At 36.2% G+C, this 66,128-nt stretch overlaps 2 protein-coding genes across 2 annotated transcripts; one reads left to right on the top strand and one right to left on the bottom strand.

Moving 5' to 3' along the window:
* Nucleotides 1-32,147: 32,147 nt before the first annotated feature.
* Nucleotides 32,148-56,203, top strand: LOC128551322 (uncharacterized). Its single transcript, XM_053532151.1, has 7 exons — nt 32,148-32,279; nt 32,725-32,888; nt 33,787-33,878; nt 45,712-45,786; nt 51,336-51,723; nt 52,318-52,506; nt 55,951-56,203. The coding sequence occupies exons 3-7, from the start codon at nt 33,807-33,809 to the stop codon at nt 56,169-56,171; spliced, it is 945 nt and encodes a 314-aa protein (XP_053388126.1). The 5' UTR covers nt 32,148-32,279; nt 32,725-32,888; nt 33,787-33,806; the 3' UTR covers nt 56,172-56,203.
* On the bottom strand, nt 56,124-65,073 carry LOC128551323 (uncharacterized). The gene is made up of 4 exons (XM_053532152.1): nt 64,815-65,073; nt 62,209-62,457; nt 58,627-58,810; nt 56,124-58,290 (listed from the first exon to the last, which is right to left on the bottom strand). Exons 1-4 carry the CDS (start codon nt 64,822-64,824, stop codon nt 58,137-58,139), a joined length of 597 nt encoding a protein of 198 aa, XP_053388127.1. The 5' UTR covers nt 64,825-65,073; the 3' UTR covers nt 56,124-58,136.
* Nucleotides 65,074-66,128: the final 1,055 nt, after the last annotated feature.

Genomic DNA, 66,128 nt, shown 5'->3' with positions numbered 1-66,128 from the left:
CTTGGTTTATATAGAGGGTTGTCTTGGTTTATATATAGAGGGATGTCTTGGTTTATATATAGAGGGCTGTCTTGGTTTATATAGAGGGTTGTCTTGGTTTATATATAGAGGGATGTCTTGGTTTATATAGAGGGTTGTCTTGGTTTATATAGAGGGCTGTCTTGGTTTATATATAGAGGGATGTTTTGGTTTATATATAGAGGGCTGTCTTGGTTTATATAGAGGGTTGTCTTGGTTTATATATAGAGGGTTGTCTTGGTTTATATAGAGGGCTGTCTTGGTTTATATAGAGGGCTGCCTTGGTTTATATAGAGGGCTGTCTTGGTTTATGTATAGAGGGATGTCTTGGTTTATATAGAGGGTTGTCTTGGTTTATATATAGAGGGATGTCTTGGTTTATATATAGAGGGCTGTCTTGGTTTATATAGAGGGTTGTCTTGGTTTATATATAGAGGGATGTCTTGGTTTATATAGAGGGTTGTCTTTGTTTATATAGAGGGCTGTCTTGGTTTATATATAGAGGGATGTCTTGGTTTATATATAGAGGGCTGTCTTGGTTTATATAGAGGGTTGTCTTGGTTTATATATAGAGGGTTGTCTTGGTTTATATAGAGGGCTGTCTTGGTTTATATAGAGGGCTGCCTTGGTTTATATAGAGGGCTGTCTTGGTTTATGTATAGAGGGCTGTCTTGGTTTATATATAGAGGGTTGTCTTGGTTTATATATAGAGGGCTGTCTTGGTTTATATATAGAGGGCTGTCTTGGTTTATATATAGAGGGCTGTCTTGGTTTATATATAGAGGGCTGTCTTGGTTTATATAGAGGGCTGTCTTGGTTTATATATAGAGGACTGTCTTGGTTTATATAGAGAGGGCTGTCTTGGTATATATGTAGAGGGCTGTCTTGGTATATATATACAGGGCTGTCTTGGTTTATATATAGAGGGCTGTCTTGGTATATATATAGAGGGCTGTCTTGGTTTATAGAGAGGGCTGTCTTGGTTTATAAAGAGGGCTGTCTTGGTTTATATATAGAGGGCTGTCTTGGTTTATATATAGAGGGCTGTCTTGGTTTATATATAGAGGGCTGTTTTGGTTTATATATAGAGGGCTGTCTTGGTTTATATAGAGGGCTGTCTTGGTTTATATAGAGGGCTGTCTTGGTTTATATAGAGGGCTGTCTTGGTTTATATAGAGAGGGCTGTCTTGGTATATATATAGAGGGCTGTCTTGGTTTATATATAGAGGGTTGTCTTGGTATATATATAGAGGGCTGTCTTGGTTTATATATAGAGGGTTGTCTTTGTTTATATATAGAGGGTTGTCTTGGTTTATATATAGAGGACTGTCTTGGTTTATATAGAGAGGGCTGTCTTGGTATATATATAGAGGGCTGTCTTGGTTTATATATAGAGGGCTGTCTTGGTATATATATAGAGGGCTGTCTTGGTTTATATAGAGGGCTGTCTTGGTTTATATAGAGAGGGCTGTCTTGGTATATATATAGAGGGCTGTCTTGGTTTATATATAGAGGGCTGTCTTGGTATATATATAGAGGGCTGTCTTGGTTTATATATAGAGGGTTGTCTTGGTTTATATATAGAGGGTTGTCTTGGTTTATATATAGAGGACTGTCTTGGTTTATATAGAGAGGGCTGTCTTGGTATATATATATAGAGGGCTGTCTTGGTATATATATAGAGGGCTGTCTTGGTTTATATATAGAGGGCTGTCTTTGTATATATATAGAGGGCTGTCTTGGTTTATAGAGAGGGCTGTCTTGGTTTATAAAGAGGGCTGTCTTGGTTTATATATAGAGGGCTGTCTTGGTTTATATATAGAGGGCTGTCTTGGTTTATATATAGAGGGCTGTCTTGGTTTATATAGAGGGCTGTCTTGGTTTATATAGAGGGCTGTCTTGGTTTATATATAGAGGGCTGTCTTGGTTTATATAGAGGGTTGTCTTGGTTTATATATATAGAGGGCTGTCTTGGTTTATAAAGAGGGCTGTCTTGGTATATATATAGAGGGCTGTCTTGGTTTATATATAGAGGGCTGTCTTGGTTTATAAAGAGGGTTGTCTTGGTTTATATATAGAGGGCTGTCTTGGTTTATAAAGAGGGCTGTCTTGGTATATATATAGAGGGCTGTCTTGGTTTATAGAGAGGGCTGTCTTGGTTTATATATAGAGGGCTGTCTTGGTTTATATATAGAGGGCTGTCTTGGTTTATATATAGAGGGCTGTCTTGGTTTATAAAGAGGGCTGTCTTGGTTTATATAGAGGGTTGTCTTGGTTTATATATAGAGGGCTGTCTTGGTTTATATAGAGGACTGTCTTGGTTTATATATAGAGGGCTGTCTTGGTTTATAGAGAGGGCTGTCTTGGTTTATATATAGAGGGCTGTCTTGGTTTATATATAGAGGGTTGTCTTGGTTTATATATAGAGGGCTGTCTTGGTTTATATATAGAGGGCTGTCTTGGTTTATAATGAGGGCTGTCTTGGTTTATATAGAGGGTTGTCTTGGTTTATATATAGAGGGCTGTCTTGGTTTATATAGAGGACTGTCTTGGTTTATATATACAGGGCTGTCTTGGTTTATAGAGAGGGCTGTCTTGGTTTATATATAGAGGGCTGTCTTGGTTTATATATAGAGGGCTGTCTTGGTTTATATATAGAGGGCTGTCTTGGTTTATATATAGAGGGCTGTCTTGGTTTATATATAGAGGGCTGTCTTGGTTTATATAGAGGGCTGTCTTGGTTTATATATAGAGGGCTGTCTTGGTTTATATATAGAGGGCTGTCTTGGTTTATATAGAGGGCTGTCTTGGTTTATATATAGAGGGCTGTCTTGGTTTATATATAGAGGGCTGTCTTGGTTTTTATATAGAGGGCTCTCTTGGTTTATATATAGAGGGCTGTCTTGGTTTATATATAGAGGGCTGTCTTGGTTTATAATGAGGGCTGTCTTGGTTTATATAGAGGGCTGTCTTGGTTTATATATAGAGGGCTTTCTTGGTTTATATAGAGGGCTGTCTTGGTTTATATATAGAGGGCTGTCTTGGTTTATAAAGAGGGCTGTCTTGGTTTATATATAGAGGGCTGTTTTGGTTTATATAGAGGGCTGTCTTGGTTTATATAGAGAGGGCTGTCTGGTTTATATATAGGGGCTGTCTTGGTATATATATAGAGGGCTGTCTTGGTTTATTATAGAGGGCTGTCTTGGTTTATATAGAGGGCTGTCTTGGTTTATATATGAGAGGGCTGTCTTGGTATATATATAGAGGGCTGTCTTGGTTTATATATAGAGCGCTGTCTTGGTATATATATAGAGGGCTGTCTTGGTTTATATAGAGGGCTGTCTTGGTTTATATAGAGAGGGCTGTCTTGGTATATATATAGAGGGCTGTCTTGGTTTATATATAGAGGGCTGTCTTGGTATATATATAGAGGGCTGTCTTGGTTTATAGAGAGGGCTGTCTTGGTTTATAAAGAGGGCTGTCTTGGTTTATATATAGAGGGCTGTCTTGGTTTATATATAGAGGGCTGTCTTGGTTTATATAGAGGGATGTCTTGGTTTATATATAGAGGACTGTCTTGGTTTATAGAGAGGGCTGTCTTGGTTTATAAAGAGGGCTGTCTTGGTTTATATATAGAGGGCTGTCTTGGTTTATATATAGAGGGCTGTCTTGGTTTATATATAGAGGGCTGTCTTGGTTTATATATAGAGGGCTGTCTTGGTTTATATATAGAGGGCTGTCTTGGTTTATAAAGAGGGCTGTCTTGGTTTATATATAGAGGGCTGTCTTGGTTTATATATAGACTTGTGGTGATTTATGGATAGAATTTTAAGCTCTTGTGGCGAGGATGAGTGTTTGGAATGCCCATGTCCAGTAAATAAACAACCTCTTCTCTTTTGATCATGGTCGCACTCGCAATCTTGGAATTGGTTTCTGATTAAAGTAATTTTATCACCTGGTGACATTAACTTCAAGAAGACTCCAGTCTGCGGAAAATTCGAAAGTTACTCATAACCTGTAAAAGGTTTGATTTCATTGCATTGATGTCAAATCCAGACAAGAATATCATACAAGGCAAAGACATAATGTCAACAATTACGCAAAATGTTTCTCAGTTCCAACAAGAAGCGGTTGCGGTTGTTTAGTGGTTAAGGTATCGGCCGCTCAACCCGGAGGTCATGGGTTCGAGCCTCACTGGGTTCACGACCAGGCCTTCTCATAGGACACTAGTACCAGCTTTTCGAGGAAGCGGACCCAAGAGTGATTCAAATGCTTAAATAAAGTGGTACAGGTCTATAGTTCGGTTTTGAGGTCAGCGATGTTTTTGTACTTGTCTAATCTATAAAAGCAATTCTGATTTCCCTAATCAGTAGACGAGTCTCAAACGTCAAAATCAAAAGGTATACATGTGCATTTTGTGTACAAAACCAAACAAAATATTTAGACTTCATTTTCAAAATTCGTTATAAGGCAGCCGTTAACCATCACAAAATATTTACCAATATTATAGCGAGCATTTACAAGTCTTTAAATTTCGTTGCGGAAGACGTCTTTTAATTTCGTACACAACATGGCGAACATTTCTGGACTTGTGGCAACTGGGATACAATTTGTATAAGATTGACATGCTTTATGTAATATTCATTAGATTAAACATCAATTAATTAAAGCAAACTATTTATATGCTTTGGTGGCCATTTTCTAATGTATACACCCTTTGGAAGTAATGCAAGTTACTGTATTGGCCGGGTGGGACTTGTAGGTCAAACGACCTCGAGACTGAAAAAACGTTTGATGACACAAATATCAAAGGTCACATGACAGTTATATACTGATTTTTTTTCACTCTTATTAGTTTTTATTACTATTATTTGTTTTTGATTAGGAATGCGGAGGGTTAATAGGTCTCACTGTACATGGGAAATCTTGACTAAATAATTATACACACATACATTTAGCGAATAGCAGGTCAGATTGTGACTGAAATGTATATAACTAGCAGACGGACCTTCAACCTTATATAAAGTCTGTGTCACTAACATAAGATAACTGGTAAAAGTGCATGACAAAAGTAGATCTGATAAGATTGCACTTATGATGGGCAGTAAATACTGTACGTATCTTATTTATATAATTATTCTTTTTATTAATTAAAGAATAGTAAATGACACTGGTAGTATGTAAGTTCAAGGAATGGACAGTTCATTTTATTTATGCAGATTCTTAGAATAGGCAGTCCGTATCATTTATGTAGGTTCAAGGAATGGACAGGCTGTATAATATATGTAGGTTCACGGAATGGACAGTCCGTATCATTTATGTGGGTTCACGGAATGGACAGTTTGTATCATGTATGTCGGTTCACGGAATGGATAGTCCATATCATGTATGTAGGTTCACGGAATTGACAATCTGTATTAGGTATGTAGGTTCACGGAATGGACAATCCATATCATGTATGTAGGTTCACGGAATGGACAGCCCGTATCATTTATGTAGATTCACGGAATGGACAGTCCATAGCATGTATGTAGGGATAATACACGTTTTTTTTGTGTATTAACATCTGCAGAAGCCCGCAGGATTGTCTGTGACCGAGACCGAAGGTCGAGGTCACAAACATATCTGAAGGGCTTCTGTAGACGTTAATACACAAAGCAAACGTGTTTTGTCGCTATTCTTGCATAAAAACATTACACGACGACTAAATGCATTGTTTTCATATGTGATGACTTTACGATTCCGGTACATTCTTTAATTACCATTCTGTTGTTCTTGGAAACGGTAAACATGTTTCAAATATCCATAACCAGGGCCCAGAAATCAACAACACTTCCAAAAGTATGTAATGAAGGTTTTTAAGCAAAATTTTCACTGTCATTATTATACAAACATAAAATTACCCATATTTTTACATATCACTTAAAAATATGGTAAACAGAAACAATTTCAAAAGTAATAACTTTACATTCGAATTATTTTGAGTACGAACACATTTGGAGTACGGATGAGTACGAACATAGTGGTTAAAGATCAATAATTCAAATCCTTCTTTGTTTCATATAAAAAACGACAACTTCATGTCGTCTTTACGTATCTTTAGAGAACATCACGTTTTCCTACACCATTTTTTCATGAAAGTGCTATCACAAATTAAAGCAAAAATGAAAAGAAAATAGGGGGTTGAATAGTTCCTAGTGAAATGCCAGTCAGTTGTGGTCTGCTACCCTAAAAATGGCGCATTTGCTCTCCTCCGCGCAATAAACACCTACTGCCGGTTCCGATCTGCAAAACTTGCCATATGGGTTGTATGAACATGAAAACCGTCTCATTTCATGCAGAATGTATTCTAGTAGCGAAAAAGTGTGATTTAAGCAATCGTTCTACACGAATTAGCGCAGAAAATGGGAAAATTAGGATCTATTTATTATGGACTTCTTTCGATATACCACGGAAGCACATTTTCGACCGAATTACTGACCTTATTCCTAGTGACAAGTTTTCAAAAATTTTATCCGAATTCTTCGCGAAATTAGATATAAACATTCCGACTGATACTTACTAAAATCATTAAAATGATTCCTAAAAACAACAATTGCGCAAGTTACACACAGTTCTAATATATTCACGGTTATCAACAAAAATGAATCGACTCCGACTTCTAAAAGGGGTGTAAACAAGGGGTGGAACGAGTACGTACATATTTGGGGGTAGTGCGTTTGGTTTTGGTAACTGATACAGCAAAACATACTATGGATTAGATTGCATCTTTTATGCTACAAGACGAGAATATTATGGAAGAATCAAGACGCAGATACCAGATGTCAATCTGCGCAGAAATACATATCATCCCTTACAAAGCATTTCAAAAATAAAAATCACGTATTAACAGCACGTGAACTGCCTTGTTTGCACACGATTTTTCTCCCGTTAATACATGAGCGGATCCAGTGAAAGAAGTAGTTTTTATGCAAGAATGTAGGTTCACGGAATGGACAATCCGTATCATATGTGTAGGTTCACGGAATGGACAGTCCGTAACATTTATGTAGGTTCACGGAATTGACAGTCCGTAACATTTATGTAGGTTCACGAAATGGACAGTCTGTATTATGTATGTAGGTTCACGGAATGGACAGTCCGTATCATGTATGTAGGTTCACGGAATGGAAGGTTGTATCATGAATGTAGGTTCACGTAATGGACAGTCTGTATTATGTATGTAGGTTCACGGAATCGACAGTCCGTATCATGTTTGTAGGCTCACGGAATGGACAGTCTGTATTATTATGTAGGTTCACGGAATGGACAATCCGTATCATGTATGTAGGTTAACAGTGTTTACAAATAGATACTTATGTGACTATAATTATGTTTTTTGGCTATTAATGTGGCTAAAATCTCTTAGGTGCCTAGCCACATAAGAGAGCCATATACAAACTGGATAAAATATATAAGGGGGTAACCATTGCACAGTAAGAATTTAGCCTCTTAAGATACGGAGTTAATGTTTCAATCTGGATTGACATCCAAAGTGTTCTTAAAGATCATATCTGGCTGTCTGTCCAAATATTCTGAAGCTAGCTAGCCTAAGAATATTTGGACTGACAGCCACATAATGACAATGACCATAGGAAAACAGCATTTTATTGAGTGCAAACCTGCATTTAATATCTACTAACTTTACATTAGCTACATAATTTGTTCTAATAGCAATAACCCAAAACTTAATTGGGATACTTAAGCTTAAATTGAACAGCCATATAAAATATTTCTATTGATGGACTTTTGAGCCATTTAAGAGATACAGACAGTGGGAGCCACTGATACATGGAATGGACGGTTTAGCCACCTTAAAGTTGTAACCACATAATATCTTTAGGCACATAATGTCTTAGATGCTTTAGCCACCTAAGAATCTATTTGTTAGTCTGTCCGAATGGACAGTCCGTAGCATTTATGTAGATTCACGGAATGGACAGTCCATATCATGTATGTAGGTTAACGGAATGAACAGCCCGCGTCATGTATGAAATTCATGTAACTGACAGTTCGTATGCTGAAGTAGGGTTACGGAATGGACAGTCCGTATTATCAGTCTAAGTTCTTGGAATAGACAGCCCATATGTCTGACGGCAAAGTCAGAAAACTATATGAACATACCAAATTATACCGAGCAAATATCAAAGTAGTGGCAAATAGAAAACTTATTTTTATGCTAACAAGCTAGCTTGCGTTAGTCCGTCCGGTGGTCTAGCTTAACTCTCAGAATCCCGGTCCAGGCACCGGAAATATCTGAGATGCTCTTGAGTGTCTCCCACATACCTAAGAGGCCAGTCCTGGTTCTTCCCAGAAAGCACGGCATCGTGTGTATATCGGTGCTGTACACCAGACACGTTAAAGAACCAGACTGCCTGCGCACTTCGTGTGATCCGATCTGGCAAAATCCACTCCAGCCAAGTGTAGCGTCCCAGATCAAGCTACTATTATAATAACAATACTTTACTAAACTCTGTTATTACAGTGGAAACTGGAACGTCAATATTTCTTCATAATGACGCTCAGATTTCATATCGGTTGTGAGACGTCATTTATGACAACATTTCATTTTGTCACCACGTTAGGAAAGAATATAAACCGCGAAAGTTTTCAGTAGAACAAGTGTGTGTAATGCGTAAGCAGTAAAAATATTGTTAGTTTTGCATCGAAAAATATGCCCTAGTTCTTCCGCGAAACTCTACTGTGTTCCCAGAGTTGCGCAATATTTTCACTCCAGGAATCGTGCATATTCCTATGCAAAATCTACTATGCTATATATACAGCATTCATTATCGTCAACAGAATTTCAGCTTAATGAGAAATTGTTTCAAAAAGGAATGTCTGAGAAAAAAAATGGTGACATGTACAATTGTTGTCTACGTACTAGCCTCAGAAGATATTGATCAAAGGCCGAAAAAACTGTGGAACTGAAGTTGACGTACGGCGTCATACGTCATACATTATTACAGATTTTTCTGCGACAACGTTTTTACATTGTTCATTATTTTCGTTTGAATTAAGAATGTGTAAGTTAATAATAAGAACGCTGTCCTAGTTTCTCTGCATTTTATTTTATCTATCTTTCTAATTAAAGCTTAGTGACCATAACTTAGCTTAGTGAGGCTAAAAATGCGGTCATGTGCAAATATTCGTTTCTTAAAATAGCGGAGATGTTTTCATATAGTATGTTATTATTACACACTAATGGATCTTTGTTTTAGTTGTATCCGATATAGTTTGAAAACTTACACTGGTTTAATTTATGAACGGACTCAATACCAATAGACATTTGCGAATTAATCCGATACCGAATCCGAGATTGTAATCCGATGTTCAAGCTGTATTTTAAGGGATAATCTCAAAACATTTATGTGCATCGGAAATATTCGCTAAGTATTGGTCTATTTAATTCAATGTTTTGTATTCTAAAACTACATCAGACCTAACAAAAAAAATGTTTGTTTCCGGTAACATGCTAAAAATAGGATAGGTATGTCGGTAATTTTTATGCTTTTGATTTTTTTGTTATTGAGTTGGACCTTTCGGAAATTATTTTGTGTCAAAAATGAATACATGTACAAATAAGGGTGTTATGCCTTTAGAGCATCAGTAAGTTGATTTGTAACATCACTGACCATGTTTAAAGCGTAAAAAGTGCAGTTTTGCAACTTTTTGTTAAAAAGTTGAAAAAAAATCTCCAAGGCCATAAAACATTTAGGATCGGGTCAAAAAATTCGGGTAGGTTGGGATACCGGAAACACAACTTTTCTATACCTCAGAATGTTTAGTGATAGCTGTTTTCACACTGGCCATAGCTTTATCAGATCAAGTGGTTCCTACGTTGTTTGAGCGGTGAATTTTACGCCGATCAGATGGAGAAATATGGCCGATACTACAAATATCCGGAATTATAAGTATGATTTAAAGGAATTTCTACCCGTTAAATAACGAATCAAATGAAAACGATGGGTGCACCTGGAGCGCAAATGTGTCTATATTTTAGCACATATGTCTATTTAGCTGAGTTTTGTGCCGTTTATTCAAACACTTCTGTACAGTCCGGCGGGGGAAGGAGATTTTTGACAGTTTTTGACAATATCGCCTCATATATAGTGTTTATCGGGAGCAAGTAACTGTTAAAACACTTTTTATGTAAAGGGCTACCTCTTAAAACAAAGCGTGTGTATTTTCATAGAATTTTTCAGGGTTGTTTCTGAACAATTGGCCGAAAACCTAATGCAACGCCGTTTCGAGTGGGTCGTTATGCAACGCAATCAAGTGGATACCGTTCTGTGTCTTACTTGCGAAGTCTTATCCGTCTTAAAAAACAGTCATTAAAGCCTAACAATGAATAAATTTAGTGAGTTTTTCATCATTATAATGATCCCGCCATTTCTAATATCTTGTACTAAATATATATAATACATTTTTATGCTCGCTTAACATTTAACATATTTTTGCGGACATTGTCAAAAAAATCAACACAAAACATAAAGCAAGGGTGAACATCGAACAATATCATTAAGTAAATGACAGTAATAGTTTGTAAAAACAAGAACCAGTTCAAGGACATTTATCTCCTCCACGAATGGTATACTGAACAGCATGCCAAAAGCGGGTTGACTCTTTATGAGGATTGTTCAAATATGAATGCATCTGAGCACATAAAAATGTATCCTTGATAGATTTCAATGACAATTTTATTTGGTCCCCTCGAAGTATTCACCTCCAACAGATTTGCAAAATTTCAGTCTTCTAATCCAATCCCTGAAGCCTTTCTCGTAGTATTTTCTAGGTATAGTATGAAGACACTGGAATATTGCAGAACCGAGGTGTTTGCGCTGCACAAAGTTTCGACCAGAAAGGTATTCTTGTGCCTTAGGAACAAAAAGAAGCCACACGGGGCAAGGTCAGGCGAATAAGGAGGGTGATGAAGGGAGCACAACAACCTTTTCCTGCTTCAGAAAGTCTTGTACAATAGACGCCTTGTGCGATGACGCATTTTCATGTAGCAATCTGACATTGGCCAAACCAGTTGCGGGTCTTCGAGTTTTGAAATATTTCTTCAGTTTTCGGAAAACTTTAGTCTTGTTAAACTTTACGGACTTGCCTTTAGGAACAGCAACCTGAATGGCAGGACCCAGAGTTGTAAAAAAATATGGCATACATTACCTTCTTGACACTCATGGTCCGCTTTGCAATGCGTGGTCTTTTGCCAGACTTTGTTGCCCATATTTTTTGTTCTGGATCTTTCGTTTGGGCTCGAAAAAGTGAATTCATGTCTCGTCACCAGTGACGACATTTGCGAAATATCGTGCATTGTAATTTGGAAACTATTTAAGCAACAAGTTTGCGCATTGCACGCGTGCCTTTTTTCTGCTCATCTGTCAACAGATAGGGAATCTTCCTCATTTTCAAATTACGTTTCAGAATTGTTTGAGCTGCTCTTATGAGATGCCAATCATACTAGCTATTTGCCTAGCGGAGTATCTTGCATCAGTAGCAACTATTTCTTTCACTCTAGCAACCATTTTGGCAAACGTTGCTGTTTTCGGCCGACGGTCATGTGGTTCATCTTCTGTTGAAACTAACCCACATTTGAATTTCTAAAACCAACGAATAACTGTCGAAAAAGATATTTCATTATGCCCATAAACAGAACATATATCATCAAAAATGTCTTTACACTCTATGCCAAGAGTACAACGATTCTTAATATAGGACCGTATTTCAACGGCGTACGCCGACCTTCTTCCAACCATTTTTTGTATTAGTATACACGAGTAGGCAATGTTAGCGAGGGATAGACACAGCTAAAGTGAACGGATTTTGATGGGTGTGGTATCAATGTATAAATGTACAAATGAAATACAGACACCAATGAAAGAAAATAAACGGACTAGCAATACTAAGAGAGACGTGTTACAGTTGTACTATTTAACTGTCTCCAACAAAACTTTTTTTTTCATTGGTGTCTGTATTTCATTTGTATTTTCATTTTTAAACGGCGGCCATAGATTTTTATTACATCGTTTCTGTTTTATGGAGGACAAATAAAATCTTGCCTTTCCCCTGGCCAATTTTAACGGTCTCTGTGATTTATCTCTCTGAAAATAAATGAACGTTTCACCAGGAATATGAATGAAAATATATACAAACAACTGATCAATACTTTTATCATGGACCAAACTTTATTTATTTTGTATGAACAGCTTAAATGCACAACAAATCAGTAATGAAATCACAATGTATTGGTTTTTAAGGGATTAAAAGTAACTAACTGTAACTATACTGATTTAAAGAGTCAACCCGATTTCGGCATGCTGTTCAGTACCATTCGTGGAGGAGAAAAATATCCGTGAACTGGTTCTTGTTTTAACGAACTAATACTATTATTTACTTAATGATATTGTTCGATGTTCATCCTTGCTTTATGTTTATAAATGTGTTGATGTTTTTTGACAATGTTCGCAAAAATATGTGAACTGTTAAGTGAGCATAAAAATGTAAAAGTACAATATATATGAAATGGCGGGATCATTATGATGATATAAAACTCTCCAAATTAATTTATTCATTGTTAGGCTTTGAAAATAATGACTGTTTTTAAGACGAATAAGACTTCGCAAGTAAGACACAGAACGGTATCCACTTGATTGCGTTGCATAGCGACCCACTCGAAACGGCGTTGTATAAGGTTTTCGGCCGATTGTTCAGAAACAACCCTGAATAATTCTATGAAAATACACACGCTTTGTTTTAAGAGGTAGCCCTTTACATAAAAAGTGTTTTAACAGTTACTTGCTCCCGATAAACACTAAATTTGAGGCGATATTGTCAAAAACTGTCAAAAATGTCCTTCCCCCGCCGGACTGTACAGAAGTGTTTGAATAAACGGCACAAATCTCAGCTAAATAGACATATTTGCTAAAATATAGACACATTTGCGCTCCAGGTGCACCCATCGTTTTCATTTGATTCGTTATCTAACGGGTAGAAATTCATTTAACTCATACTTACAATTCCGGAAATTTGTAGTATCGGCCATATTTCTCCATCTGATCGGCGTAAAATTCACCGCTCAAACAACGTAGGAACCACTTGATCTGATAAAGCTATGGCCAGTGTGGTTTTATACAACAATGAAATCTAGTTAATACTATTCTTTTAAGTGTTAAGAAAAAGCCACATAAGACAGAGATTCTGTCTCCAAGGTTATGACATTATCTGAGGAAACACAAAGGGCGGACAGTAGACGTCTTCCTTCCTATTTCTGACATCATGTCGTACGTTAACAAGTTAGTTCCCTGTAAAGCTTGAACTAAGGGCTGCATATTATCCAAATACCTTAGTTGTTTTCTGGGGCAAATAAGAGGTGTTTCTTTTGTAATTCTTACGGAATTTTACGTCATCGAATAATTAAGATTGAATTTTCTTAAAAGGTTCAGTGAAGAATTTTGCATAACACGAAAACTGACCGCAAGTTACTTGTATTGAATGGTCGAATCTTTCAGATTTCCTTAGGCTATTGTGCATAAAGTTTCATTGGGTGGCCATAATTCGCTATGTTAACAAGGCCGTGAGAGGCAAAGAATGTTTCCATGTAGACTATAACTATTACGGAACTTATGAGAATCACCTTTTTCAAGACTGCTTAACTGATTTAAATATGATTCCACGGAAATATTTCTTCGGTGAGCCTCTGTCAGATTCATTCATATCATTTGGTACATTAAAGAATGCGACTGTCAGGGAGCGAAAAAGGGTTTCCTCATAAAGCAAGAGCGTAAAATTTTGAGGTCTTCTTTGTCATAACAGAACGGCATAAATCTTATACTCTGCATCTACTGTCAAGTTTTCAAAGTTATTTGGCAGAAATATGTCTTCCATTCTTTTACCTGTTTGGGCTATGAAAAAAAATGAAAAATGTGGAGTTGTGGCGGTTTTCATGAGTATATATTTTATACAAGTACGTAAGTTCGAAAGAATTCAGACGACATTTCATTATCAAATATATAATTTTAAGAAACAAAGATATGAAAAAGAGTACTAAATCTTGTCATATATTTTCCTGCTAGGTACCATACAAGATAAATATTAAGAGAACATATATGCGATCTGGGAATACTACGATTTGCATTTGGCTATTTTCATGCACCATGTACTTCAGATCTCCTGATGTCTATCTATAGTTTAAAACATGTTTATACAGTAAACAGATTTAATAATAAAATCTGTAAATTGATCTTTTGGAAGCAGAGAATGCAACCAAGAAGAATAATAGCAGAATCGGTTTGATTGAGTCTGTAAGCGGAACTCTATTACACATACATTGGATGGACTCCATGATCCAAAAGGACCAGAAAATATAACAACACTGAATCCAAGTACGTGAATACTTTTTACAGCCATCACACGCACTTAAATATTGCTGTTGTGATAGTTAGTTCATTTTTATAACTTATGAGCCCGGCAGATCATACTGTAAACATTTAACAGATCGCACCCATTCTTTCGTCAGAATAGTGCTAACTATATTAGGCGCTATCTATTGTTTCCAATCAATTACTTCAAAAATGAATATTATGGTATGAATGAATTCATAACGTTAAACTAAACCATCAGACACTGCAAAATTATTAATGGAATTCGTATCCTTTACTTTATTTAAAGTCAAACTTATTCATTGCAATGGAATTTTTTGTCTATTTATATGGTAGATGGATCTAACCAAAATCTGCAACATGTTCATTATCATGGCAATAAAAGTATATTCACCATGTATTATGAAATAAATATTGTGAAAGCATGAGTTCCATGTGCATTGAAGAACACTTTAAGAATAGATATATACCTATATAACATGTATAGATAACATATTTATTAGCTATTTGTTAGCTACGGAATGATTAACTTAAAAAAGTAAAAGTTCGCATTTATTCGAACGACAGCTTAGTAAGTATGGTAAGTCAGTTTAGTAAAATACGTAGTCAATCGACAAAAAAGCTCAACGTTAAAATGTTTACCAACAACAATTTTTATCATTTGAACCACTAAATGTTTTGAGAAAGTCCCTAAAATTTACCCGATGTCAAATTCGGATTCGGCACCGGATTAATTCGCAGATGTCTAATGACAACTTTAAAATGTGATCAGGCAAGAAACAGTAGACATGATATGCTTTGAGGCAATAATACGCCTATCTATAGACCATATTCCTAATACAACAAACATTTGCTAACAAATATTGAAATATTTGATATATTTTATATGTACATATCATAAACGTGACCCATTATTGTAGTTGTGTATCTAAAGTAGTAAGTTGCCGTGGTTAGTGTACAATTATTTCACGATAATACCGGTGGATCAGTCATAGAAAACAGAAGGACAGTCATTGACACAAGCCGGTCAGTCATTGATGCCAGTGGATCATTCATAGAAAACAGTAGGTCAGTCATTGACACAAGCCGGTCAGTCATTGATACCAGTGGATCAGTCATACAAAACAGTAGGTCAGTCATTGACACAAGTCGGTGATTCATTGATGCCAGTGGATCAGTCATAGAAAACAGCAGGTCAGTCATTGACACAAGTCGGTCATTCAAAGATGCCAGTGGATCAGTCATAGAAACCAGTAGGTCAGTCATTGACACAAGCCGGTCAGTCATTGATACCAGTGGATCAGTCATAGAAACCAGTAGGTCAGTCATTGACACAAGCCGATCAGTCATTGATGCCAGTAGATCAGTCATAGAAAACTGTAGGTCAGTCATTGACACAAGCTGGTCAGTCATTGATGACAGTGGATCAGTCATAGAAAACAGTAGGTCAGTCATTGACACAAGTGGGTCAGTCATTGATACCAGTGGATCAGTCATAGAAAACAGTAGGTCAGTCATTGACACAAGTCGGTCCTTCATTGATGCCAGTGGATCAGTCATAGAAACCAGTAGGTCAGTCATTGACACAAGCCGGTCAGTCATTGATACCAGTGAATCAGTCATAGAAACCAGTAGGTCAGTCATTGACACAAGCCGGTAAGTCATTGATACCAGTCGATCAGTCATAGAAAACAGTAGGTCAGTCATTGACACAAGTCAGTAAGTCATTGATACCAGTCGATCAGTCATAGAAAACAGAAGGTCAGTCATTGACACAAGCCGGTCAGTCATTGATACCAGTGGCTCAGTCATAGAAAACAGTAGGTTAGTCATTGACACAAGCCGGTCAAGTGGATCAATCATAGAAAAGAGTAGGACAGTCATTGACACAAGTCGGTCAGTCATTGATGCCAGTGGATCAGTCAGAGAAAACAGTAGGTCAGTCATTGACACAAGTCGGTCAATCATTGATGCCAGTGGATCATTCATAGAAAACAGTAGGTCAGTCATTGACACAAGCCGGTCAGTCATTAATGCCAGTGGATCAGTCATAAAAAACTGTAGGACAGTCATTGACACAAGCCGGTCAGTCATTGATGCCAGTGGATCAGTCATAGAAAACAGTAGGTCAGTCATTGACACAAGCCGGTAAGTCATTGATGCCAGTGGATCAGTCATAGAAACCAGTAGGTCAGTAATTGACACAAGCCGGTCAGTCATTGACACAAGTGGATAAGTCATAGAAAGCAGTACGTCAGTCATTGACACAAGCCGGAAAGTCATTGATACCAGTCCATCAGTCATAGAAAACAGTAGGTAAGTCATTGACACAAGTCGGTCATTCATTGATACCAGTGGATCAGTCATAGAAAACAGAAGGTCACTCATTGACAGAAGTCGGTCATTCATTGATACCAGTAGGACAGTCGAAGAAACCAGTAGGACAGCCATTGACACAAGTCGGTCATTCATTGATACCTGTAGGACAGTCGAAAAGAACAGTAGGACAGTCATTGACACAAGTCGGTCATTCATTGATACCAGCAGGACAGTCGAAAAAAACAGTTGGACAGTCATTGACACAAGTCGGTCAGTCATTGATACCAGTGGGTCAGTTCAAGAAACCAGTAGGACAGTCATTGACACAAGTCGGTCATTCACTGATACCAGTGGGTCAGTCAAAGAAACCAGTAGGTCAGTCACTGACACAAGTCGGTCTTTCATTGATACCAGTGGGTCAGTCGAAGAAACCAGTAGGACAGTCATTGGCACAAGTCGGTCCGTCATTGATACCAGTAGGACAGTCGAAGAAACCAGTAGGACAGTCATTGACACAAGCCGGTCAGTCATTGATACCAGTGAATCAGTCATAGAAACCAGTAGGTCAGTCATTGACACAAGCCGGTAAGTCATTGATACCAGTCGATCAGTCATAGAAAACAGTAGGTCAGTCATTGACACAAGTCGGTAAGTCATTGATACCAGTCGATCAGTCATAGAAAACAGTAGGTCAGTCATTGACACAAGCCGGTCAGTCATTGATACCAGTGGATCAGTCATAGAAACCAGTAGGTCAGTAATTGACACAAGCCGGTCAGTCATTGACACCAGTGGATCAGTCATAGAAAGCAGTACGTCAGTCATTGACACAAGCCGGAAAGTCATTGATACCAGTGCATCAGTCATAGAAAACAGTAGTACAGTCATTGACACAAGTCGGTCATTCATTGATACCAGTAGGACAGTCGAAATAAAGCAGTAGAATAGTCATTGACACAAGTCGGTCATTCATTGATACCAGTGGATCAGTCATAGAAAACAGAAGCACACTCATTGACACAAGTCGGTCATTCATTGATACCTGTAGGACAGTCGAAAACAACAATAGGACAGTCATTGACACAAGTCGGTCATTCATTGATACCAGTAGGACAGCCGAAAAAAACAGAAGGACAGTCATTGACACAAGTCGGTCAGTCATTGATACCAGTGGGTCAGTTGAAGAAACCAGTAGGACAGTCATTGACACAAGTCGGTCATTCATTGATACCAGTGGGTCAGTCAAAGAAACCAGTAGGTCAGTCATTGACACAAGTCGGTCATTCATTGATACCAGTGGGTCAGTCGAAGAAACCAGTAGGACAAGCATTGACACAAGTCGGTCCGTCATTGATACCAGTAGGACAGTCGAAGAAACCAGTAGGACAGTCATTGACACAAGCCGGTCAGTCATTGATACCAGTGAATCAGTCATAGAAACCAGTAGGTCAGTCATTGACACAAGCCGGTAAGTCATTGATACCAGTCGATCAGTCATAGAAAACAGTAGGTCAGTCATTGACACAAGTCGGTAAGTCATTGATACCAGTCGATCAGTCATAGAAAACAGTAGGTCAGTCATTGACACAAGCCGGTCAGTCATTGATACCAGTGGATCAGTCATAAAAAACAGTTGGTCAGTCATTGACACAAGCCGGTCCAGTGGATCAGTCATAAAAAAGAGTAAGACAGACATTGACACAAGTCGGTCAGTCATTGATGCCAGTGGATCAGTCATAGAAAACAGTAGGTCAGTCATTGACACAAGTCGGTCAGTCATTAATGCCAGTTGATCAGTCATAGAAAACTGTAGGTCAGTCATTGACACAATCCGGTCAGTCATTGATGCCAGTGGATCAGTCATAGAAACCAGTAGGTCAGTAATTGACACAAGCCGGTCAGTCATTGACACCAGTGGATCAGTCATAGAAAGCAGTACGTCAGTCATTGACAAAAGCCGGAAAGTCATTGATACCAGTGCATCAGTCATAGAAAACAGTAGGTAAGTCATTGACACAAGTCGGTATTTCATTGATAACAGTGGATCAGTCATAGAAAACAGAAGGGCACTCATTGACACAAGTCGGTCTTTTATTGATACCAGTAGGACAGTCGATCGAAGAAACCAGTAGGACAGTCATTGACACAAGTCGGTCATTCACTGATACCTGTAGGACAGTCGAAAAAAACAGTAGTACAGTCATTGACACAAGTCAGTCATTCATTGATACCAGTAGGACAGTCGAAATAAAACAGTAGAATAGTCATTGACACAAGTCGGTCAGTCATTGATACCAGTGGGTTAGTTGAAGAAACCAGTAGGACAGTCATTGACACAAGTCGGTCATTCATTGATACCAGTGGGTCAGTCAAAGAAACCAGTAGGACAGTCATTGACACAAGTCGGTCCGTCATTGATCCCAGTAGGACAGTCGAAGAAACCAGTAGGACAGTCATTGACACAAGTCGGTGATTCATTGATACCAGTGGGTCAGTCAAAGAAACCAGTAGGACAGTCATTGACACAAGCCGGTCAGTCACTGATACCAGTAGGACAATTGAAGAAACCAGTAGGACAGTCATTGACACAAGTCGGTCAGTCACTGATACCAGTAGGACAATCGAAGTAACCAGTAGGACAGTCATTGACACAAGACGGTCAGTCATTGATACAAATGGGTCAGTCAAATAAACCAGTAGGACAGTCATTGACACAAGCCGGTCAGTCATTGATACCAGTAAATCAGTCAAAGAAACCAGTAGGCCAGTTATTGAAACAAGTCGGTAAGTCATTGATACCAGTGGATCAGTCATAGAAAACAGTAGGTCAGTCATTGACACAAGTCGGTCATTCATAGATGCCAGTGGATCAGTCATAGAAACAAGTAGGACAGTCATTGACACAAGCCGGTCAGTCATTGATACCAGTGGATCAGTCATAGAAACCAGCAGGTCAGTCATTGAAACAAGTTGGTAAGTCATTGATACCAGTGGATCAGTCATAGAAAACAGTAGGTCAGTCACTGACACAAGCCGATCAGTCATTGATGCCAGTGGATCAGTCATAGAAAACACTAGGTCAGAAACTGACACAAGCCGATCAGTCATTGATGCCAGTAGATCAGTCGTAGAAAACAGTAGGCCAGTCATTGACACAAGTTGGTCAGTCATTGATGCCAGTGGATTAATCATAGAAAACAGTAGGTCAGCCATTGACACAAGTCGGTCCTTCATTGATGCCAGTGGAACAGTCATAGAAACCAGTAGGTCAGTCATTGACACAAGCCGGTCAGTCATTGATACCATTGAATCAGTCATAGAAACCAGTAGGTCAGTCACTGGCACAAGTCGGTATTTCATTGATACCAGTGGATCAGTCATAGAAAACTGTAGGTCAGTCATTGACACAAGTCGGTCAGTCATTGATGCCAGTGGATCAGTCATAGAAAACAGAAGGTCAGTCATTGACACAAGTCGGTCAATCATTGATTCCAGTGGATCAGTCATAGAAAACAGTAAGTCAGTCATTGACACAAGCCAGTCAGTCATTAATGCCAGTGGATCAGTCATAGAAAACTGTAGGTCAGTCATTGACACAAGCCGGTCAGTCATTGATGCCAGTGGATCAGTCATAGAAAACAGTAGGTCAGTCATTGACACAAGCTGGTCAGTCATTGATGCCAGTGGATCAGTCATAGAAAACAGTAGGTCAGTCATTGACACAAGCGGTAAGTCATTAATGCCAGTGGATCAGTCATAAAAAACAGTAGATCAGTCATTGACACAATCCGGTCAGTCATTGATGCCAGTGGATCAGTCATACAGAACAGTAGGACAGTCATTAACACAAGTCGGTCATTCATTGATGCCAGTAGATCAGTCATAGAAACCAGTAGGTCAGTAATTGACACAAGCCGGTCAGTCATTGATACCAGTGAATCAGTCATAGAAACCAGTACGTCAGTCATTGACACAAGCCGGAAAGTCATTGATACCAGTGCATCAGTCATAGAAAACAGTAGGACAGTCATTGACACAGGTCGGTCATTCATTGATACCAGTAGATCAGTGATAGAGAACAGAACGACACTCATTGACACAAGGCGGTCATTCATTGAAACCAGTAGGACAGTCGAAGAAACCAGTAGGACAGTCATTGACATGAGTCGGTCATTCATTGATACCAGTAAGACAGTCGAAAAAAACAGTAGGACAGTCGAAGAAACCAGTAGGACAGTCATTGACACAAGTCGGTCATTCATTGATACCAGTGGGTCAGTCAAAGAAACCAGTAGGTCAGTCATTGACACAAGTCGGTCATTCATTGATACCAGTGGGTCAGTCGAAGAAACCAGTAGGACAGTAATTGACACAAGTCGGTCTTTCATTGATACCAGTGGGTCAGTCAAAGAAACCAGCAGGACAGTTATTGACACAAGTCGGTCAGTCACTGATACCAGTAAGACAGTCGAAAAAAACAGTAGGACAGTCATTGACACAAGTCGGTCCTTCATTGGTACCAGTAGGACAGTCGAAGAAAACAGTAGGACAGTAATTGACACAAGTCGGTCAGTCATTTATACCAGCGGGTCAGTCGAAGAAACCAGTAGGACAATCATTGACACAAGACGGTCAGTCATTGATACCAGTGTGTCAGTCAAAGAAACCAGTAGGTCAGTCATTGACACAAGCCGGTCAGTCATTAATACCAGTGGATTAGTCATAGAAACCAGTAGGTCAGTCATTGAAACAAGTCGGTAAGTCATTGATACCAGTGGATCAGTCATAGAAAACAGTAGGTCAGTCATTGACACAAGTCGGTCATTCATAGATGCCAGTGGATCAGTCATAGAAACCAGTAGGACAGTCATTGACACAAGCCGGTCAGTCATTGATACCAGTGGATCAGTCATAGAAACCAGCAGGTCAGTCATTGAAACAAGTTGGTAAGTCATTGATACCAGTGGATCAGTCATAGAAAACAGTAGGTCAGTCATTAACACAAGCCGATCAGTCATTGATGCCAGTAGATCGGTCATAGAAAACAGTTGGTCAGTCATTGACACAAGCCGGTCAGTCATTGATACCAGTGGATCAGTCATAGAAAACAGTAGGTCAGTCATTAACATAAGTTGGTCAGTCATTGATGCCAGTGGATCAGTCATAGAAAACAGTAGGTCAGTCATTGACACAAGTCGGTCCTTCATTGATTGATGCCAGTGGATCAGTCATAGAAACCAGTAGGTCAGTCATTGACACAAGCCGGTCAGTCATTGATACCAGTAAATCAGTCATAGAAACCAGTAGGTCAATCATTGACACAAGCAGGTCAGTCATTGATACCAGTCGATCAGTCATAGAAAACAGTAGATCAGTCACTGACACAAGTCACAGTCACAAGTCGGTAAGTCATTGATACCAGTGGATCAGTCGTAGAAAACAGTAGGTCAGTTATTGACACAAGTCGGTAAGTCATTGATGCTAGTGGATCAGTCATAGAAAACAGTAGGACAGTCATTGACACAAGTCGGTCAATCATTGATGCCAGTGGATCAGTCATAGAAAACAGTAGGTCAGTCATTGACACAAGCCGGTCAGTCATTAATGCCAGTGGATCAGTCATAGAAAACTGTAGGTCAGTCATTGAATTAAGCCGGTCAGTCATTGATGCCATTGGATCAGTGATAGATAACAGTAGGTCAGTCATTGACACAAGTCGGTAAGTCATTGATGCCAGTGGATCAGTCATGGAAAACAGTAGGTCAGTCATGGACACAAGCCGGTCAGTCATTGGTGCCAGTGGATCAGTCATAGAAACCAGTAGGACAGTCATTAACACAAGTCGGTCATTCATTGATGCCAGTGGATCAGTCATAGAAACCAGTAGGTCAGTCATTGACACAAGCCGGTCAGTCATTGATACCATTGGATCAGTCATAGAAACCAGTACGTCAGTCATTGACACAAGCCGGAAAGCCATTGATACCAGTGCATCAGTCATAGAAAACAGTAGGCCAGTCATTGACACAAGTCGGTCATTCATTGATACCAGTGGATCAGTCATAGAAAACAGAAGGACGCTTATTGACACAAGTCGGTAATTCATTGATACCAGTAGGACAGTCGAAAAAATCAGTAGGACCGTCATTGACACAAGTCGGTCAGTCATTGATACCAGTGGGTCAGTCGAAGAAACCAGTAGGACAATCATTGACACAAGTCGGTCAGTCATTGATACCAGTGGGTCAGACAAAGAAACCAGTAGGTCAGTCATTGACACAAGTCGGTCATTCATTGATACCAGTGGTCAGTCGAAGAAACCAGTAGGGCAGTCATTGACACAAGTCGGTCAGTCATTGATACCAGAAGGACAGTCGAAGAAACCAGTAGGACAGCCATTGACACTAGTCGGTCATTCATTGATACCCGTGGGTCAGTCAAAGAAACCAGTAGGACAGTTATTGACACAAGTCGGTCAGTCACTGATACCAGTAGGACAATCGAAGAAACCAGTATGACAGTCATTGACACAAGACGGTCAGTCATTGATACCAGTGGGTCAGTCAAAGAAACCAGTAGGTCAGTCATTGACACAAGTCGGTCAGTCATTGATGCCAGTAGGACAGTCGATGAAACCAGTAGGACAGTCGAAGAAACCAGTAGAACACATTCCGAGAAATAAATAGAACGGGCTGTGCGCCGAAAACACAAAATTTACGCGAAAATTAAAGATTTCGTGAGAAGTCGATATATCTTTATGCAACAGTAGGCAATATTTTGACTTTTTTTCTCGATAACTGGACAATCTTTTTTCGCGAAACTTATCAAACAAATCACGAAAGATTATTCATTTCTCGTGATTGTTTATAAAAGAATTTTGAAGGTACATTACTTATTTTATATATAAATGTTTTCTGTTTACAGTATTACTAACGTGCACTCTGTGTATGGTTGTCCCTTGTTATGCTGTAAATGGTGGAAATGGCGGACAAGTTGTTGTGGCTGGTAAGCACGCAATATTACTGTCATTATTTTTACAATGAGATATGGTTACTCTATACACCAAAAGATGGTCACACTATTTTACACTGAAATATGGTCACACTATTTCACACTGAAACATGGCCATACTATTTCACTGAAAAAATATGACTACGCTATTTAACAGTAAAAGGCGGTTGCTGAAAAATGGTCATACCATTTTACAATGAAAAACAATGGCGGTATTATTTTTCATTGACAAAAACAGTCAAACTATTTTGTGGTCACACTATCTTACACTGAGAGACAGTCAGTGATAAGATGTAGAACTGTGTCAACTATTTCGAAATAATACAAACAGCAGGTCAGTGACCTACAGGAAATAGTTTGTGTAGTGTGTAAGATTTGTAGAAAAAGCCTCTTCTGCCTGAACCTTGAAGTAAAAGAAGGAACACTTACGGTTGACATTTCACACTTGACTGAGCAGGTAATGATACAAGGATACTGTCAAAGGCATCCGATTACAAGTAGAGCGCCGCCATTTTGGACTCATGCATATTCATTATGAATAGCCTCTATGCCAGTGTGTGCTTATTCGTCTTTATGTCAGTTGTATAATGCCAATAATTCGTATAGGGCATTAACCCGTGCATTGAATATTTGATAATGTAGATTAGAGATTAATATAATCTATATTCATAATCTAAAAAATAGATTCTATTAAACATGAAATATATTTTGAAAGATGATGAGCTATTGGGCCAATGAAATTTAGGTTATTTTAAGAATATACAATAAAAACAGTTATTGACTCTTGAGCTATTGAATATGATGTGATATTCACCGGAAGAGGTCAATATTGCCCTCTTCCGGTGAATATCACGTCATATCCAATGGCGCTTCAGTCAATATTGACCTCTTCCGGTGAATATCACATCATATCCAATTGCGCTTCAGTCAATATTGCCCTCTTCCGGTGAATATCACATCATATCCAATGGCTCAAGAGTCATTAATTGTATAATGTAAATCGAGAATACTAATAACAAAAAAAAAAAGAGAAAAATTATGTGGCCATGTTTCTCAGTTGAATTCGAACAATTTATCGCAATGCAAGTCAATAAGTTTGAAGAAAAAAAAATCAGTTTTTACATGAAGTAGAAACAAGTAAATGTATAACCACGGCAATCTGTGTTTTGTATCTTGTGTGGACGTGGACATTTTTTTTTCATAAGATATGTTCAAATAATGTTTAATCTTGTTAATTAAATACGTCAAATGTCGTTGGTAGAACCACAGTTCAGTATCAAGAGAAGTTGTCTAATTTGCCATATAATGTAACAGAACTGTTTGTTTAAATGGGGATTAACAACAGTTTCAAGGAAAGTCAATGGTGTACAGGCCAGACTAGTAGATCACAGGGACAAAAGGAAAACTGGTAAACTACATTTACCACTTGAAAAGTATTATGGCTGATGGACAAAAAATACATAGTGACCATTCGTTATCAGTATAAATGTGTATTTCTTCATTAACCCTTTAAAATGGATACTTTTCAAACATTTAGCTTATTTCAAAAAGAAAGACAACAACAACTAGTGTTACCTACTAATTGCACATAATTTGGTTTCTTCGATTGGTAGATGATACAGTGGAAGGGCCAATATGCTACAGTTGCGCTCTTTTGACTGATCCAGCGACATGCGGCTACAAAGTACGCTGTGGAAGAGATGAGGTACTGCTTTGTCTGTTGTTGTAATGTGTATCTACTTTGTATCGTCTTTATCAGGTAGAGGGTGAGTGACAGGTAGAGATGAGGTACTGCTTTGTCTGTTACTGTAATGTGTATCTACTCTGTATCGTCTTTATCAGGTAGAGTGTGAAGTGACAAATATTAACAAGCAAAGAGTTTACTGTAACTTTAAAGGAAACGGAATTTAACCCGAACAATGGTGGTCAGCCGATCTTTGAATTCCTCTTGCTTCATTGATTCAAGTTTTCCGGAACTGACAACAAGTTGCCTACCTTATAGAGTACTAACACTTATATCCTAGGCAGATCAGTGCAACAATTTAAGGATTACTACCTGTAATAGGCATCAATTTCACCAAAAGCGTACATACAACTTGATAATGTAACGATAGAAATAATGTGCATATTAACAAGTTAGATAGTGACAGAAGTTCTCAAAAATTTCTTTTAGATAACCTCCCCTGATAATTTTGGTTTTTCATGAGTTATCTCCCCTGAAAACTAGAAAATAGTAATTTTCTCCTTTTCCCTACGGGGAATTTTAGATTTCTTTTTGATATTTGTATCAGAATCATATAATGCAGCTTTCTACCGCACAATTTTCTTAACACTCAAGTTCAGATTCTCATAATCAAAGAAATTATATATTTCCCATAGGCATCAATGTTAACTTCAATAACGATTATCTCCCCCCAAAATGACAAAATTTGAAAAATCTCTCGGTGAAACGTTTTTAATTTTGAATGTCTTTAAAGTGACCAGATTTCATTAGAATATTACCATCCAGTTACAAGATATGAAATATGGCTATTACACCATGTTATCCTTAATTGTCTCTCTGCTGATCAAGCTGTATACAACTTCCAGTTAAATGCACTTGTATTTATTTGTGTGTAAACATGATAAACTATCGACTCGGATATATCATTATTTATCTGCATGCATTGTAATAGTTCAGTTATTTTCAGGTTTGCATGTTACACGAGGTGATGCCAGGAGTTGATGGCAGAAAACGATATACAGCTCATTGTGAAACGGAACAGTATGTGAAACGAAATCAGTAAGTCTCTGTTAACACTATGTGAAACGAAGTCAGTAAGTCTCTGTTAACACTATGTGAAACGAAGTCAGAAATTCTCGGTTAACACTATGTGAAACGAAATCAGTAAGTCTCGGTTAACACTATGTGAAACGAAGTCAGTAAGTCTCTGTCTAACACTATGTGAAACATCAGTAAGTCGTTACTAGGAACGAAGTCGAATTCTCGGTTAACACTATGTGAAACGAAATCAGTAAGTCTCTGTTAACACTATGTGAAACGAAATCAGTAAGTCTCTGTTAACACTATGTGAAACGAAGTCAGAAATTCTCGGTTAACACTATGTGAAACGAAATCAGTAAGTCTGGTTAACACTATGTGAAACAAAATCAGTAAGTCTCTGTTAACATTGAAACGATCAGTAGTCTTGTTAACAAGTGAAGAAATCAGTAAATCTCTGTTAACACTATGTGAAACGAAGTCAGTAAGTCTCTGTTAACACTATGTGAAACGAATCAATAAGTCTCTGTAACACTATGTGAAACGAAATCAGTAAGTCTCTGTTAACACTATGTAACAAGTCAGAAATTCGTTAAACTATGTGAAGAATCAGTATCTCGGTTAACACTATGTGAAACGAACGTAGTCTGTAAATGTGAACGATCAATAAGTCTCAGTTAACACTATGTGAAACGAATCAGTAAGTCTCTGTTAACACTATGTGAAACGAAATCATAAGTCTCTGTTAACACTATGTGAAACGAAATCAGTAATCTCAGTTACACTATGTGAAACGAAGTCAGAATTCTCGGTTAACACTATGTGAAACGAAATCAGTAAATCTCTGTTAACACTATGTGAAACGAAATCAGTAAGTCTGTTAACACTATGTGAAACGAAATCAATAAGTCTCTGTTAACACTATGTGAAACGAAATCAGTAAGTCTCTGTTAACACTATGTGAAACGAAATCAGTAAGTCTCTGTTAACACTATGTGAAACGAAGTCAGTAAGTCTCGGTTAACACTATGTGAAACGAAGTCAGAAATTCTCGGTTAACACTATGTGAAACGAAGTCAGTAAGTCTCTATTAACACTATGTGAAAAGTAATCAGTAAGATTCTGTTAACACTATATGAAATGAAGTCAGTAAGTCTCTGTTAACACTATGTGAAACGAAGTCAGTAAGTCTCTGTTAACACTATGTGAAACGAAGTCAGTCTCAGTTAACACTATGTGAAACGAAGTCAGTAAGTCTCTGTTAACACTATGTGAAACGAAGTCAGTCTCAGTTAACACTATGTGAAACGAAGTCAGTAAGTCTCTGTTAACACTATGTGAAACGAAGTCAGTAAGTCTCTGTTAACACTAGGTGAAACGAAGTCAGTCTCAGTTAACACTATGTGAAACGAAGTCAGTAAGTCTCTGTTAACACTATGCGAAACGAAGTCAGTAAGTCTCTGTTAACACTATGTGAAACGAAGTCAGTAAGTCTCTGTTAACACTATGTGAAACGAAGTCAGTAAGTCTCTGTTAACACTATGTGAAACGAAGTAAGTCTCAGTTAACACTATGTGAAACAAAGTCAGTAAGTCTCTGTTAACACTATGTGAAACGAAGTCAGTAAGTCTCTGTTAACACTATGTGAAACGAAGTCAGTAAGTCTCTGTTAACACTATGTGAAACGAATCGTAAGTCTCAGTTAACACTATGTGAAACAAAGTCAGAAATGTCTCGTTAACACTATGTGAAACGAAATCAGTAAGTCTCTGTTAACACTATGTGAAACGAAAAGTCAGTAAGTCTCTGTTAACACTATGTGAAACGAAGTCAGAATCTCTGTTAACACTATGTGAAACGAAGTCAGTAATCTCGTTAACACTATGTGAAACGAAGTCAGTAAGTCTCTGTTAACACTATGTGAAACGAATCAGTAAGTCTCTGTTAACACTATGTGAAACGAAGTCAGTAAATCTCTGTTAACACTATGTGAAACGAAATCAGTAAGTCTCTGTTAACACTATGTGAAACGAAGTCAGTAAGTCTCTGTTAACACTATGTGAAACGAAATCAATAAGTCTCTGTTAACACTATGTGAAACGAAATCAGTAAGTCTCTGTTAACACTATGTGAAACGAAGTCAGAAATTCTCGGTTAACACTATGTGAAACGAAATCAGTAAATCTCTGTTAACACTATGTGAAACGAAATCAGTAAGTCTGTTAACACTATGTGAAACGAAATCAATAAGTCTCTGTTAACACTATGTGAAACGAAATCAGTAAGTCTCTGTTAACACTATGTGAAACGAAATCAGTAAGTCTCTGTTAACACTATGTGAAACGAAATCAGTAAGTCTCTGTTAACACTATGTGAAACGAAATCAGTAAGTCTCTGTTAACACTATGTGAAACGAAATCAGTAAGTCTCTGTTAACACTATGTGAAACGAAATCAGTAATCTCGTTAACACTATGTGAAACGAAATCAGTAATCTCTGTTAACACTATGTGAACAAATCAGTAAGTCTGTTAACACTATGTGAAACGAAATCAATAAGTCTCTGTTAACACTATGTGAAACGAAATCAGTAAGTCTCTGTTAACACTATGTGAAACGAAATCAGTAAGTCTCTGTTAACACTATGTGAAACGAAGGAAGTCTCAGTTAACACTATGTGAAACGAAGTCAGAAATTCTCGGTTAACACTATGTGAAACGAAATCAGTAAATCTCTGTTAACACTATGTGAAACGAAATCAGTAAGTCTCTGTTAACACTATGTGAAACGAAATCAATAAGTCTCTGTTAACACTATGTGAAACGAAATCAGTAAGTCTCTGTTAACACTATGTGAAACGAAATCAGTAAGTCTGTTAACACTATGTGAAACGAAATCAATAAGTCTCTGTTAACACTATGTGAAACGAAATCAGTAAGTCTCTGTTAACACTATGTGAAACGAAGTCAGTAAGTCTCTATTAACACTATGTGAAAAGTAATCAGTAAGATTCTGTTAACACTATATGAAATGAAGTCAGTAAGTCTCTGTTAACACTATGTGAAACGAAGTCAGTAAGTCTCTGTTAACACTATGTGAAACGAAGTCAGTCTCAGTTAACACTATGTGAAACGAAGTCAGTAAGTCTCTGTTAACACTATGTGAAACGAAGTCAGTCTCAGTTAACACTATGTGAAACGAAGTCGTAAGTCTCTGTTAACACTATGTGAAACGAAGTCAGTAAGTCTCTGTTAACACTAGTGAACGAAGTCAGTCTCGTTAACACTATGTGAAACGAAGTCAGTAAGTCTCTGTTAACACTATGTGAAACGAAGTCAGTAAGTCTCTTTAACACTATGTGAAACGAAGTCAGTAAGTCTCTGTTAACACTATATGAAACGAAGTCAGTAAGTCTCTGTTAACACTATGTGAAACGAAGTCAGTAAGTCTCTGTTAACACTATGTGAAACGAAGTCAGTAAGTCTCTGTTAACACTATGTGAAACGAAGTCAGTAAGTCTCAGTTAACACTATGTGAAACGAAGTCAGTAAGTCTCTGTTAACACTATGTGAAAAGTAGTCAGTAAGTCTCTGTTAACACTATGTGAAATGAAGTCAGTAAGTCTCAGTTAACACTATGTGAAACGAAGTCAGTAAGTCTCTGTTAACACTATGTGAAACGAAATCAGTAAGTCTCTGTTAACACTATGTGAAACGAAATCAGTAAGTCTCTGTTAACACTATGTGAAACGAAATCAGTAAGTCTCTGTTAACACTATGTGAAACGAAGTAAGTCTAGTACATATGAAACGAAGTAGTCTCAGTTAACACTATGTGAAACGAAGTCAGTAAGTCTCTGTTAACACTATGTGAAACGAAGTCAGTAAGTCTCTGTTAACACTATGTGAAACGAAGTAAGTCTCAGTTAACACTATGTGAAACGAAGTCAGTAAGTCTCTGTTAACACTATGTGAAACGAAATCAGTAAGTCTCTGTTAACACTATGTGAAACGAAGTCAGTAAGTCTCTGTTAACACTATGTGAAACGAAGTCAGTAAGTCTCTGTTAACACTATGTGAAACGAAATCAGTAAGTCTCTGTTAACACTATGTGAAACGAAGTCAGTAAGTCTCAGTTAACACTATGTGAAACGAAATCAGTAAGTCTCTGTTAACACTATGTGAAACGAAGTCAGTAAGTCTCTGTTAACACTATGTGAAACGAAGTCAGTAAGTCTCTGTTAACACTATGTGAAACGAAATCGTAAGCTCTGTAACCTATGTTGAACGATCAGTCTCATGTGAACACATGTGAAACGAAGTCAGTAAGTCTCTGTTAACACTATGTGAAACGAATCGTAGTCTCTGTTAACACTATGTGAAACGAAATCGGTAGTCTCTGTTAACACTATGTGAAACGAAGTCAGTAAGTCTCTGTTAACACTATGTGAAACGAAGTCAGTCTCAGTTAACACTATGTGAAACGAAATCAGTAAGTCTCTGTTAACACTATGTGAAACGAAGTCAGTCTCAGTTAACACTATGTGAAACGAAGTCAGTAAGTCTCGGTTAACACTATGTGAAACGAAGTCAGTAAGTCTCTGTTAACCTTGTGAACGAAGTCAGTGTCGTTAACACTAGTGAAACAAGTCAGTAAGTCTCGTTAACACTATGTGAACGAATAGTCTCGTTAACACTTGTGAAACGAAGTCAGTAAGTCTCTGTTAACACTTGTGAACGAAGTACTCGTTAACACTATGTGAAACGAATCAGTAAGTCTCTGTTAACACTATGTGAAACGAAGTCAGTAAGTCTCTGTTAACACTATGTGAACGAAGTCAGTAAGTCTCTGTTAACACTATGTGAAACGAAGTAAGTCTCAGTTAACACTATGTGAAACGAAGTCAGTAAGTCTCTGTTAACACTATGTGAAACGAAGTCAGTAAGTCTCTATGAACACTATGTGAAACGAAGTCAGTAAGTCTCAGTTAACACTATATGAAAGGAAGTCAGTAAGTCTCAGTTAACACTATATGAAATGAAGTCAGTAAGTCCCAGTTAACACTATATGAAATGAAGTCAGTAAGTCTCTGTTAACACTATGTGAAACGAAGTCAGTCTCAGTTATCACTATGTTAAATGAAGTTTTATATTCGGTTATGAAATGGAAGCATGAAGTCTGTATTAAGAAAATGGGCCAACATTATGTTTATATTAAGTATCTGTTACAGCGCGGTAATAGGTCTCTTTACAATGAATATCAAATTATTGTAAATTTGGTTAGTATGCGATGGATTTATTTTTCAAATATTCGCGAACCTTGCAACGAGCGAATTTAAACCACTCTTGAATTATAAGCATTATTATTTCTAAAGTATAAATGTATAGAGCGAATTCTTAACAACACAAATATACTCGTATATGTTGTCTATGACATGCAAAATAAATGTAACGCAAAAAATACCCAGTCTGTTACCCATTAATAATTGCATACATTTAGATCCTCTTAATTTATGTCGACGCTGATTATGTTGAGGCTTTTCTTTCCGTCCCGTTCCTTAATGAATACCTGCTTAAGTTCTATAAAATCAGTGTACGACGTAACAACCTCATTTTAGGTGTGTCATAGTATGCAAAATCACGCTAAAAGATCTCACTTGTTTTGTAACAACTGTTGCAAACAGGACCTGTGTAACAACCACTGCGGAGAAACGCCGACCAAACCACCACTAGTGCCATCCACACCAACAGTAAGTGTTACTACTCGTTGATTCTTTTCGTTATGTCGTAGAGACGATTACGACTTACTGTCTTTTTGTTGTATCGATGTTTCGGCCACGGAAAAGACGAAGATTTAGGGCGTAAGGTCCATGTCGTTATTTCGTTCTTTCACGTTGCCCGAAGCAACCATAGTTTTATAGTTACCAGTACACAATATTCCAGCAATGTCATTGTTTTGGTGTCTAATTCAAATGCATTGCATATCCTATGTATATATTCAATTAGAAACTCTCAGAAGTAAATGAACTTTCTCGCAATCATAAACGAACCGTGATAGTATATGGACCGCCTCCCCGCTATATCTTTTGTATTTTATATCTTGATTATTGTGCATTTTTTCTCACTTCTCAATGCAGCATGTGTCAATTCCAACGCAGCTGCACGCTTTTTTCTGCATATCTATTTTATTTGAAGGTAACAACAGCAGCAACAACAACAACAACACAAACATCAACAACAAGAACAACAACACAACAACACACAAACATCAACAACAAGAACAACAACAACAACACCACAAACATCAACAACAAGAACAACAACAGCTGTTACTACAACGATACCACCAAAAACTACACGTATGATTTTCTTACTATTTCGGTATTTTCCTTGCCAGACATTTCGAAAAAATGGTTGCAAGGCTTGAAATTTTGCAAGATATTTAACTTTTCCCTTAGACAATTTTAAGTAAACAGTTATGTCTATTCAAATATATTTTTTCATACTCGGTGTTTAAACGGAAATCTACTGATCAAAATGACGAACATCCCAGTCGTAAAATTTGGTTCGCTTTTAACACCTCGACATTCTAGTTGTAGAGCGTCAACTCGCGTCATACCAGTGGCGCGAAAAATGGTACCATAAGCGTCCTTGCTTGATGGTCAGCATTAAACGAATACTAGCTGCTTCTCTCATAGATTTCATCAGAGATGAGGTGTCGATGATGATTAATATAAGTTGTAGAACTTGTTTCACAATCGACCTAAAATAATTTATTTTACACTGGCCTTAGGGAAGATGGAAAAGTGTCATAGTTTCTTTTCATTTTAGACAGTTTTAACAATTTTGATTGTAAATGTAATTATTAGTTAATAAATGAACCAAAAAATGGAAGCCATTTTGTATCCATGGTAACAAACATCTCCTAATTCGGTCCGATTATGGAATAATAAATAAAAAATACTTTTACATGCACTTTTACACTGAACGTTTTGATGCCAGTTTGTAGTGTAGCAATCAAAAATCCTCCTATCGAAAATGGGACTAGTTTCATTATATACCAAACATTAAAATTATAGCCTTCATTATATAGGCATCGTTTTATAGTCTTCATTATATAGACATCATATAGCCGCCAGTATATGGTCTTCATTATGTAGCCGTCATTATATAGCCATCAGCATACAGCATTCTTTATACAGTCATCGTTTTATAGCCTTCACTACATAGGCTATATGATTATGTTTGAACTTTCAGATCATGTAGTCTACCCAATCATGTGTTATTCCTGCAGTTCGATGTTACATCCAGCAGACTGTGAACACCTTGTTACATGTGCAACTGGTCACGTACGTAACGTTACATCTAAAAAAAATCTCCTAAAAAATCTTCTTTACTTTACTTTACCTAAACTTTAATTAACACATTGCAGCTAATCGCATCTTTTTGTGTGTATACCTAAGCTTTTGTGAAAATTTATATTTATTATCGTTTATACGGCAATCTCTGAATAGCTTAGCCGCCACATAGCAACATATATAACTAAACATCAATAATTCAAGCCTGTATAACAATCTCTAGAGCTAAACTTGCATAAAACAGCCTCTCTTAATACTTCTCTATACAGCAACTTCTCTGTATAACAGCTTCTATTGCTTAACATTTATATAATAAACTCTACATACTTCTCTGTATAGCAACCTCTCTACATACTTCTCTATATAGTAACCTCTCTACGTACTTCTCTATATAGCAACTCTCTACATACTTCTTTATATAGCTACTTCTCTACATACATCTCTATATAGCAACCTCTTCACATACTTCTCTATATAACAACCTCTTCACATACTTCTCTATATAACAACCTCCTCACAGACTTCTCTATATAACAACCTCTTCACATACTTCTCTATATAACAACCTCTTCACATACTTCTCTATATAACAACCTCTTCACATACTTCTCTATATAACAACCTCTTCACATACTTCTCTATATAACAACCTCTCTACATACTTCTCTATATAACAACCTCTTCACATACTTCTCTATATAACAATCTCTCTACATACTTTTCTTTATAGCAACCTCTTCACATACTTCTCTATATAACAACCTCTTCACATACTTCTCTATATAACAACCTCCTCACAGACTTCTCTATATAACAACCTCTCTACATACTTCTCTATATAACAACCTCTTCACATACTTCTCTTTATAGCAACCTCTTCACATACTTCTCTATAAAACAACCTCCTCACAGACTTCTCTATATAACAACCTCTCTACATACTTCTCTATATAACAACCACTCACATAGTTCTCTTTATAGCAACCTCTCTGCATACTTCTCTGCATAGCAATTTCTCTGTGCAACAGCATCTATATATAGCTAAACAGTCATATAACAACCTCTCTACATACTGCTCTATATAACAGCCTCTGTATAACAGTCTCTATAGCAAAACATTTATATAACAACCTCTCCACATACTTCTCCGTATAACAACCTCTGTATAACAGCCTCTATAGCAAAACATTTATATAACAACCTCTCTACATACTTCTCTATATAGCAATTCTCTGTATAACAGCCTCTATAGCTAAATATTTATACAACAACCTCTCTACATACTTCTCTGTATAACAGCCTCTGTATAACAGTCTCTATAGCTAAACATTTATATAACAACCTCTCTACATACTTCTCTGTATAACAGCCTCTGTATAACAGTCTCTATAGCTAAACATTTATATAACAACCTCTCTACATACTTCTCTGTATAACAGCCTCTGTATAACAGTCTCTATAGCTAAACATTTATATAACAACCTCTCCACATACTTCTCTATATAACAACCTCTGTATAACAGTCTCTATAGCTAAACATTTATATAACAACCTTTTCACATACTTCTCTATATAACAACCTCTGTACAACAGTCTCTACAGCTAAACATTTATATAACAACCTCTCCACATACTTCTCTATATAACAACCTCTGTATAACAGTCTCTACAGCTAAAAAATTTATATAACAACCTTTCTGCATACTTCTCTATATAGCAATTTCACTGTGCAACAGCCTCTATATATAGCTAAACAGTTATATAATAACCTCTCTACATACTACTCTATATAACAGCCTCCGTATAACAGTCTCTATAGCTAAATATTTATATAACAACCATTCCACATACTTCTCCGTATAACAACCTCTGTATAACAACCTCTATAGCTAAACATTTATATAACAACCTCTCTACATAATTCTCTGTAAAATAGCCTCTGTATTACAGCCTCTATAACTAAACATTGATATAACAACCTCTGTTTAACAGCCTCTATAGCTAAACATTTATATAACAACCTCTCTTCATACTTCTCTGTATAACAGCCTCTGTATAACAGCCTCTATAGCTAAACATTTATATAACAACCTCTCAACATACTTCTCTATATAACAGCCTATGTATAACAGCCTCTGTATAACAGCCTCTATAGCTAAACATTTATATAACAACCTCTCTTCATACTTCTCTGTATAACAGCCTCTGTATAACAGTCTCTATAGCTAAACATTTATATAACAACCTCTCAACATACTTCTCTGTATAACAACCTCTGTACAACAGTCTCTATAGCTAAACATTTATATAACAACCTCTCCACATACTTCTCTGTATAACAACCTCTGTACAACAGTCTCTATAGCTAAACATTTATATAACAACCTCTCAACATACTTCTCTATATAACAGCCTATGTATAACAGCCTCTGTATAACAGCCTCTATAGCTAAACATTTATATAACAACCTCTCCACATACTTCTCTATATAACAACCTCTGTATAACAGCCTCTATAGCTAAACATTTATATAACAACCTCTCTACATACTTCTCTATATAACAACCTCTGTATAACAGCCTCTATAGCTAAACATTTATATAACAACCTTTCTGCATAATTCTCTATATAACAGCCTATGTATAACAGACTCTATAGCTAAACATTTATATAACAACCTCTCCACATACTTCTCTCTATAACAACCTCTGTACAACAGTCTCTAAAGCTAAACATTTATTTAACAACCTCTCCACATACTTCTCTATATAACAGCCTATGTATAACAGCCTCTATAGCTAAACATTTATATAACAACCTTTCCACATACTTCTCTATATAGCAATTTCTCAGTATAACAGCCTCTATAGCTAAACATTTATACAACAACCTCTCCACATACTTCGCTATATAACAGCCTATGTATAACAGCCTCTATAGCTAAACATTTATATAACAACCTTTCTACATACTTCTCTATATAACAACCTCTGTATAACAGCCTCTATAGCTAAACATTTATATAACAACCTCTCCACATACTTCTCTATATAACAACCTCTGTATAACAGCCTCTATAGCTAAACATTTATATAACAACCTCTCCACATACTTCTCTATATAACAGCCTATGTATAACAGCCTCTATAGCTAAACATTTATATAACAACCTTTCTACATACTTCTCTATATAACAACCTCTGTATAACAGCCTCTATAGCTAAACATTTATACAACAACCTCTCCACATACTTCTCTATATAACAGCCTATGTATAACAGCCTCTATAGCTAAACATTTATATAACAACCTTTCTACATACTTCTCTATATAACAACCTCTGTATAACAGCCTCTATAGCTAAACATTTATACAACAACCTCTCCACATACTTCTCTATATAACAACCTGTGTATAACATCCTCTATAGCTAAACATTTATAGAACAACCTCTCCACATACTTCTCTATATAACAACCTGTGTATAACAGCCTCTATAGCTAAACATTTATATAACAACCTCTCCACATACTTCTCTATATAACAACCTGTGTATAACATCCTCTTTAGCTAAACATTTATATAACAACCTCTCTACATACTTCTCTATATAACAACCTGTGTATAACAGCCTCTATAGCTAAACATTTATATAACAACCTCTCCACATACTTCTCTATATAACAGCCTATGTATAACAGCCTCTATAGCTAAACATTTATATAACAACCTCTCCACATACTTCTCTATATAACAACCTATGTATGACAGCCACTGTATAACAGCCTCTATAGCTAAACATTTATATAACAACCTTTCCACATACTTCTCTATATAGCAATTTCTCAGTATAACAGCCTCTATAGCTAAACATTTATACAACAACCTCTCCACATACTTCTCTATACAACAGCCTATGTATAACAGCCTCTGTATAACAGCCTCTATAGCTAAACATTTATATAACATCCTCTCTACATACTTCTCTATATATCAACCTCTGTATAACAGTCTCTATAGCAAAACATTTATATAACAACCTCTCCACATACTTCTCTATATAGCAATTTCTCTGTATAACAGCCTCTATAGCTAAACATTTATATAACAACCTCTCCACATACTTCTCTGTATAACAACCTCTGTATAACAGCCTCTATAGCTAAACATTTATATAACAACCTCTCTACATACTTCTCTATATAGCAATTTCTCTGTATAAAAGCCTCTATAGCTAAACAGTTATATAACAACCTCTCCACATACTTCTCTATATAACAACCTCTGTATAACAGTCTCTATAGCAAAACATTTATATAACAACCTCTCTACATACTTCTCTATATAGCAATTTCTCTGTATAACAGCCTCTATAGCTAAACAGTTATATAACAACCTCTCCACATACTTCTCTGTATAACAACCTCTGTATAACAGCCTCTATAGCTAAACAGTTATATAACAACCTCTCCACATACTTCTCTATATAACAACCTCTGTATAACAGCCTCTATAGCTAAACATTTATATAACAACCTCTCCACATACTTCTCTATATAACAGCCTCTGTATAACAGCCTCTATAGCTAAACATTTATATAACAACCTCTCCACATACTTCTCTATATAACAACCTATGTATAACAGCCTCTATAGCTAAACATTTATATAACAACCTCTCTACATACTTCTCTATGTAGCAATTTCTCTGTATAACAGCCTCTATAGCTAAACATTTATATAACAACCTCTCTATATACTTCTCTATATAACAGCCTCTATAGCTAAACATTTATATAACAACCTCTCTACATACTTCTCTATGTAGCAATTTCTCTGTATAACAGCCTCTATAGCTAAACATTTATATAACAACCTCTCTATATACTTCTCTATATAACAGCCACTATAGCTAAACATTTATATAACAACCTCTCTATATACTTCTCTATATAACAGCCTCTGTATAACAGTCTCTATAGCTGAACATTTATATAACAACCTCTCTACATACTTCTCTATATAGCAATTCTTCTGTATAACAGCCTCTATAGCTAAACATTTATACAATAACCTTACCACATACTTCTCTGTATAACAACCTCTGTATAACAGCCTCTATAGCTAAACATTTATATAACATCCTCTCTACATACGTCTCTGTATAACAGCCTCTGTATAACAGTCTCTATATCTAAACATTTATATAACAACCTCTCCACATACTTCTCTATATATCAACCTCTGTATAACAGCCTCTATAGCTAAACATTTATATAACATCCTCTCTACATACTTCTCTGTATAACAGCCTCTGTATAACAGTCTCTATAGCTAAACATTTATATAACAACCTCTCCACATACTTCTCTGTATAACAACCTCTGTATAACAGCCTCTATAGCTAAACATTTATATAACAACCTCTCTACATACTTCTCTGTATAACAGCCTCTGTATAACAGTCTCTATAGCTAAACATTTATATAACAACCTCTCCACATACTTCTCTATATAGCAATTTCTCTGTATAACAGCCTCTATAGCTAAACAGTTATATAACAACCTCTCCACATACTTCTCTATATAACAACCTATGTATAACAGCCTCTATAGCTAAACATTTATATAACAACCTCTCCACATACTTCTCTATATAGCAATTTCTCTGTATAACAGCCTCTATAGCTAAACAGTTATATAACAACCTCTCCACATACTTCTCTATATAACGACCTCTGTATAACAGTCTCTATAGCTAAACATTTATATAACAACCTCTCCACATACTTCTCTATATAACAGCCTCTGTATAACAGCCTCTATAGCTAAACATTTATATAACAACCTCTCCACATACTTCTCTATATAACAGCCTCTGTATAACAGCCTCTATAGCTAAACAGTTATATAACAACCTTTCCACATACTTCTCTATATAACAACCTATGTATAACAGCCTCTATAGCTAAACAGTTATATAACAACCTCTCCACATACTTCTCTACATAACAACCTATGTATAACAGCCTCTATAGCTAAACATTTATACAACAACCTCTCCACATACTTCTCTATATAACAACCTATGTATAACATCCTCTATAGCTAAACATTTATACAACAACCTTACCACATACTACTCTGTATAACAACCTCTGTATAACAGCCTCTATAGCTAAACATTTATATAACAACCTTACCACATACTACTCTGTATAACAACCTCTGTATAACAGCCTCTATAGCTAAACATTTATATAACAACCTCTCCACATACTTCTCTATATAAGAACCTATGTATAACAGCCTCTATAGCTAAACATTTATATAACAACCTCTCTACATACTTCTCTGTATAACAGCCTCTGTGTAACAGCCTCTATAGCTAAACATTTATATAACAACCTCTCTACATACTTCTCTGTATAACAACCTCTGTATAACAGTCTCTATAGCTAAACATTTATATAACAACCTCTCTACATACTTCTCTGTATAACAGCCTCTGTATAACAGTCTCTATAGCTAAACATTTATATAACAACCTAAACATTTATATAACAACCTCTCTACATACTTCCCTGTATAACAACCTCTGTATAACAGTCTCTATAGCTAAAGATTTATATAACAACCTCTCCACATACTTCTCTTTATAACAACCTATATATAACAGCCTCTATAGCTAAACATTTATATAACAACCTCTCTACATACTTCTCTGTATAACAACCTCTGTATAACAGACTCCAGCCTCTATAGCTAAACATTTATATAACAACCTCTCTACATACTTCTCTATATAACAACCTATGTATAACAGCCTCTATAGCTAAACATTTATTTAACAACCTCTTCACATACTTCTCTATATAACAACCTATGTATAACAGTCTCTATAGCTAAACATTTATATAACAACCTCTCAACATACTTCTCTATATAACAATTTCTCTGTATAACAGCCTCTATAGCTAAACATTTATTTTACAACCTCTCTACATACTTCTCTATATAACAACCTATGTATAACAGCCTCTATAGCTAAACATTTATATAACAACCTCTCTACATACTTCTCTATATAACAACCTATGTATAACAGCCTCTATAGCTAAACATTTATATAACAACCTCTCTTCATACTTCTCTATATAACAACCTATGTATAACAGCCTCTATAGCTAAACATTTATATAACAACCTCTCTACATACTTCTCTATATAACAACCTATGTATAACAGCCTCTATAGCTAAACATTTATTTAACAACCTCTCTACATACTTCTCTATATAACAACCTCTGTATAACAGCCTCTATAGCTAAACATTTATTTAACAACCTCTCAACATACTTCTCTATATAACAACCTCTGTATAACAGCCTCTATAGCTAAACAGTTATATAACAACCTCTCCACATACTTCTCTATATAACAACCTCTGTATAACAGCCTCTATAGCTAAACATTTACATAACAACCTCTCAACATACTTCTCTATGTAACAATTTCTCAGTATAACAGCCTCTATAGCTAAACATTTATTTAACAACCTCTCTACATACTTCTCTATATAACAACCTATGTATAACAGCCCTTATAGCTAAACATTTATATAACAACCTCTCTACATACTTCTCTATATAACAACCTATGTATAACAGCCTCTATAGCTAAACATTTATTTAACAACCTCTCTACATACTTCTCTATATAACAACCTCTGTATAACAGCCTCTATAGCTAAACATTTATTTAACAACCTCTCCACATACTTCTCTATATAACAACCTCTGTATAACAGCCTCTATAGCTAAACATTTACATAACAACCTCTCAACATACTTCTCTATATAACAATTTCTCAGTATAACAGCCTCTATAGCTAAACATTTATTTAACAACCTCTCTACATACTTCTCTATATAACAACCTCTGTATAACAGTCTCTATAGCTAAACATTTATACAACAACCTCTCTACATACTTCTCTATATAACAACCTCTGTATAACAGCCTCTATAGCTAAACATTTACATAACAACCTCTCAACATACTTCTCTATATAACAATTTCTCAGTATAACAGCCTCTATAGCTAAACATTTATTTAACAACCTCTCTACATACTTCTCTTTATAACAACCTCTGTATAACAGCCTCTATAGCAAAACATTTATATAACAGCCTCTCCACATACTTCTCTATATAACAACCTCTGTATAACAGCCTCTATAGCTAAACATTTATTTAACAACCTCTCTACATACTTCTCTATATAACAACCTCTGTATAACAGCCTCTATAGCTAAACATTTATACAACAACCTCTCTACATACTTCTCTATATAACAACCTCTGTATAACAGCCTCTATAGCAAAACAGTTATATAACAACCTCTCCACATACTTCTCTATATAACAACCTCTGTATAACAGCCCTTATAGCTAAACATTTATATAACAACCTCTCTACATACTTCTCTATATAACAACCTCTGTATAACAGTCTCTATAGCTAAACATTTATTTAACAACCTCTCTACATACTTCTCTATATAACAACCTCTGTATAACAGCCTCTATAGCTAAACATTTATTTAACAACCTCTCTACATACTTCTCTGTATAACAACCTCTGTATAACAGCCTCTATAGCTAAACATTTATATAACAACCTCTCTACATACTTCTCTGTATAACAGCCTCTGTATAACAGTCTCTATAGCTAAACATTTATTTAACAACCTCTCTACATACTTCTCTATATAACAACCTCTGTATAACAGCCTCTATAGCTAAACATTTATATAACAACCTCTCTACATACTTCTCTGTATAACAACCTCTGTATAACAGCCTCTATAGCTAAACATTTATATAACAACCTCTCTACATACTTCTCTGTATAACAACCTCTGTATAACAGTCTCTATAGCTAAACATTTATATAACAACCTCTCTACATACTTCTCTGTATAACAGCCTCTGTATAACAGCCTCTATAACTAAACAGTTATATAACAACCTCTCCACATACTTCTCTATATAACAGCCTCTGTATAACAGCCTCTATAGCTAAACATTTATATAACAACCTCTCTACATACTGCTCTATATAACAACCTCTGTATAACAGCCTCTATAGCTAAACATTTATTTAACAACCTCTCTACATACTTCTCTGTATTACAACTTCTGTATAACAGCCTCTATAGCTAAACATTTATATAACAACCTCTCCACATACTTTTATATATAAAATCTTCTCTGTGTAACATCCTCTATAGCTTAACATCTCTACATACTTCTCTGTGTAGCAAACCCTATATATAGCTAAATATTTTCATAACAAGAGCTGTCCGTAAGACAGCGCGCTAGACTAGTCGGCGATTTAATAGTAAAATGAATATATGTCTCAATAAGAGACTACTTTAAAAGGAAGATACACCAAAGGGCATAATTCTGTTAAGAACAGAAATAAGAGTTATTAGAATTGTTACCACACATATGCAGATGATGATGGTAAAGATATTTTTTGAGTTTCAAGCCATTATCTTATATAGTACCAAAGTTATGCCCAGAAAATGAAATTTGTCAAAAAAAAATATGAAAGGGGCATAGTTTGGTCAAAAATACAAATTAGAGTTATGGGGAGTGTTACCACACATGCAGATGATGATAATAATTGTATTATCTTATTATTCAAATCTGGAACATGTTCATTATTTTATGGGACTGACTTTCTTTTTCTGTACATCTTAATTGTCATGAATAATCTTTGTGACGCATGGTAATTCTTTTAAAACATAGTTATTGTTATATTATGTTTATTTAAGACTTCTTTAATTTGAGACGTGTTTGTCGAAGAAAATTAATTCTGATATGTGTATTTTTTTATAAATGTTTAATTATAAGTTGACTGTATGATTGTGTATTTGTGTGAATGTATATTAATTGAAGGCCATACTGGAAATAAGTTGTATATAGTATTTGTATTTGTACACTTAGTATGTAACCTTCAGAAAATAAAGTTATTATTATACATTTTAAGTTTCAAGTCTTGATCTTATATTGTAGTAAAGTTATATCTAGAAAGCGAAGATTGCCAAAAAAAGTAAGTATGAAAGGGACATAATTCTGTCAAAAATACAATTAGAGTTATGCGGATTGTAACCACACATGCAGATGATGATTATAAAGATTTTTTTTTTAATTTCAAGTTATTATCTTTAAAAGCACCACAGATATGTCTATAAACAAAGCTTTCGAAAACAATTAACATGAAAATAATTCCAAGTATAACAACTTTGTGACCTTTACCTTGGGTATAATGGGCCCAGCCCCTGCATATACTTTGTTTGTATGCTGGACAATGTTTATATGAACTTACAGTAAGATATAAGCAACAGTAACAAAGATATGACAGAAAAAGGTTGCAGTAAAACTTTAACCTTAAAAATGACCTAAGTATAACACCACGGTGACCTTGACTATAGGTATAATGGGCCCAGTCCCTGCACATACTTAGTTTATATGCTGGACAATGTTTATATGAACTTACAGTAGGATATAAACAATAGTAACAAAGATATGACTGAAAAACAAACGTTGCCGAAAAACTTTAACCTTAAAAATAACTTAAATATAACACCTTGGTGACCTTGACCTTGGGTATAATGAGCCAAGTCCCTGCACATATTTTGTTTGTATACTGGGCAATATTTATGTGAACTTACATTAAGATATAAGCAATAGTAACAAAGTTATGACAGAAAAACAAAGGTTGCCGAAAAACTTTAACCTTAAAAATAACCTAAACATATCACCTTGGTGACCTTGACCTTGGGTCTAATAGGCCCAGCCCCTGCACATATTTGTTTGTATGCTGGACAATGTTTATGTGAAGTTACAGTAAGATAAGCAATAGTAACAAAGATATGACAGAAAAAACTAAGATTGCCGAAAAACTTTAACCAAGAAAGCTCACGCCGACGCCGGGGCGAGTAGAATAAAGCCCATCCCCCCATCTCCCACCCCTATTCTAGTGGAGCTAAAACGTCTATACTCATGCTCCGATACCTATAGTTTTCAGTATCCTTAAAGGTGCTCCAAGTACCGGACTGTTGTGAAATTCATTTACACTTAATTGAGTTCACTTACCTGTTAATACTGTCCATACAATTTAAGTTTCCTAGGATAGTTTTCGAATTTGATTTTCTGGCCCTTGTTGCCCACTCAAGACAGTGTTATTTTACCGTATAACCATACACTGACCAAGGGAAGATTTACGTATAAGACATATTGTATTCTAATTGTCAGAAATTGTATTAGCATTTTTCTATTGAATAATTTGAAATTTTGAAATGTTTGAATATGACACCATTGATAAAGATCTTCCGTTACATTATAAACTTATTGATTTGCATCTAGTAAATGTGTGCTGAATACAGACCGGTAATTTAGCACAATCTATGGACAGTCGATTTATATAAGAGTCATGTAATATACGAAAATATGTAATATAACGATACAAATAGATACGAAATGTATTAATAAAAACGGGTTACGTTATCAAACGAACAGTCCATTTAAAAAAGAAATTACTTCATGCTACCCAAGTTAGCTATTTGCTACAGTCCGGGCTTAATTACACACGTAGAAAATGTATATGTTATTGCAAAACTCTATCAGATTTTTGATACTGCTATTCATAGTGTTTTTTGGAAGTCTGGCCATCCTGATGTTTTTATTTACATGTTAGTATATGTATGTTTTGGATGTTTCATTAGATCCGTATGTTTTTATTGTTTTACAGGGGTGTATGCTCCAGGTGACCGGACACGATACCGATGGTCAAACATTGTATCTATCTTCATGCGAACAGGACTGGGTATGTTATAAAAGCATACTATACGTCTGAACATTGTTTCAAAACTGTATAGCTACCCACATTTCTTTGCTTAACAGCGAAAGGATTTCTCAAAATGAACATACAGGGAGAAAAAGTGGCTGCTGAAAACAGATGGCGTAGCTGCTAAAGCAAGGTGAAAATTAAAACAACTAAATGCCACTTATGATTACCTACTTAAGGCAAGGGGCTTTTGAATGAACGTAATTGCAGAGACAGGTTGAACTGAACATGATAAACCTGATGTAGGTAACCGCTTATACAGGTTGAACTGAACATGATGTACCTGATGCAGGTAACCGCTTATACAGGTTGAACTGAACATGATGTACCTGATGCAGGTAACCGCTTATACAGATTGAACTGAACATGATGTACCTGATGCAGGTAACCGTTTATACAGGTTGAACTGAACATGATGTACCTGATGCAGGTAACCGCTTATACAGGTTGAACTGAACATGATGTACCTGATGCAGGTAACCGCTTATACAGGTTGAACTGAACATGATGTACCTGATGCAGGTAACCGCTTATACAGGTTGAACTGAACATGATGTACGTGATGCAGGTAACCGCTTATACAGGTTGAACTGAACTTGATGTACCTGATGCAGGTAACCGCATATACAGGTTGAACTGAACATGATGTACCTGATGCAGGTAAAGGTTGAACTGAACATGATATACCTGATGCAGGTAACCGCATATACAGGTTGAACTGAACATGATATACCTGATGTAGGTAACCGCTTATACAGGTTGAACTGAACATGATATACCTGATGCAGGTAACCGTTTATACAGGTTAAACTGAACATGATATACCTGATGCAGGTAACCGCTTATACAGGTTGAACTGAACATGATATACCTGATGCAGGTAACCGCTTATACAGGTTGAACTGAACATGATATACCTGATGCAGGTAACCGCTTATACAGGTTGAACTGAACATGATATACCTGATGCAGGTAACCGCTTATATATGTTGAACTGAACATGATATACCTGATGCAGGTAACCGCTTATTCAGGTTGAACTGAACATGATATACCTGATGCAGGTAACCGTTTATACAGGTTGAACTGAACATGATATACCTGATGCAGGTAACCGCTTATACAGGTTGAACTGAACATGATATACCTGATGCAGGTAACCGCTTATACAGGTTGAACTGAACATGATATACCTGGTGCAGGTAACCGCTTATATATGTTGCACTGAACATGATATACCTGGTGCAGGCAAGCGCTTATACAGGTTGAACTGAACATGATATACCTGATGCAGGTAACCGCTTATACATGTTGAACTGATGCAGGTAACCGCTTATACATGTTGAACTGAACTGCAGGTAACCGCTTATACAGATTGAACTGAACATGATATACCTGATGCAGGTAACCGCTTATACATGTTGAACTGATGCAGGTAACCGCTTATACATGTTGAACTGAACTGCAGGTAACCGCTTATACAGATTGAACTGAACATGAAATACCTGATGCAGGTAACCGCTTATACAGGTTGAACTGAACGCAGGTAACCTCTAATACTGGTTGAATTAACCTGACATACACGTACTTGATGCTGGTAACCACGAATACAGGTTGAACTGATCATGAAATACCTGATGCAGGTGACCGCTCATACAGGTTGAACTGAACGCAGGTAACCTCTAAAACTGGTTGAATTAACCTGACATACACGTACTTGTGTATGCTAATATAGGTTAAACTGTACCTGGCACACTTGATGCAGGTAAACACTAAGTAAAGTTGAAACGAATACGTCATACCTAATGCATGTAACCGCTAACACAGGTTAAAATGTACGTGACATAACTCGTGCAGGTAACCGCTAACACAGGTTAAAATGTACGTGACATAACTCACGCATGTAACCGCTAATACAGGTTGAAAAGTACGTGACATAACTCGTGCATGTAACCGCTAATACAGGTTGAAATGCACCTGAGATACCTCATGCATGTAACCGCTAATACAGGTTGAAATGTACCTGACATACATTTATCTCATGCAGGTAACCGCTAACACAGGTTGATTTGTACCTGAAATAACTCATGCATGTAACCGCTAATACAAGTTGAATGTACCTGACATACCTCACACATGTAACCACTAATACAGATTGAAATGTACCTGACATACCTCACGCATGTAACCGCTAATACAAGTTGAAATGCACCTGACATACGTCACGCATGTAACCGCTAACACAGGTTAAAATGTACGTGACATAACTCAGGCATGTAACCGCTAACACAGGTTAAAATGTACGTGACATAACTCATGCATGTAACCGCTAATACAGGTTGAAATGCACCTGAGATACCTCACGCATGTAACCGCTAATACAGGTTGAAATGTACCTGACATATCTCATGCATGTAACCGCTAACACAGGTTGAAATGTACCTGAAATAACTTATGCATGTAACCGCTAATACAGGTTGAATGTACCTGACATACCTCACACATGTAACCACTAATACAGATTGAAATGTACCTGACATACCTCACGCATGTAACCGCTAATACAAGTTGAAATGCACCTGACATACGTCACGCATGTAACCGCTAATACAGGTTGAAATGTACCTGACATACGTCACGCACGTAACCGCTAATACAGGTTGAAATGTACCTTACATACGTCACGCACGTAACCGCTGATACAAGTTGAAATGCACCTGACATACGTCACGCATGTAACCGCTAAAACAGGTTGAAATGTTCCTGACATACCTCACACATGTAACCGCTTATACAAGTTGAAATGCACCTGACATACCTCACGCAGGTAACCGCTAATACAAGCTGAAATGTACCTGACATACCTCACGCATGTAACCGCTAATACAAGTTGAAATGCACCTGACATACCTCACGCAGGTAACCGCTAATACAAGTTGAAATGCACCTGACATACCTCAGGCATGTAACCACTAATACAGATTGAAATGTACCTGACATACCTCACGCAGGTAACCGCTAATACAAGTTGAAATGTACCTGACATACCTCATGCAGGTAACCGCTAATACAAATTGAAATGCACCTGACATACGTCGCGCATGTAACCGCTAATACAGGTTGAATTGTACCTGGCATACCTCATAGACAGCTTTAAATCAAAGCCTTGAAATGTCTGATGGTTGCGGGTTTTTGGTTGATTTATTTTCTGTTTATATGCCAGTCTATGAATATACATGAATGAGAAACAAATTCAAATTTAATATGCCTCATATCTAAGATGAACTCTGCCTGACCTAGTTTGTGATGTAACCATGGGTTGGAATACCTTATCATTGATAGATCTTATATAATCTAAATGGTCAGTGTGAGTGGATATGGGTTGAATAAGAACTGCTTGTTCATTGATAATTCATCCGCATTGTTCATGAATGGGAATATTTTGTGTAGCACATGAACATCCTTTGGATGTGATTCGGAATAAAATAAAGATATATGATGGTCAGAAATACACTTGTAACTTTGGTAGCGGGAGAAACCCGCAACCAAAAATCTGCGTTTATCATTACATTAAGGAGACCTCTGTTCGTAATTCTTAAACGTAGTTAAACAGATAGCGAGCAAACCTCCATTTCCATATTACTGTCATCAACTAGTAACCCTACTTACTTTATTTTGATCATATAGTTATATATACAGTTGTGTGTTCTTTTCAGCTGTGTGTTCTGTAAAGTCATTTATTCTATACAGTTGTGCATCTGTGAAGTTGCGTATTCTATACAGTTGTGTATTCATACAGATTTGTATTCTATTCAGTTGTGTATTCTGTACAGTTTTGTATTCTATTCAGTTGTGTATTCTCTACAGTTGTGTATTCTATACAGTTGTATGTTCTGTACAGTTATTTATTCTATACAGATGTGTGTTCTGTACAGTTGTGTATTCTGTACGGTTGTGTGCTCTGTATAGTTGTATCTTATATACAGTTGTGTGTTCTGTACATTTGTGTATTCTATGCAGTTGTTTATTCTCTGCAGTTGTGTATATTATACAGCTCTTTATTCTGTAAAGATGTATGCTCTATACATTTTTGTATTCTTTACATTTGTGGGTTATATACAGTTATGTATTCTGTACAGTTGTGTATTCTATACAGATATGTATTATGTAAAGATGTATGCTCTATACATTTTTGTATTCTTTACATTTGTGGGTAATATACAGTTATGTATTCTGAACAGTAGTGTATTCTTTACAGATATGTATTCTGTACAGTTGTGTATTCTTTACAGTTGTGTGCTGTGTACGGTTGTGTATTCTATACAGTTGTGTATTCTGTACATTTGTGTACTCTATGCAGTTGTTTATTCTATAGAGTTGTGTATTTTATACAGTTGTTTATTCTATGCAGTTGTGTATATTATAAAGCTCTGTATTCTGTAAAGATGTATGCTCTATACAGTTTTGTATTCTTTACATTTGTGGGTTATATACAGTTATGTATTCTGTACAGTTGTGTATTCTTTACAGATATGTATTCTGTACAGTAGTGTATTCTTTACATATATGTATTCTGTACAGTTGTGTATTCTATATGGTTGTGTGCTCTGTACGGCTGTGCATTCTATACAGTTGTGTATTCTGTACATTTGTGTACTCTATGCAGTTGTTTATTCTGTAGAGTTGTGTATTTTATACAGTTGTTTATTCTATGCAGTTGTGTATATTATACAGCTCTGTATTCTGTATAGATGTATGCTCTATACATTTTTGTATTCTATACATTTGTGCATTACAGATTTGTATTCTGTACAGTTGTGTATTCTATAAAGTTATATATTCTGTACAGTTGTGTATTCATTACAGTTTTGTATTCGATACAGCTGTGTATTTTGTACAGCTGTGTATTCTATATAAATGTGCATTCAGTACAGTTGTCTATTCTTTATAGTTGCGAATTCTATACAGTTGTGTATTCTCTACAGTTAAGTATCATATACAGTCGTTTATTCTATACAGTTGTATATTATATACAGTTGTGTATTCTATACAGTTGTGTATTATATACATTTGTGTATTCTATACAGTTGTGTATTCTATACAGTTGTGTCTTCTATACAGTTGTGTATTCTATACAGTTGTGTATTATATACAGTTGTGTATTCTATACAGCTGTGTATTCTATACAGTTGTGTATTCTATACAATTTTGTATTATATACTGTTGTGTCTTCTATACAGTTGTGTATTCTATACAGCTGTGTATAATATACAGTTGTGTATTCTATACAGTTGTGTATTCTATACAGCTGTGTATTCTGTACAATTATGTATCATATACAGTCGTTTATCCTATACAGTTGTGTATTACATACAGCTGTGTATTCTGTACAGTTGTGTATTCTGTACAGTCAGGTATTATTTACAGTTGTGTATTCTATTTAGTCGTGTATTCTGTACAGTTGTGTATCTATACAGTCGTTTATTCTGTACAGGAATATATTTTATACAGTTATGTATTCTCTACAGTTGTGTAACGCATTGAGCCAATCCATCCCATTAATTGGAAAGAGAGCAGACGAAAATCACTTAGAAAACAGAACAGAGCTAGAGAGGCGGTCTATAACGTGTAACAAGTGCTGTCGTCATCATCTCTGTAACAACCATTGTGACGTGTCAATTCAAAACGTACCGGTGACCACACAGACCACAAAGGCCCCAACAACCACACAGACTACAACTAGCAACAAGCTCACATCCGATGTATTTTCAGCGACACCGATACAAATAACCACTGCCGGTCCTCCGAAAACATCTGACGGATTTTCGGCGACACCAGTAACAACACATTTACCAACTACAAAAAAAGTTTTGACATACCCGCCATCGACTGTACAAACAAACATGATGTTAGAAAGTAAGTTTAAAGAAATTCAAGCATCAGACATATAAGCAGTGAGTGTTGTTACACCTTTTTGATAAAGTGTCAGTGTATTTAAAGTTGTTTTTTTTCCGACATATTACCTGCGTCACTGCCTATTGCGATCAGACACTTCATGTTATATATTATATTGAGAGAAGGTTTGTCAGTAAGACATGGTTAATTAAAGTTGGTTCGACATCTAATACTCATAATAATTCCATGACAATATCGGCACAATCGTTGCTGTTCTCCGACAGACCATACAAACTTTGCCCTACTCGTACATTTTGTTTACCTATGAAGGTGACGTGCCAGAGTAATATCCTATTTCCTTTTTTTCAGAAATAATCGTCTAAAACTTCTAAAATTTAAGAAATCATTTCATTATTAACCCTGTTTTGGTTTTAATTTTCTCTGTCTTTATCTTCACTGACGGAAAGAAAACATGCTGAATACTGTTCGTCTGAGCACAGAAAACACTTTTATGGTGATCTCTTCAGCACTTTTCTGTAAAATCTGTAAAATGCCATCCATATTCTCTGCTAATTACGATACATGTTGTCATTACGATACATGTTGTGATTTCAGCCGAAAGATGTACGCACCATAACTTCACGAGTATTCCCTACATTCACTTGTGTTTCAAGTTGGAGCCTGTGGAACTGAAGTGGAGTATCGCCGAACGTTGGTGTGGATTCTATGGTGCTACATTAGCTGTGCTGGACGACCCTGGGAAGTTCAGTGTCATACAGTCGCTTCTAAAATATGAACCCCACTGTGAGTGTAATATACCATCGTATGCTTGTCAGACTGACAATGTAGGTGTCAGTGTCGTGAAAACTTGAGCTCCATTATCGGTTAGCCAGATAGTCAAGCTAGTCCGGCAACAGTGTCACACAGCACCTTTTTAATTTGTTATACGATGTAATGCAAGTCAGTATGAAAGCGTATGCATAAGTGTTGTACAAATCTGGCTGTAATTGTTGTAAGAAACATAATGGGGGTGTCAATCAGTGTTACACTAACGCTTTCTCCGATAGGAACCCTATTCAAAGTTAGTCACATGTGTACTGTAACACTTGCCAATACATATACCATAACACTAGCAATTTACACTGCAACACTAGCCAATATATACTGTAACATGAGCCAATACATACACTGTAACTCTAGCAATTTACACTGCAACACTAGCCAATATATACTGTAACACTAGCCAATGCATACACAGTACCACTAGCAAGTTACACTATGACACTAGCCAATATATACTGTAACAATATGCAATATATACTGTAACATTTGACAATACATACACTGTACACTGTAGTAACACTAGCAATTTACACTGCAACACTGGCCAATGTATACTGTAACATTTGACAATACATACACAGTAACACTAGCAATTTACACTGCAACACTAGCCAATATATACTGTAACATTTGCCAATACATACACTGCAACGCTAGCCAATACATACTGTAACACTTGCCAATACATACACTTCAACACTAGCAATATACACTGTAACACTAGCTAATATATACTGTAACACTTCCCAATACATACTCTGTAACACTAGCAATTTACACTGTAACACTAGCCAATATATACTGTAACACTTGCCAATACATACACTGTAACACTAGCAATTTATACTGCAACACTAGCCGCTATATACTGTAACACTTGCCAATACAAACACTGCAACACTAGCCAATATATACTGTAACACTTGCCAATACATACACTCCAACACTAGCAATATACACTGTAACACTAGCTTATATATACTGTAACACTTGCCAATACATACTCTGTAACACTAGCAATTAAAACTGTAACACTAGCCAATATATACTGTAACACTAGCCAATACATACACTGTAACACTAGCAATATACACTGCAACACTAGCCAAAATATACTGCACATTTGACAATACATACACTGTAACAGTAGCAATTTACACTGCAACACTAGCAATATACACTGTAACACTATCTAATATATACTGTAACACTTGCCAATACATACTCTGTAACACTAGCAATTTACACTGTAACACAAGCCAATATATACTGTAACACTTGCCAATACATACACTGTAACACTAGCAATTTACACTGCAACACTAGCCAATATATACTGTAACATTTGACAATACATACACTGTAACACTAGCAATTTACACTGCAACATTAGCCAATATATACTGTAACATTTGACAATACATACACTGTACCAGTAGCAATTTACACTGCAACACTAGCCAATATATACTGCAACACTAGCCAATATATACTGTAACACTTCCCAACACATACACTATAACACTAGCAATTTACACTGCAACACTATCCAATATATACTGTAACATGAGCCAATACATACACTGTAACTCTAGCAATTTACACTGCAAAACTAGCCGCTATATACTGTAACAATAGGCAATACATACACAGTAGTAACACTAGCAATTTACACTGCAAGACTAGCCAAAATATACCGTAATATTAGCCGATACCATTACACTGTAACACTAGCCAATTAACACTGCACATACGACATAGCCAATTATATACTGAACACTTGCCAATACATACACTGTAACACTAGCAATTTACACTGCACTCTGTCGCTATAACGACACTTGCCAATACATACACTGTAACACTAGCATTATACACTGCACCACCGCCGCTATATACTGTAACACTTGCCATTACATAACGTAACATAGCAATTTTGAACGTAACACATCCAAATATACTGTACATTGCCAAACATACACTGTAACACTACAATTTACACTGCAACAACGGCACGCTAATACTGTAATCTCTGCAAAAACATACACTGAACATTACAATTACACTGCACCACGCCACTGAATACATGTAAACTTGCCAATACAATACATGTAACACTACAATTTACACTGCAACAACTGGCAACTATATACTGTAACACTTGCCAATACATACACTGTAACACTAGCAATTTACACTGCAACACTGGCCACTATATACTGTAACACTTGCCAATACATACACTGTAACACTAGCAATTTACACTGCACCACTGGCCACTATATACTGTAACACTTGCCAATACATACACTGTAACACTAGCAATTTACACTGCACAACTGGCCACTATATACTGTAACACTTGCCAATACATACACTGTAACACTAGCAATTTACACTGCACCACTGGCCACTATATACTGTAACACTTGCCAATACATACACTGTAACACTAGCAATTTACACTGCAACACTAGCCACTATATACTGTAACACTTGCCAATACATACACTGTAACACTATCAATTTACACCGTAACACTAGCCAATATATACTGTAACACTAGGCAATACATACACAGTGGTAACACTAGCAATTTACACTGCAACACTAGCCAAGATATACTGTGACACAGCAATTTATACTGTAGCAGTAGTCAATATATTTTGTAACACTAGCCAAATATACTGTTACACTACATTTTAGCCAATTTATACTGTAACACTAGCCAATATGCATTGTAACTCTAACCAGTTTATACTGTAATTAACACTAGCCGTTATGTACATAGAGGATATTACATGAGTGTCTTTTCATATTGAATTTATTAAACGAGTTGAATAAAATAATAAAATGCGAGGTTCTGTGAGCATTATATCAATTTTATTCAACGACGTTAATAAATTCAATGTGGACAGTCACAAATGTAATATTCTTTTTATCACAAGTCAGTTTGACCAACGTCTCCTATGCTATAAATGACGTCGACGCCAAAGCTTTATTACACTAGTGTATTATTATTTTTAATTAATGGCTTTATTACACTCCCGCGACTTCAAACATGTGATAATGTATTATTAGCCCAGATATACTGTAACGTTTGAAAAACCAAAACAGACAGCAACGGCAGTAAATATCAAAACTAATTAACCAGTCTTATATATGTCTATGTAGATCTATTTGAAGTAGGTTTGAAAAGTATTATATTTCGGTACCTTTTTACTGCTTATTTAACACAGTAAAGGTTTTTTTTTTTAAATATTTTACAGCCCGCTAGCTTCCGTGATTGTTTTAGGGAATAATTCACAGAATCCACTGAACTGTTTTATTATTTTAAAGCTTTTTTTTTCAATTTTTCTATTTTTAAGACATGTTCTTTTCAAACCAATAAATTGTGTATTTCAGATAAAAATCAATATGTTTATATTGGCGGACACGAAAAATACGGAAACAACACGTTTTACTGGCCACGTGGAGACCGTGTGAAGTTAGGCAACTGGTCGGGCCTCAATTTTCAACATACAACCGGCAAGTGTATGGGCCTCGATGGCACCAACGGATTTGAAATGAAATTCATCGACTGTCTCGCATATAGAAAGTTTATTTGTACCATTGACATTTCATAATTTTATTAAACAATAATTTATTACAAAATTTGCCATAGGGTTACATAGATAACTACAGATATATTAGATATTGGGGATTTGCTTTTGTTCTGCTATTGTGGTATATTTGAAAACATCATCAGTTACACAGACTACTATCTGTATCAGCAGACGGTAAGGTACTACTTTTGTCGTTATTGTAATGTTCAGCGTATCGGCAGTTTGTTTCAAATCTTTCCGCAAATGTTACACTTTAAAGTGTACTGAAAACACGTGATTCAGACAGGATAAAGCTAGAGTGTTACTGTAACATCTACAGTTTTCCGTCCGCTTATATAGTTATGATAAAAAAGTGTAACAGTTTACGTTCACTAAAAGACATATAATATAACGACAAAATATGTAACCATTATGATTACCGTCTGATGATCCAGATGGCGGGGTTGTAACACCTGGGGTTATCACAGTTAGGCTCACAAAGCACGTGTACGCGTTTACAAGTGACAATGAAATAGTGATGAATAGTGTGAACAATTTCACTGTTTCCTGGTCGATACAATAGAGTAAGTCAGTTACAGTAATGTAAATAAACAGTGATTTCACTTGCTAATATACAGCAAGCTGCCCAGTGCGATATAGTATATGGATTTATTTATACATGTATGTAGTTGCTATGGTTTCGCGTTGAAGAGACCCTTTTTATGTTTAGCATTTAAACAAAAATAGGGTCATGTTGACCCTGTGGCGCTCACCTAATCATGACATGACACATTGAACAAAAGATAACAAATGAAATAAGAAAAGCTTCATTTCCGTAGTGCGATAGATATGATCCAGACAAAACAACCGAACACCTTGACCTATGCCCTTATGAAGAGTCAAAGTAAATAGTCTCATGAAAATGATGAAGGATGTCGGTTACATGTAGAGAATTATATTTCCTTCAAATTTCTGGAGAATGAATTCTTGTAAAAATTTGTAAAAACATGGTGGCCCCATTATTTGTCAAGACATAAATAAATATGAAAGTGACCAAGGCCTGCTAGTTATTGTAAAACGTCTAGGCCTTGAACTCGGGGAGAAGATTTGTAAATTTTACGTACACTGACCCTGTCCAAATTTTGTCCGAGTTCTCCATATTGGGGAAGATGGTGGAGGTGGGGTGGAATGTTGAATGTATTATCCACTCTACTCAGGTGACGACAAACAAGGCAGTCCCAGAAACTGGCTTAAACAAACTTAGCGAGGGGACACTAAGCATGTTATTCTAGAAAGTTATGTAAGTTTAGAAAAAGCCCAAATTGATCCAAGGTGTGCGCTTCAAGTAAAAAGAAATCTGTAAAGGCCACCACTTGCCAATGCTTTATGTAAAACATCTCGCCTCTAAACCTGATACTTTTAGAGTACAATACTGGACAACCCTGTGACGGCCTAAGCTCGATGCAAGAAAAAACATTTTCAGAGAATCCGTGTAATGAAAGGTAAAGATCAACTCAATGGTTCACGAAAAGTCGAAGTCGTTTAAAGTCAAATGTTGACAACGAAAGAAACTAGACGGACGACATACCATCTACTTATACTAAAAGTGCTTTAATTTAATTAAAATGGACATTTTGCATCATGTCCACACACATTCCACATTATTTTATCCACACACATTCTTACGTTCTGTTGAAATAAGTAAATAGAAACTTCATCCAGAAACATTTTAACTGCCTTTGTGTGACGTAGGTCATGAGGTGCAGTTTAGTGAGCAACAAACCACTGCATTACCCGACAAGGTTGAAGTATTATGCAAATTCACTGCTGTGTCACAAATACTTTCATACACATGTACAAACGCCATTTATCATCAACTGCCATAGATTCGTTCCTGTTACTGCAACAGAACCAAAAAAACTTTTTTATATCTTTAAAGTTTTAACACTAAACTGTTTAACACTAAGTGTTTCACAGAAATCTGCGTCTCTAAAATTACTGTGTGCATCAATAACCTGACCATCCGGTGTCAACCGGAGTATATCGTAAATCTTGCACCATACTGTCACGTGATTGGGCGAGTTCGTGACATCGGAAGTGACGTGGACTCGCCATTTCTACCCATAAGTCTGTCTGCAAACTTGAAGAAGGCGTTGACGATCTGAAAAGGAAATTGAATTAAGTGTGTCTCATTCAGGAATAATTGGGCTCTAGTTTATAAAATAAAGGACAATAAACGTGGTTGGTATTCCACTGATATAATTCTATACTGCCGAAATCCGTATGGTGAGCTGTTAAGCTACTTTACGCTGCGTAACGTTTGTCACATTCAGTAGTTTCAAATAAATGTACTTTATACATACCAAAAGTAAGATATAAATGATAAGGAATGATCGATCTTTTACACTGGGTTTTCTTATTCCGATCGATTAAGTGCAGAGTTGTTAGCTGAAAAAAATCTACAAACATTTAGAAACACTTTTAAAAAATTCCTTACCTAGTACTTTCAAAGACATTGAAAGGCGATTTTCGTCTTTGTTTATTAAACAAATGAAATGAGTAACACAGGAGTGCGATGAGCATCAAGCAGACGACAGCAAGAATGATGAGGCCGACCAGATACGGCAGTATGGTGGAATATGTAGACGTTGTATGAATAACACTTGGAGTTGTGTTGGCACCTGAAAACAGAGAGCACACACGAAACATAGTATAATAATTATGCAGTTGATTCTTGTAAAGCTGTTTCTGTGTCTATACCTGATAATACACATCGCAGCCTGACAGATTATATGGTTGCTAACGCGTGCAACATGGAGTAATGAAGATATTTGTATGGCATCTTCCATAGTTGCATAAACGTACGTTGTGTTTAATTGTGATAACATTTGTTATCTCTCTCAGTGCTTGCACCTGAAAATAAATTAGCATGCGAAATACATGGTACATTATGTACAGCATTTACAATTTCGTACATGAAAAAAAACCATATTACGCCTTCCTTGCACAACAAAAAAGTTATTCCACAAATGTATATGGCTTCCTCCAAGGTTGGATCTGAAAATATACATAAGGTCTACACATGCAAAATGTAGTTATGTATATGTCATTATCTGCAGGGCTGCGCCTGAAAATGTATCATCGGGATGTATAACTAATAAAGCATATCAAAATATGCCTTTGGTGTATATGGCATTCTCCAGCGCCTTAAACTAAACGCGTGTATAACTACACAATACTAAAATATGCCTTTGGTATACAATGTATATGACATTCTCCAGAGTTGCACCTGAAAAATATGCATGCATAACTAATACACAATATTAAACTATGCCTTTAGTGTATATGGCATTTTCCAGGGCTGCCCCTGAATTCTTAGAGGCTGCACATGAAAATGCAGCATGCCAGAAACATTCAAGTACTTTTACACTACTGAAAATACTGCAGGTTCTACACGAATAATTTAAAGTTATACATTTATCTAGCAAAATTTTAAGTAGACTACTGTAAAACCTTGTGTGAAATATTTGTTGATCAAACAAATCAATCTTTAAAGTTGAAAGCAATCTATTTTACGCAAACCGATAGGAATACAAATTAATTTGGCAAGGACTTTTTGTAAAAGAACACAAACTGATGAAAATCCATGGAGTGTATTTATGACTGATTGTCTTACGCAACCAAGTTAACCATGATACTATAGTCAATTTCATGTTCACACAATGGTGGGACATTCAATTTTGATCGAGCTGTTTTCGAAGTTGATGTACAGTATGGTCGTAAACAAATTATTGAGTCATCAGCGAAGACCGCGATAGGGGGACAGGGGATAGAGTTAAACTTGCTAAATTTTATAAATGCGAAAGAAATCATAAAATAAAAATACAATTTTGAGAAATGTCTGGAAAGTGTAGCATATTCTTAGCACTTCATCATGCGACATTTTCAGCCTGCCGATTTCGGTTGTATTTTTTTTAGATAAAACGAGCAAAACTTCGGTTTCAGGACGCTAGATTTTAAGGCAAAATGACCCAAAATACACACCTTGCGCGACCTGTCCGTATTATTAGGGTGGTCTATAAGTGGAAAGAACAGCAGTTTTATGCTGGAATCACAATAAAAACTGTATGTAAAAGGAGCTGACTTTCTTTATGTATTTTGGCCTATGTTAAAGGTAAGATATCTGATATGAACTATTAATCAACTAGCCAAATAAGTTTTGAAATAGTAGAAATTATAGCAAAGACGTTCAATAAGATGCACAGACTTAATTTTTTGCTTGAGAAGCAGGGGTTTTACGGAACGGTTTGTGTAAGTCTCGTGGTAGAGCGTGCGTGCGCGCGCGCGCGCGCGTGTGTGTGTACAGGGTGTCGGGTTAGGTCCTTGTTTTAACACATGAACAAATCTTATTATCGGACAAATCACAACTACAATTCACAAACCACTTAACTACAATTATAGCTCATGGAACATCTGAACTTCCACAAAGACCGCCTTATTTTAGTTCTATGACAGTCAAAATAGTTTAACATATAAGTGGATATGTACTGCACAAATTAAATACAAACAGCTGTTTGATGCAAAACTCGCATAAAATATCTTAATTACACGACTGCTGGTAACATCTGCTAATCTGGATGTGAGCTGCGTCTTGTAGTCTTGAGTCATAGCAACCACACAAACATTTAAAAACCAAGTCAAGATTATCTGATTCATAAAATATACAATCTAGGTTAGCCGCTGAACTACGAATCGAGGCGTAGCGAGTTCGATCCCTGAGCAAATCGAATGTTTCCCGTGCCAAACTGATATATAACAGTTGTTCTCCACCTCTGTTTCATTTAGGGAAGTTATCTATTACCTGTATTAGAAAAAAGGTAATTGGAATCCAACTTAAGCAAATCAGAAGAACGTGTGTCTATTCTAACTATATACTGCTTTATTTTATATTGCTATGATGGACATTTAGATACACAAATAATCACTTCATACTTTTTACTATAGTCTGTGTACGCTGATTAGATGTTGTAATATAATATAAAGTTTGCAGATTCAAAGGTTTTCCGTCAATATAGAATTCCGTATCATTTCGTCAACGTTCCATTCAAAATTAGACTTACACTATTTCTAAGACAACTCTAAATGTTCAGTTTGTTCTGGCAGTTGTTGATGTCGCGGATAAAATATTTACAAAGTTTTGGTTTAAACATAGTTGTTCCCAACATACCTGATACATACCTATATTTACATGCTAATTTTTCCAAGTACAGTTGATAGAAAAGATTAGAACGAAAGACAAGTCTTATCTTACAAAGGTTTAACTACAAATCTGACAGATCCAACAAAACGTTGGACAGCACACTTCCACTGAATAGTGCTTCATACCCAGATTAGGATTAAACAGAGATGCCGGGACTGGTCATCAACATTGGTCTCTGCGTTTCTAATTCATATAATGTCTAACATACTAATTTCATATGGAAATACTTAAGAAACAAATAGTGATTTGTAGTTGAGTAAAATCTGTATTTCCATGGAGTATCATATCACGTGGGCGCAATCCGAGTAATACAATAATACACGCCTGAACGACAATGAGTTTATTCAAGAGAAGTTAATATTATATCCATTTCTAACACTGTACCACAAGGCTGAAAGTAACATCCAAAAATATCTGCCTGTTTTCAGTTTTCTTTGTGGAAAATAAGTCAGGTTGTCTATTCCTCCTACTCGTTCCTTATCATAGACTCCCTCTTTAATGTCTAAAATTTAAATTTTTGAAATAAATCTATTCTATCAATTCAATATTTAAATGAACCTTTGATGTTTTGTAGTCTGAACCATTATACATTGTACCATTGAACACTATATGTTCATTGTAAAAGTACCCTTTTTACCCATTCTCATCCAACGATATCAGAGGTTGTCAAAACCCCAAGACGAACTAACGATTGTATGAGAATGTGTTTACCGGAAGTGGAATATGACAGGTCTCAAAAATACAGGTATCTGATTGGTCAGTTAAAATTTCTGATTTTGTTTTTTTTTTCATTTTCATTAAAACTATACTTTATCTTACCAGATGGTGTTGTTGTTGGAGCAACAGTCGTGCGTTTCATGAATTCACATTTTGGAGTACTGGCATCCCATGTGCCATTTTTTAGGCACGTGATTTGATTTTGACCAATAAGTTTGTGAGTTGTCTTTGACAGGCATGTTACAATGACATGTGTCCCCGGCGTACGCGCATAGGTGCTGAGAGAAATAGCGTTCATGTTGTCCACAGTGATGATATCTGGCTGGGGTTCTGCCAGTTCAGGACACAAAACTGAAACACAAATACTACAGTAGTGAACATGCAGCCGACAGACACGTAAACGTCCGTTTAAAGTAATATGATTTAAATTTATTTCTTATAAGTAATTTTATTTAAAAAATGATAAAAATGTAGGTAAAAGTAGCAAAAAAGTATGTTTCATTGGGCTACCTTTAAACTGAAGATGCAACTTGTTTTGAGGGACATGTATCTGTTCCTATCCACCATGGGCTGGGTACCAGAGCAGAATTATTCCTTCTCTAGAACACTGTTCCGTGTACACGAAATGCGGTTTCGCTTTTGCTATTATGACATTCTGCCAAGTAATGTGCATTTCTAACACAAAAACGACATAACCGATTATTCTCTAGTTCATTTCATGTTTTTTTTATGTCCTGATCTTATTTTTGGCTAGAAATGGTGCGTTTGGAAGAAAATGTCTATATCTATTTTACGGGATGAGTACGGTACGGTTATGTGACCTAGATCTTTGGTCAAGACAATCAGAATCAATCAGCAAACTAGACTAAAATGTAACGATCATGCAATCGCAATTTGGTCATTGTTATTGCCAAATGCTATTCATTGTGGACAATGACAAACAGGAACTGGGAAACAGCATTTAGCAAATGGCAGGCCTGAACTTCCGATGAAGCAAAATTTATAAGCAATATAGGCAATAAGGTAAATGACAATTGACATGTCCCAACTAGCTAATGGCTGTAAGGAAACAAGGTAACGGAAACTCAGTGGATTTTACTCTGAAGCTTTGGCTTTTTTTTGTTTTGTTATTTTCCTGTCATAATACTAACGAGTCGAGACGGGCCGGAAGAACAAAAATTCCTTGAGTTTCGGTCAATATGTAGTTTTGAATATCAAAAGTAATATTACTATTGCTATGTAATATTCTCAAGCCACTTAACTAAACTATTTACGTGCTCGGTTAATATTAACTGAATGATGTATTTTTAGGGGTTTTTTTTCCCTTTTAGAACAGTTAAAGTATATATATCTTAAAGTACATGCCCATAATGAGTAATATTATGGCGGAATATTTATATCTTTTGCCCATATGGTGCACAACAATGGTCGGTTGCTAAGCGACGCGACAGCTTGCAAAAGAACGAAGTGAATTCGATTTGAATTCTATAACTGAGGTCCATATAGTATCCTGTATCAAGACAAATATAGGGACTTGTTTATATGTATGAAGTGTGCATCTATTGATATATTTATAGCCATCTTGCTTACACATCTTGTATGTTTTCAATGTGATTTCATGTGATTATGTTATATTGATGCATGTACATGATAATTTACATAATAAAGTTATACAAAGTCTATTCAGTGACACCGAGACATTGTATAAAAACGTGAAATTTGCGCGAACGTTTAAAATGGAACATCACGTTTGTCTCGCCCGTGGTTTTTAGTGATTAGTTGAAAAAATTGTTGGCCTCCACTTTCTATAAAGAATAAACTTTAAGCATTTGCATTGAGAAAGTAAACGAAGTGCATGTATCTATCTATCTCCGAGACTTGTGTTTTTCAAAAAAGTTTTATTTCATATTCTTACGCCAAAATAATTGAATTGTACTGTATAATCAGCGTCTGTTTGATCTTCGTATGTGATTATCTCACTTGTCAGCTTAATGAAATGATTTATTGGTCTATATATACGCCCGTTATATTTATCAATAAAACGCAGAAAAATGAAGGTTTCAAGTCCTCAACCAAAACAAACTTTCTAAATGATAAAACATCCTATTTGCATTTTTCAATGTATGTATAATATTAGTTTATTGCCCTCCTGTTGAAAGTTTTAAACATTTAAAAACAATAACTGTCGTTTTTTTTTTTGTTCACAAATATGTGACTTATGCACGAAGTTTATCTGTGCTTTGGACCTGATATTTTAGTATAAAAACTGTATAAGATGGTGTTTATTCTGGTGATGACGGTGGTGATGATGATGATGATGATGAAATAATAATGATTGTTGCGGTGGTGGTGATGGTGATATAATCTTTATCATATTCATGCTGTTGATGATGACGTTTGTGGTATCATCGTAGATGTTTCTGTTGCTGCTGCTGTTGATAATGATACTAGTATTGTTTTGTGTTGACACTGATGTTTGTTGTGAGCAAAGAAATTCATGTGATGATGATAGATGATAGTGATGGTAGCGGTAGACTCAGTGTAGACGGAGCTGATGATGACAACGATGATTCTGATGGTGATTATATGACTGTTATCGTAAATGGTAGTTATTGTAAACGACAGTTATTGTAAATGATGGTTACCACTTATCGCATAAAATATAGACATAAAATTTGAGTCTACGAACATACCAAACAATATCTTACCGTTAGCCATATATATTCCAGTTCTCAAAATATTTGAAAGAAAGCTTTAAGTCCATTTCAAATCCAGTGAACATAAACGGGTTGTATTTACTTGTATTTTACACGAGTGTCTGGTGACAGATGACTGATTACGTCGCAGCTTGAAACATGGTGTATAAATCTATAAACACATTACATCAACCAGTGTATGACAATAATCTATGTACAAATATTTAAAAGGACATTTTCACCGGAACAAATGAAACACGTATTAGTAAAGACCCCCTTTAAAATGGATATTTACATGAGAATATCATTTTTAACACATACAAATCAGTATCGATTAGAAGCAGGCTAGGAACGTTCCGGCTTGTTTATCGTCGTCTGTTTCGCGGACTAACGCAGTACAGATTATTTCTACAGAATTTAGCCTGCATTTATTTCATCCTTTACTATTAGTTATAGATGAAAACATTTTCTGAATTTGAAAAAACGACAGGTCTGAAGGCGTCTTTTTAAGTAGTGCGTGCCTAAATCGATGCAAATTTATTTCAGTATCTGAAAACTATCCCAAAATTTAAGGGAAGTTATTTTGATTTATTCAATTAATTCTGTCAGTTATATACGGTATATCAAAGGTAATTAATGGAGGGTTTTTAATAATTCTCTCATTATAACCTTATTGTCATCTGTCATACTCTATTATCTATATATTATAATGAGTATGATAAACAAAGTCTGAATTTCCTGTATAAATGCTGTTTCAGGCCAATGCTGGCACCGAATTGACTGGTTATCGTACTTTACCTAGATTTTGACCTCTCGTTCTACTTGACTTAGTTCCAGCAGCAGAATTTACGAAACCTCTCGTTCTACTTGACTTAGTTCCAGCAGCAGAATTTACGAAACCTCTCGTTCTACGCGTTTTATGACTTAGTTCCAGCAGCAGAATTTACGAAACCTCTCGTTCTACGCGTTTTAATTTTTTTTCTATCAGACCAACGTGAAAAAATAGTAAACCAACGAGCGAAATGTCGAAAGAAGTCTGTCACAGAATTTTGTTCGTTTGTTTGTAAATAAGTTTATTTATAGTCGCCAGGGTGACTCCTAGTAATGTTAGTTGGGGGAGGGAGTGGGGTGGGGGGATAGTACAAGATACGGAAGACGCTTCCCTGGTTCTTTAACGTGCCAGGTGTAAAGCACCCATACACGGGATTCTTATCCTAGTGTTAGTAATTTTTTAATTTCAGGGCGCAAATGTTATTATCCTGCACAGCTTATAACCCACTCTCCGTGTGTGTAAATTAATTAAGACAATTATATCTGATATTTAAT

Source organism: Mercenaria mercenaria, chromosome 19 (assembly GCF_021730395.1).
Source record: "Mercenaria mercenaria strain notata chromosome 19, MADL_Memer_1, whole genome shotgun sequence".
NCBI lineage: Eukaryota > Metazoa > Mollusca > Bivalvia > Venerida > Veneridae > Mercenaria > Mercenaria mercenaria.
This window is presented reverse-complemented; position numbering and strand designations above follow the sequence as displayed.

What these genes read in the sequence shown, in the direction of transcription:
- LOC128551322 (XM_053532151.1), top strand. Translation starts at nt 33,807, where the DNA reads ATGTGTTATTCCTGCAGTTCGATGTTACATCCAGCAGACTGTGAACAC. An exon ending in CTTCATGCGAACAGGACTGG is followed by an intron (nt 45,787 to 51,335) that starts GTATGTTATAAA and finishes TATTCTCTACAG; the next exon opens with TTGTGTAACGCATTGAGCCA. An exon ending in TCTAAAATATGAACCCCACT is followed by an intron (nt 52,507 to 55,950) that starts GTGAGTGTAATA and finishes TGTGTATTTCAG; the next exon opens with ATAAAAATCAATATGTTTAT.
- LOC128551323 (XM_053532152.1), bottom strand. An exon ending in TCCAACAACAACACCATCTG is followed by an intron (nt 58,811 to 62,208) that starts GTAAGATAAAGT and finishes CTCTGTTTTCAG; the next exon opens with GTGCCAACACAACTCCAAGT. An exon ending in AATGTCTTTGAAAGTACTAG is followed by an intron (nt 58,291 to 58,626) that starts GTAAGGAATTTT and finishes TTTCCTTTTCAG; the next exon opens with ATCGTCAACGCCTTCTTCAA.